This window comes from Triticum aestivum, chromosome 5B, assembly GCF_018294505.1.
Source record: "Triticum aestivum cultivar Chinese Spring chromosome 5B, IWGSC CS RefSeq v2.1, whole genome shotgun sequence".
Classification (NCBI taxonomy): Eukaryota; Viridiplantae; Streptophyta; class Magnoliopsida; order Poales; family Poaceae; genus Triticum; species Triticum aestivum.
This window is the reverse complement of record NC_057807.1, coordinates 312,591,457-312,663,545: the sequence shown is the minus strand read 5'-3', so window position 1 is coordinate 312,663,545 and position 72,089 is coordinate 312,591,457.

Genomic DNA, 72,089 nt, shown 5'->3' with positions numbered 1-72,089 from the left:
CAGTCCCGACCAAGCAGCAGCATTTGTACCACACGTACATAACTTCGCACTCAAAATACCATGGGCATAGACGGAGGCACAACTAGACCTCAGTTCACAATACGGCTCAACCACTCCTGGACCCGCATACTTTTACTATTTCTTTTTTCCTTTCAGGTTTCTTTTTTCCCAGGCCTTTTCCTGATAACCTGATCATCGGACCTATCAAGGGATGGATACACCAAGAAGGCAAGAAGCTTTGATGTACAAGGGAACCGCCAGGTGGTCTCTTCTAACGATCATTATACCTGTTCTAAAAACCCGCACGCAGATCGCCCATGGTCGCGGCATGTCAAATAGCCCTATTTGCTTATCTCATTACTTGTACAAATACGCCTTGACGTATTAATCAAATTACAATGGAAAATAATTTGTGGCTCAATGTTTGGGCGTCAGCTTATTGCTTGATTTTTTTTCTTTTCTTTATATTCTTATCAATTGCGCCCGTACACTCTGGTACGCCTTAATTCGCATGGGGCTTCATCATACCCCACAATACGGCAATAAAGTCCAAACACTTTTACAGTACAGTTCAGGACCCCGAACTTATAACATTACATGCATCGGCTCCGAATCATGTCTTTGGTCAATAGTTGGGTTGCCCGGCTCCTGTGCTTACTACCTTACGTTCCGCTATATCAGCTAGGGTAGTAAAGGGAGAACTACTGTGATTGTGTCCCGATTCTTCCAGATGAGCACCTCAGTAGAGAAAGCCGAAAACTGACTGTCATGATGCGGTGAGAGCCGGTCAGCTGTTCGAGAGGTTACAAATCTTTAGGAATTTTTTCCGCATTATGCGATGAATCAGTTTTTATCCAATCAGGCGTGTATAGCGCCCCAAGTTCAGACTTCCGAACACCAGGGGCTGCGCCTAAATTTTTCTTGTCAAACTCCTATGGCTAAGTGAGAGTAATAAAGCCGCATAGTCCGATTGCCTGGTTCGTTGCGCTAAAGACCTCCTTAAAGGACCAAAACCTTGGATAAAGAGTGTTAAGATTTATCCCGAACACCTCCGTACTACCTACATGGGCAAAAGCCGATGACTGGCCAACTCTCAGATTTAACACAACAGCCGCACAGGAGGTAAAATTTTAAATAACAGACATTATATTACATAACATAACTATTTCATAGTATAGGACATGATAACATGAGTGTATTCTTGGGAATATAATATCATTAGCACATTGCTCCGCCACAAGGCGGGATCCCTCCAGGACACTGTCAAAATACAGTTCGGGTGTGCGGCGCTCCTTGCCCGCGGGCGGTCCCTCGGTCATCAGCTTCGTGGCGTCCATCTTTGTCGAGTGCATCTTGGCGCGGGCAAAGGCCATTCACGCGCCTTCGATACAGACTGACCGCTTGATGGCATCAAGCCGAGGGCAGGCACTGACAAGCCGCTTCACGAGTCCGAAGTAGCTGCTGGGAATGGCTTCGGCAGGCTATAGCGAGGTTATCAAATCCTTCATGGCTAGTTCAGCCGCCCTCTGCAGCTCGACCAGCTATTTTAGCTGATCGCTAAAGGGCACTGGATGTTCTGGCGCAAGGTATTGCGACCAGAACAACATCTCTGTAGAGCTCCTCTCTTCGGCTCGATAGAATTCCGCAGCATCTGACACGCTGCATGGCAGATCCGCAGAGGCTCCTGGAGAACTCCAAATCCGGGTCGGTAAGAGGAACCTTTCCTTCGCATATCTGCTCTACATAATAAAAGCCTTACCCGCCGTGATTTTCTTGGCCGCCTGGATTTCCTGGAGGGTGCCCTGGGCTTCGGCTCGGGTATCGTGTGCACTCTGGCGGGCCTTGGCAAGTTCGGACTCTTGATCCTTAAAGTCGCGCTCCAAGGACTCGCACTTCTTGATGGTGTCCTGGAGCTCTTGCTGGACCTCACTGACCCGGGCCTCATGCTTTTGGCGTGCGGCTCGTTCCTTGTCCGCTTTGTCCTTGGCCTCGGCCAGCGCCTTCTTAAGGTCCTCTACTTCAGTCGTTGCCCCTAATGAATATCATGGCACTTTACGTCAGCATGAATCATTCATCCTTCTTGAATATATACAAAGGTTACTGCATACCTTGACTGTCCTCCGGCTTCTTCTTCACACGGCCGAGCTCTTCCTCGGCCCGCTCCAGACTCTGCTTCAGTTCGGAGACTTCTGTAGTATGAGAGGTCACAGCCAGCAGCGACGCCTGCTTATTCACATAGACATTTTAGATTAGACTCCTGCGAAGATTATTTGATCCTCTGTTCGGATACTGGACAGAGTATCAGGGGCTACTATCTATACTGTGACATTCTTTTTATAGTTGCGTTGCTTACCTCAAAGCTTGTTAGAAGGTTCGTGCACACTTTGGTCTGTCCACTCTTCGCGGACTGGATCCTCTCAATCACCGTACCCATAAGGGTATGGTGTTCGTCAACAATGGAAGCACCTTGTAGCGCTTCCAGCAAGCTTTCCGGTGCATCTGGATGGACAGAGGTCACCGGTAGGGTAGGCGCATGGGTCTCCGGAACTATATTCGGCTAAGGGCCAAATTGGATATGGCCTTCATCATCGGTGTCCATGGGGGCTTGCTCCCCCATGTGTTCGGCAACCGAGGTTTCACCCTCTGGGGCCGCTCGGACGGCCTCATGAACCTCTCCCTGGCCTGGGATCTCTCGGGACAACACCTCAGTATTGTCCACAATCTTGGGGGAGGAGGCCGACGGAAGGGTCCCGCTGTCCATCGCTTCCGGATCTAGCGAACCCTCCGAAGAGGAGGATAGCTAGAGGTTGGACCGATCCGGACTGCAAATGCATAGTTCAGCACATTAAAACAATGAAGTAAGGAGGCCGGATATATGAACGTGTCCGGACACTTACGATTTAGCCAGGGGCTTGTCCCTGGGCTCCCACTCCCAGCTGATGTTGGTGGCCGCTGCGGAGCTGTCCAGAAGGGAAGCTTTCCCCTTCTTGGACCCCTCGGCCTCCAGATGCGTGGAGGCCGTCCTCTTCTTTCACCCCCCTGCAAGGGGGGAATGGATTTCTTCTTCTTCCTCCTCCTCTTCCTCGTCGTCTTCAGCGGTGGAGGAGTGAGTCTCGGCATCTTCGAATGTCGCGTCCGAAATGCCCTTGCAACGGAGACTACCTCTGGTCCCCTTGGCCATCTTCTTGGCCTTCTTCTCCGGCACCTGATAAGGCGCCGGAACCAGCATCTTCGTCAGAAGCGGGATTTCTCCGCCATCTCTATCCCGGCCTGAAAAAATTGATAGGGAGGCTTAGATTCCTTCCTCTAGTATGCAAGTAAAGGGTACACCTTGAAAACATGGAAGAACTTACCGGATTAATAGGGTGAGTTAATTCATGCCCACGATCCTCGGTCGTGGGCAGCGGCGCCTCGTTGGCCTTGAAGAGCACCTTCTAGATATCTTTGTGCATCATGCCGAAGAGCTCCAGTAGGGTCTGGTGCTTGGCTAGATCGAACTCCCATAGATGGCAAGTCCGGCGTTGGCATGGAAGGATCCGGTGAACAAGCATCACCAGGATCATGTTGACAAGCTTGATTCTCTTGTTTATCATGTTCTGGACGCACGTCTGCAGCGCCATCAGCTTGTCCAAGGAAGACCAGGTCAGGCCTTTCTCTTGCCAGGAGGTGAGCCGCATCGGGACTCCGGACCGGAATGCGGGAGTCGCCGCCCAGTTGGTGCCGCGTGGCTCTGTGATGTGGAACCACCCCGACCGCCACCCTTTGACAGTCTCCATGAAGGAGCCTTCAGGCTAGGTGACATTAGGCATCTTGCCCACCATGGCGTCTCCGCACTCTGCTTGTTGACCGCTCACCACCTTCGTCTTCACGTTGAAGCTCTTCAGCCATAGTCCGAAGGGAGGTGGGATGCGGAGGAAGGCGTCACACACGACAATAAATGCCGAGATATTGAGGCTAGAGTTGGGGGCCAGATCATGGAAGTCCAGCCCGTAGTAGAACATGAGTCCGCGGACAAACAGGTGGAGAGGGAATCCTAGCCCGCGGACGAAGTGTGAGATGAACACCACTTTCTCCGGGGCTCCGGGGTGGGGACGATCTGTCCCTTGGCCGGAAGCCAATGGGCGATTTCCTTGGCTAGGCACCCGGCCTCCCGGAGCTTCGTGATGTCCTTCTCCTTGACAGAGGAGGCCGTCCACTTGCCTCCTGCTCCGGATCCGGACATGGTTGGAGTGCTTTTTTGTACGGAAAAGTTGAGAGCTTGGGCGCTGGAGCTCGAGAATGGATGGGCAGAGGAGAAGGCGTGTGTGAAATAGGGGTGAACCCTTATCCCTTTATAAAGGCAGTAAAACTCATGCGCCTCCCCACTCGTCTTAAAACTCGCCTATTCCCCAGGGGCCATGCAGATGACATGGTTGGGTTACCCATGCCCGTATTGATGAGAATCCCGCGATAAGGGGACACGATCTCTATTTTGACAAGACATGCCAATGAAACCGCACCTCGAAATATGCGGCGGCAGGCTAAAAAACGGTTCGAATAATGACCGGGTAGTGACGTGATGTCACGTTACAAAAAATTGTCAGCGGATTGGACTCGTGAAATATTATACTCTCTACGGTTGTGTGTGCTACTTGTTTTGCAAAGCCGGACATGATTCTTGTGTTCGAAAACTATTTTGGAGTATTCAGAGAAGGAACCCGCCTTGCAATACCGAAGACAATCTGCGCGCTGGACTCATCATCATTGAAGCCTGGTTCAGGGGCTACTTAGGGAGTCCTGGATTAAGAGGTCCTTGGACAGCCGGACTATATACATGGGCCGGAATGTTGGGCTATGAAGATACAAGACAGAAGACTTATTCCCGTGTCTGGATGGGACTCTCCTTTGCGTGGGAGGCAAGCTTGGCGATTCAGATATGTAGATTCCTTTCTCTGTAACCGACTTTATGTAACCCTAGCCCCCTCCCGTGTCTATATAAACTGGAGGGTTTAGTCCATAGGAAAACAATCATAATCTCATAGGCTAGACTTCTAGGGTTTTAGCCATTACGATCTCGTGGTAGATCAACTCTTGTAATACTCATATTTATCAAGATCAATGAAGCAGGAAGTAGGGTATTACCTCCATAGAGAGGGCCTGAACCTGGGTAAACATTGTGTCCCCCGCCTCCTATTACCATTAGCCTTAGACGCACAGTTCAGGACCCCCTACCCGAGATTCGCCGGTTTTGACACCGACAGCAGTTGCCGCTGGATGAACAGGACCCCAATCGAGCCGGTTGGGGGTGGATGACCAGGACCCCGCGGATGGATGGATGAACAGGACCCCGTGGAGGGCTGGTTGAACAGTAGCCAGTGGAGGGCTAGATGGACAGTAACCCGTGGAGGGGTGGTTGAACAGGACCCCGTGGAGAGGGCTGGTTGAACAGTAGCGATGGAGGCTGGATGAGCAGGTGCCCGTGGATGAACAGTCGCAGGTGGAGGCTGAAAGAGGTCGACGGTGGATGAATAATAGCTCGTGGAAGCTGGAGGAGGTTGATGGTGGAGATGAACAGTAGCCCGTGGAGTCCCGTTTTCGGTATGCCACACCCCTCCCGATCAACAGGACCCTCGTTTCAACTGTAGCACTCCAACACAAGTCCGTTTCTTCCGTTTTGCGGTACGCCACACCCCTCCCGATCAACAGGACCCCGTTTCGACCATAGGAGGTCCAGCAGAAGTCTGTTTCCTCCGTTTTGCGGTACGCCAGACCCCTCCCAATGAACAGGATCCTGTTTCAACCGTGGTCGGTCGAACACAAGGCCGTTTCCTCCGTTCTACGGTACGCCAGGCCTCGCTTCCATCGGCTGTTCTGTCCAAGCCCTCCCGATGAACACGACGACACATTCCGTTCTGACCCAGCTGGTTGGCTCCCCATGAACATGACGATGACGCAGTTTCTCTGTTTCGACCCAGCCATGTACACGAGCCCTGGCCTTACGTATGCGTGAGTAGGTGTTCGAGACCCCGCCCGTATGTACGTACGTGGTTGTATTTACTTTCTTGCACCCTGGCCGCTGTACGTACGTGTACATGCTATGTGCGCGCCTCTACTACGACACGTGTGCATCTACATCGACCAGTATGGACGTACACGTTCGCGACCAAAATGACAACGCTACGTACACTTCGACCAGGTGGGTCCCGACTGTCAGGCACTTCCTTGCGTGCGAAGATGTAGCTGGTGGGTCCCAGCAGTCAGGGGGCGAATCTTTTTTCCCGTAATGTGGACGCACTTCCTTGAATGCGAAGAAGTAGCTGGTGGGTCCCATTAGTTAGGGGGGATTTTTTTTCGTGAAATACAGTGGCCCGTCTGGTGTGTCCCTGCTGTCAGGTGGAGGAATAATTATTTTACTCGTAAAAAGGATCCAATTCCTTGCGGTTGCCATGGACCCATCAGTCAGCCTATCAACGTAGAGTACTCTTCCAATGGAAGTCGTTCCTTGACCATGTTGACCACGCCACACCGAGAGCACCAGGGCGGTGGATGACGGTGAGGCCTAGGAAGGGGACGACATGGAGCCGGGGATGACGCGGCAGTGGATGCCCACGTGGAGAGGAGTATGAGGGTTTACTGGTTCGGCTGCGGTGTGAGGCTGTCATCACCGCAGAATAACAGGGGTGTGAGTGAGTAGAGGGATGGCCTGGCCAGCGGTGGGAGTAGTAGGGGGCGGTGAGGCCTCCGCGACATCACAGCCGGCCATGGGAGGAAGGAGCACGCGGCATGACCGGCGCTGGTTTGGGCGGCTGGAGCAAGAAGATCAGAGGTTGAAGAAGCACTATGGTCGTTGGATGGACATCGTATAGTCACTGGAGCTAGAATCGTTCATATTGACTAAGTTGACAAAGCCCTCCGTCCCCATCAACTTAGTAGGCCCAGAAGTCAGCCTCACACTATGGTGGGTCCCAGCTGGTAGGGGGTATTCATTTTTTTATGCGCAATAAGGAGGCACTCCCTTGCGTGCGAAGATATAGCTGGTGGGTCCGACCTGTCAGAGGGGGGAACTTTTTTTCGCGAAATACAGAAGCCCTTCCGGTGGGTCCCAGATGTCAGGTGGAGGAATCATTATTTTGTGCGTAATAATGAGGCATTTCCTTTTGTGCGGCCGTGGACCCAACTGTCAGCCTCTCCATGTACAGTCCACTTCCGATGGATGTCGTTCGTTGACCACATTGACCATGCCGCGCTGAGAGCACCAGGGCGGTGGACGACGGCAAGGCCTATGAAGGGAACGACACGGAGCTGGGGAAGACACAGCAGTGGCTGTCCACGCGGTGGAGAGTACGAGGGTTGACTGGTTTGGCTGCCATCGCCGAAAAATAACAGGAGGTGTGGGTGAGTAGAGGGATAGATAGGCCAAGGATGCGAGTATGGTGGGGCCGTGAGGCCTGCCCGGCAGCACAGCCGGCCACGAGAGGCGGGAGCAGGCGGTTCCACTAGCGCTGGTTTGGGTGGCTAGAGTAGGAAGATTAGAGACTGAAGAAGCACGATTGCCGTTAGATTGACATCTAACGGTCTGACGCCGGTAGATTCGTTTGTTGACTAAGTTTATTTTTTGAGAAACCTTGTGTACGCATGAACTTAGTAGGCCCACAAGTCAGCCTCCAAATATGTGGCAGACAACATAGAGCCCATTTGCTATTTTTTTAATAATTTGTAGCCCATTTTCTAATTCTTAAGTAATTTATTACTGCCCATTTTCTGCCCAAGACCACGGTCAAAAAGTTCAACCTTATTTTGCATATTTCGGCGGAGTCCGAACTGTTGTAATCCTAAAATGATAAACATTTTTTAAGAACTTATTGATTTGCCAAAAAAATCGTTTTGTTTTTGGAAGCAAATAAGATGTGGGACAATTGAGTTGGTTTAAGGGAAAACCAGTGATAAAAAAATCAGCGCTGGGAGGGAAAACAACAACACAAATAAGGATGTAAATATGAAAAGGGAATTTTATGTATTTTCAATATAATGATACGTGTATATGAACTAGTAACACTATAGGTAGAGATTAGAAACGAATGTAGGACATGCGTTTCAAGAGGAAAATATAACTGGGGTGTGTATTTGATTCAGTAAAAGAAACTGCTTACGGATATTGTAAGACAAACTATAACTAACGCTGGCGGGCCAGAGGCCAGTAGTTATCTACGGGATCTTTGTGCCCCGTTGTCGTCATGGGCTGGGCCTGTTAAAAACAAAACCAAGCCTAGGCAGTCTACAACCCAGTTGAGACTTGCTCGACCTGAAAAAATAATATACCTGCTTAATAAACGAGAGAATTCTGCAAGTACAGACTGATAACTGGGATGCAACAGGGATATTTTTTTCATCGTGATAATAAGTGCATGCACTTGTTTCAAAAAAATTGGAGAACTGGGAATTCAAACTACAGGTGCTTATGCTACCCATCAAATAAAAATTAGGTGCCTGAAAATTCGTTTCGAAACAAATGATTCAGCTTTATATCCACGTCGACCCTTGGCATGATGGTTGGAAGCAAATGCCAAGTTCATACTGAAAGATCGTTAACAATAATACCAACTTGCGGACGACATGGTAGTACAAGTACCAATACCAAACTAACTGATAATATTTTTACTCCTAGCCCTAGTGTTCGTCTAGTAGAAAATCTTGCAGAGGACGAGCTCCCGCTCTTTCTCTTGCTCCAGGTCCCCGAGGTGGTACTGGTGCATCACCCAGTTGGTCCTCTGCTGGTCGAAGTTCTTGTTGGTGTGTAGCACCAGAACCTTTTTTCTGCCCGTCTGCCGGCTGTTGACCATCACCGGCAAGGTATTGCCGGTCTTGTGCCACATCGCGTGCATGCTACACTCCGACTGTATCTTGCGACGCGTCCACGTGCCCCTTTTGAACACCCTGGAATTGCGTTGGAAGAAATGCTTGCTTAGGCCACTCAGTGTGATACCTGCAGTATTGTTGAATACAGGTTTTAGTGTACGTAGTTGGAATTATCATAACATCTTTGGCATGTTGCAGTCACTTGTTTCACTTTTTATTAACTATCAAATTGTAATTGCTTCACTAGGTCTGCTTCTAAAAACAAAAATAGAGCTATAAACAAAGGAATATGTTTGTGCAAGTAGACGGCTGATCGGTGTCTTACCTGGAAGTTTCTTAGGATGGGTGTAGCATATGCCGTGCTCGCTGTCGATGGTTGGTATGAACAATTCGATGAGAGGGTGAGATATCACGCTGTCAGCACTCACTTTGGCCTTAATGTGTTCGATCAGCTCCTGATCCGTGGGATCGAACTTGACGCCAGCCGGCAGCACCGGCCAATCCTTCTTGGACTTGCATCGGTTAATTCCAGTTATATGGTACTCAATGTATGATCAATCGAATGTTTTAAGTGAATGATGAAAGATTTCGACAGATAAGTGGTACTCCAAATATGAAGTCCAGAATACCCAAACACGCCGCCGGGATTCTTGTGTCACCTCACGCGCAGCGTGTTGTCACGTCAATTCAGTGTGTGGACATGATGAATAATTTGACTGACGTATACTAGTACTGCTACTGTACTATTTACTAGTCGTATTTAGTGTCACATTTTAGGGTCTATTCTGCTAACACCCCTAAGAGTCTTATTCTGCTAATAGTAGTGTTATTCTGCTAACACACGCTCCTCCGTCCACCTAACCCGAACGGCGCAGCAACCAGAGAAAACTGCAGTAGCCCACCCCCCGCACCCATCACTCATTACCCACCTTCCCCACCCCCACCACTACCCGGCGCCCCATCGCCCCCACTCCCGCGGCCCTGACCATCCCCATCCCTCCGGCGCCCACCACCTCCCACCCCGCGGTGGCCCACCACCCCCACCCCTCCGGCGCCCCCGCCCCCATCGCTCCCACCTTCTTCCTCCCCCACTGCCTCCTCCCACCTCCACCTTCCACTACCGACAGCCCGCGACCGCAAGGACAGCCCCAACCACCACGGCGCCCCACCCCACCAGCCTCTCTTGCCCTGCCTTCCTATTCCGCCCACCGCCACTGAATAGGGTCATGCCCCCGCCCAACCAAGTACATCCGGTGGCCAAGCCCCGCCCAGCAGCAACCGGACCCGGCAGATCCGGCTCCACCTTCCCTCGTCTTCCCCTCCATAAGATCTCCATCGCTGCATAGGTTTCGGTCTCCCTACCTCTCCTCACGCCGCCGCGCCGGACGTCCATAGCAGCACCGACGACGAGCCACCCTCCTCCCTCTCTTTTCCTTCTTCTTCCTCCTCGTACTTCTCCAACAATCGCCGCCCGGCGACCCTGAAGGAGAGAGCTCCCCACCAAGCCTGACCGCACTCTCCGCCGCAGATCCGGTGAGCCTGACCCCGGCTACTCCTCTCTGCCATGGATCCAGCAGGAGTAGATCCCCGATGAGAAGAGCAGGCGGCCTACCCTCACTCCTCACAGGCGAGGCCGCATTCGTCCTTGCTGCTCGCGTCGTTGTCCAAGCCGGCGGCTATGACTCTACACACGGGCATGCAGTCCTTCCCACGGGGAAGTGTAGGTCGGCCAATGCAGTGTAGTTTTTGCAATGTGCTTACCCCAAAAAATGCAGTGCAGTTTGGCGACGGTGGAATTGCAGTGTGGTTTGGCGCCCATGGAGGTGCACTTCGCTTGTGTTTTTTTGTCAAAACAAATTATGCCCGATGAGGTCCCAGGCGCCCTCGACGAAGCAGTACAGATGGCGACCCCATGCAGCTCATCAGCAACATACTCGTGGTTTTGCAGCTAGGAGTGTGCAGTTCGGTAGCCACATGATACATGTTACATTTCTATTTCTTTTGCTGTGCTACGTGATCTCTCTGTGTTATGCCTAAGTGCTAGGTTCGCTTTGTAAAAAATAGCAAAGAAATTTCCACAAGAGGTTCACTTTTTTCTAATGCAAATTATTTCGTTTGTGGGATGATTGAAATAAATGGTATTGAAGTTCACTAGCAAAAATTAATGAGGTTCACTTTGGAGAGTGATGTTGCTCACTTGCGCCCGACGTGAAAGTGCAGAAATATTAGGGAAACAACAAAGATAGTAATGAGGTTCACTTTGATATATGTCGCGGTTCACTTGCCTCCTCTCTGCGGTCCACTCTCGTTCACAATTTTTTTTGAAAAAAAGACAACAATAACTTGTCTGAGAAAACTTTACGTTCGACAAAAGAAACGATGCGGTTCACTTGATCGTCTGATGCAGTGCGACTTTCAGTCTAAAACAGTGTGGTTTTCTTTCTAATGCAGTACATACGACGATTTTGGTGTCGCGAAAAAACAGTGTCCGCATTTTGTTAAAATTAAAATTGCTCTTAAACTAAGGAGTCGGAGAGAGTATTCTACATGAAAAAGTTGCACCTCGTTGATATCTTTCCAACAGCGTATAATTTGAATCATTTCAACCAACTGTTTGTAAAAATTTCGAGGAAAACGACCGCTGCCTCTCGTCGTCAGCCGGACGATTTTCAAAATTAACTAAAAACCATAAGAAATCTCAAAAACATTTGAACATATGAAAGGTGCGCCTCTTCCGTAGCTTTCCAATGGCGTATCACAGGCCTTGTTTTGACAAACATTTGACAAACGGTTCAAACACTCGAGTGAAAACAGTACAAAAATTTCAAAAAAAATTGGAAAAACAGAATTCTGCGATTTACTAAATTTAAAACTGCTCATAAACCGTAACAAATTAGGAAAAATAATACATATGAAAAAGATGCGGCTCGACGATATGTTTCCAACGCCATACGTTTGCTTCATTCTGAAGTGCGGTTTAGAAAAAAAGCGTGAAAATACGCTCGCTGCATCCCGTCATGCATGCACTATTTTTGAAACTGCTCTTAAACCGCGATGAATCTCGAACAGTGTTAAACATGACGAGGCTGTGCATTTTTCATAGCTATCCAACAATATATTATACGTCTCATTCCGACAAACGGTTTAGACTGGAGCGAAAACAATGTTGAAAAAATGCATGCAGTTTTTTCTAGTGACATTGCAGTGCTTGTTTGATAGGGATGCAGTGCCCTCGCGTTGAGCGTGCAGTGCGGAAGTGTTATCAGAATAACTCTTCTGTTAATATTTGCAGAATAGACCAGCTATTTATATATCCTAGGCAGGTGAGTTAGGATGCACTTGATCCCAGAAAGGTATCTATCCTTCAAACCAAAGGAGTGCTTCAAACTAACAACAGTACATAATATCCAACAAAAGAGGATCATGCTACAGCAGCAGAATACATGGCTCAGTCTAGATATCAGTACGAATCAAGTTGTGCATATTTGTTGTTGGCATGTGATACGTCCATTTTGCATCATGCTTTTATATCAATATCTATTGCATTATGGGCTGTTATTACACATTATATCTGAATACTTATGGCTATTCTCTCTTATTTTACAAGGTTTACAATGAACAGGCGGGATGCTGGCAGCTGGAATTCTGGCTGGAAAAGGAGCAAATATTGGAAACCTATTCTGCACAGCTCCAAAAATCCCGAAACTCCATGGTAGTCAGTTTTGGAATTAATAAGAATTATTGAGCGAAGAAAACACCAGAGGGGGCCCACACCCTGGCCAGGAGGGTGGGGGCGCGCCCACCCCTACTAGGCGCACCCCCTGTCTCTGGGGCCCCCTAGTGGCCCTCCGGTGCCCATCTTCTGCTATATGAAAGCTTTTACCCTGGAAAAAAATCAGAGGCAAGCTTACGGGACGAAACTCCGCCGCCACGAGGCGGAACCTTGGCGGAACCAATCTAGAGCTCCGGAAGAGCTGTTTTGCCGGGGAAACTTCCCTCTGGGAGGGGGAAATCATCACCATCATCATCACCAACGATCCTCTCATCGGGAGGGGGTCAATCTCCATCAACATCTTCACCAGCACCATCTCCTCTCAAAACCCTAGTTCATCTCTTGTATCCAATCTTGTATCAAAACCACAAATTGGTACCTGTGGGTTGCTGGTATTGTTGATTACTCCTTGTAGTTGATGCTAATTGGTTTACTTGGTGGAAGATCATATGTTCAGATCCTTAATGCATATTATTACTCCTCTGATTATGAACATGAATATGCTTTGTGAGTAGTTACGTTTGTTCCTGAGGACATGGGTGAAGTCTTGCTATTAGTAGTCATGTGAATTTGGTATTCGTTCGATATTTTGATGAGATGTATGTTGCCTTTCCTCTAGTGGTGTTATGTGAACGTCGACTACATGACACTTCACCATTATTTGGGCCTAGAGGAAGGCATTGGGAAGTAATAAGTAGATGATGGGTTGCTAGAGTAACAGAAGCTTAGGCCCTAGTTTATGCGTTGCTTCGTAAGCGGCTGATTTGGATCCATATGTTTAATGCTGTGGTTAGGTTTACCTTAATACTTATTTTGTAGTTGCGGATGCTTGCATTGGGGATTAATCATAAGTGGGATGCTTGTCCAAGTAAGGGTAGTACCCAAGCACCGGTCCACCCACATATCAAATTATCAAAGTACCGAACGCGAATCATATGAGCGTGATGAAAACTAGCTTGACGATAATTCCCATGTGTCCTCGGGAGCTCTTTTCTCATCATAAGAAATTGTCCAGGTTTGTCCTTTGCTACAAAAAGGATTGGGCCACCTTGCTACACTTTATTTACTTTTATTGCTTGTTACTCGTTACAATTTATCTTATCACAAAACTATCTGTTACCTACAATTTCAGTGCTTGCAGAGAAAACCTTACTGAAAACCGCTTGTCATTTCCTTCTACTCCTCGTTGGATTCGACACTCTTACGTATCGAAAGGACTACGATAGATCCCCTATACTTGTGGGTCGTCAGCATGAACCACATCGCCGCATGTCGGGTTTGCAAAAGCCATCCATCGCATGGAAGCTTGATGCCTTTCACACACTGAAGATTATCTGGCAACAAGCTGTGTCGACGAATCTCTGGATATGGTGATTCATGAAACCCATGGTATGATGTGTAAACACAGTCCCCCTGATGAATGGAAGTTGCATAGCATGGTAATCATGGTTGGTGATATGAGATGATTGGTTGGATGATCGGATAATTGAGCCCGAGGAACATGGAGTGGTTGCCGAGGCTGTAAACCCGCCTCCAGTTGAATACGCCTGGCCCAACGGAGCTGGGATCTTTCTCGAACATGAAGCAGCCATAGCCATCAATGTCATGAACGCCCCAGGCAATGTACTGCATGTGGTTTGATGTAATCGTTTGGTAAATTTGGTACGTGTGAATGAGCATCAAATGACCGCCGTGAGCTGAACAAGCGATAAACCACCACTCATCGGTTGGTATGATTCCAGGTCCTGGAATCATGAAGGCCAGTGCATTTGCGTCTGCTGCAAAAATTCAAATTGGAGACCAAAAGTACAAAAATAAACAATCATGTTCAGAGTATGTGTGGAATTAAGATTATTATAATAGTGACACATATCATAGACAGAGAATTGCAATGCCGTGGTCATAATCCTACCCCAAGTTAAAAAATTAAGCCAATGGCTTTCATATTCTAGCAATATGTCAAGGTTCAAACATCATGTAACAATGAGAGGACAACAACTATGACAGAGCCTACTCATATTCTACCATTGCACTTACTATTGTTTTCATATCAACTCTAAGCAATAACATGCGTTGTTATAAAAATCTTGGAAATGAGAGTAACATATAGCAATCATGAGGTTATGCTCATAATATCTACTCTGACAATCATTAGATGCCAATTGTTCTCATATCAACTCTAACAATAACATGTGTGGTCATAAAAATCTAGGAAATGAGAGGAACATATAGCAATGATGTGGTTATAGACATACTATCTATTCTAAATTTGTAACAATGAACAGGCAATCGTATTCATAAGGTAAAGATGAGATGAGATAGAACAATTACATGACGATAGATTCCATCAGTATAGGCAGCCAATCTGTGCGTCGACCACGTAAACGATGCCTTCGTAGACTATAGCATTAGACAGAAATGTTGCCTCAACAGGATTGACGATGAGCCATAACTAACAATCATTAGATGCCAATTGTTCTCATATCAACTCTAACAATAACATGTGTGGTCATAAAAATCTAGGAAATGAGAGGAACATATAGCAATGATGTGGTTATAGACATACTATCTATTCTAAATTTGTAACAATGAACAGACAGTCATATTCATAAGGTAAATATGAGATGAGATAGAACAATTACACGACGATAGATTCCACCAGTATAGGCAGCCAATCTATGCGTCGACCGTGTAAACGATGCCATCATGCACTATGGCATTAGACAGAAATGTTGCCTCAACAGGATTGACGATGAGCCATAACCATGTATGGCGACCGGATTCCAGATAGACTAATCCCATGTTGAACAAGGCAATGAGCTTGTAATCCATGTAGTCTTCTGATGGTGTGGGCACTTCACAGATTACAACTTCCAGCAAACAGAGGTTGAGCCAAAAGCTTGACGCGTCTCGTGCGTAGTAGGAAAGAGTGTCCGGTGGGCTACGAGGCTCGATGGAAGCAGTATCCAATGATGGAAGGGTGATCTCTCGTTGGGTGTTGATATCCATGAGACGCTACAGACTACTAGATTGGTGGATGAGGACGATCCAGTTGGCCTTCATGCCCGCCTAGTAGTGGCCGCGCATGAAGGACAGGTGGACGGGTAGTGGTAGCATGTCGAGGGGCACCACGGCAACCTCCGTACGATCATCAAGTCGGTGTCTGGGCCACCTGCGAGGATCAGGCATCAGCAAGCAGGGTGTCTTGGGTAGGTCCAGACGGACGGTGCTGAGTAGGTCCATACGATTATAGATTTGATCCAAGAGAACATCGGGGAAGGAATTCCAATCGCGGCTCTGCGTGTCAGTCGGTTCTGCCATTGGGGTTTTCGGTGCCTGCGAGCCAACGGGGAAGTGGATTCGGGCGGACGAGCGAAGAAGCTTCTCCTCATGTGGCCGAGCAGTGAGCGAGGGGATATGGAACACGGGAGCTACCAAGGAAGATGGTGCGGGCGGGTGAGGGAGTCCTGTATTAAGTGGTCCTCGGACGTCTGCCTGTTGACATGGGCCGGACTAATGGGCTGTGAAGGTACAAGACCAAAGACTCTCACCTGTGTCCGGATGGGACTCACCTTGGCGTGGAAGGCAAGCTTGGCGCCTGGATATGAACATTCCTTTCTCTGTAATCGACTTTGTACAACCCTAGTCCCCTCCCGTGTCTATATAAACCGGAGGGCTTAGTCCGTAGAGGCAATCATCATCATAACCGTACAGGCTAGACTTCTAGGGTTTAGCCATTACAATCTCGTGGTAGATCAACTCTTGTAATACTCATATTCATCAAGATCAATCAAGCAGGAAGTAGGGTATTACCTCCATAGAGAGGGCCCGAACCTGGGTAAACATCGTGTCCCCCACCTCCTGTTACCATCAACCTTAGACGCACAGTTTGGGACCCCCTACCCGAGATCCGCCGGTTTTGACACCAACATTGGTTCTTTCATTGAGAGGCTACCCGAGATCTGCCGGTTTTGACACCGATAGCCAGTAACGACGCCTGCTTGTTCACATTGACTCATCTGGTTAGTCTCCTGTGAAACTTGTTTGATCCTCTGTCCGACTTTTCTTTTCGAACACCGGACAGTGTCTCAGGGGCTACTGTCTATACTGTGACATTATTTTTACATAATTGTGTTGCTTACCTCAAAGCCTATTAGAAGGCTTGTGCAGGCTTCGGTCAGTCCGCTCTTTGCAGACTGAATCCTCTCAACCACTGTACCCATAAGGGTACGGTGTTCCTCAATAATGGAAGCACTTCGCAGCGCTTCCATTAGAGTGTACGACACCTCTGGCTGGACAGAGGTCACCGGCAGAATTGGTGCACCTCCTCCTTTTGAAGGAGGCTACTTGCCGGGTTCCGGAGACGCATAGGTCTCTGGGACCATATTCGGCTGGGGGCCGAACTGAGTATGGCCCCCATCGCCAGTCTCCATGGGGATTTGCTCCCCCATGTGTTCGGCGGCTGAGGTTTCACCCTCCGGCGCCGCCCTGACAGCCTCCCGAGTCTCTCCCTGGCTTGGGATCCTTCGGGACAACACCTCAGTGTCACCCATGGCCTTGGGAGAGGAGGCCGCCGGAAGGGACCCGCTGTCCATCGCCTTCGGGTCCAGCGAATCCCCCGAAGATGAGGATCGCTCGAGGTCGAACCGAGCCGAACTGCAAATGCATGATTCAACATGTTAAGACTATGAAGTAGAGAGCCGGATATATGAAATCGTCCGGGTTTTTGAGTACTCACGATTCAGCCAGGGGCTTGTCTCGAGGGCGCCGCTCTGGGCTGCTGTCAACGTCCCACACGGAGTTATCCGCGAGGGAAACCTTCCCCCTCTTGGACGCCTCTGCCTCCAGATTTGTGGAGGCCGCCCTATTCTTCCTTCCCCTCAGGGGGAGAGTTTCTTTCCTACTCCTCTTCGTCCCCGGCGGCAGAGGAGTGAGTCTCGGAGTCGTCGGGCATCATATCCGAAGCACCCTTGCGACGGAGACCGCTTCTGGTCTCCTTGGCCTTCTTCTCCGGCGCCTGGTAGGGCGCCGGAACCAGCATCTTCGTCAGAAGCGGGATGGCCGGTTCCTCGGGCAGCGGAGTCGGACACTTGATCCGCTCCGCTTTATTTGTCCAGCCCTGCAAAAATAAATAGGAGGCTCGGGCATCTTCCCTGAATATGTAAGTAGAGGATTCACCTTGAAATGTGAAAAACTTACTAGGCTGGCGGGATGGGTCAGGTTGTACCCACGGTCTTCGGTTTCCTTCGCCCATGTCTCATTGGCCTTGAAGAGCACCTTCCAAATTCCTTCGTGTGTGACGCCAAAGAAATGTTGCAGGGTCTGGTGCTCGGCCGGATCGAACTCCCACAAATTATAGGTCCGGCTTTGGCATGGAAGGATCCGGCGAACTAGCATTACCTGGATCATGTTGACAAGCTTGATGTTCTTGTCCACCATGCTCTGGATGCGCGTCTGTAGTGCTGTCAGCTCGTTCGACGCAGCCCAATTCAGGCCCTTCTCCAGCCAGGAGGTGAGCTGCATTGGGGCTCCAGACTTGAATCGGGAGCCGCGGCCCAGGTGGCGTCGCAGGGTTCTGTGATATAGAACCATGATTGTTGCCACCCTTTGACGGTCTCCACGAAGGAGCCTTCGGGCCATGTGACGTTGGGCATCTTGCTCACCATGTGATAAGTCTCCGTCGTATCTACTTTTCCAAACACTTTTGCCCTTGTTTTGGACTCTAACTTGCATGATTTGAATGGAACTAACCAGGACTGACGCTGTTTTCAGCAGAACTGCCATGGTTTTATTTTTGTGCAGAAATAAAAGTTCTCGGAATGACCTGAAAATCCACGGAGCAACTTTTTGGAATTAAAAAATACTGGCGAAAGAATCAGCACCAGGGGACCCACACCCTATCCATGAGGGTGCCCCCCTAGGGCGCCCCCCTGCCTCGTGGCCCCCTGGACCTCCACCGACCTCAATTCCAACTCCATTATTCATGTTCGGGGAGAAAAAATATCAGAGAGAAAGTTTCATTGCGTTTTACGATACGGAGCCGCGGCCAAGCCCTAATCTCTCTCGGGAGGGCTGATCTAGAGTCCGTTCGGGGCTCCGGAGAGGGGAATCCTTCGCCATCGTCATCATCAACCATCCTCCATCACCAATTTCATGATGCTCACCGCCGTGCATGAGTAATTCCATCGTAGCCTTCCTGGACGGTGATGGGTTCGATGAGATTTACCATGTAATTGAGTTAGTTTTGTTAGGGTTTGATCCCTAGTATCCATTATGTTCTCAGATTGATGTTACTTTGACTTTGCTATGCTTAATGCTTGTCACTAGGTGTAACACCCCGGATACAACTTTCCATATTCGTAACTCCAACTCTTGCCTTTTCCGGAGATGCCATATGTTATTTTCCTCCGTGGTTGGGTTTTTGTTTTTTTGTTTGTTTTTGTTGTTTTTGTTATGCATTTTGTTCATGTCATGCATCTCATCTCATAGCATCATGCGCATTGCATCTGCATGTTTTCATAGAACTTGCACCCGTTGGTAGTTGCCGCTTCTTCCTCGTCTCTGTTGACCTTTCTCACACCGACCATTCTGTTGTTGCCCGACCGTTTGACCCTATTTGCTCAATACTCAAACCCCCCGCGCGCGTCCGAAAGCTGTCCTGAACCCGAACCGGACTTTCATCACCGTTGGGTCCGGATCATCCCCTAACATCTCTAAAACATCTCCGTTTCTTATTTAGACTTTCCTAACCTATCTTTTCTCGACCGTCGGATTTTTGATCGGATGATCCAACTCCTCTCTTTTCCCATATATATATATAGTCTACCCCTATTCCATTTTGGACCAAACCCTAATTTTTAGGAGATCTGTCCCATCCTCCTCGTCACCGCCGCCACTCCACTTCCACATCGGGATCCCACCTGCCCAAACCACCGCCGCCATCTTCCCCTTGTTTTCAGCGCCACCCAATCAGCAGCACCCTCCTCCCTCTTCGAGCCCGAGGCCTTGCCTCCTCTGCTCGATCTCCACCGCAAGCCGCAGCCGCGCCTCCCGCTCCGTCCTAGATTCAGATCGAGAGGGGTTCGATCCCCAGCCTCCCCGTCCTCCTTCTTACCTCGTCGCTGGTGAGCGTCGTCGCCGGACCGAGCCGGCCAGGCCAGTACCCCGTCATCCTGCTGCCTTCCTTCTCCTTCCCACGAGCTCCCTCCCGTCTCTCAGATCTCCCTCACCTCTGCAGGAGCTCGTCAACCGCGCCCCTGCTTCGCCTCGAAGAGCTACAGCTTCGTCCTGCTCCTCTGCTTTGACAACCAGGCGCCCGATGCCACGCTCCCCTCCCCTCGCGCAACTCCTCATCGCCGTCCAGAGCCTCCTCGCGCAGTCGCTGTCCGGCAAGTAACCGGACAGAACCCCTCGCCCGCCGGCCACCTCTTCGACCAAGAGCTTCCGTTGATGCCATGGCTCCTGGACTCAGCCTCCTCCGCGCCAAGTTCCAGCCGCGCCAGGCTGCCGCTGCGTTCTCTGCTTCCCCTGCATCCTCTGCTTCGAGCAGGAGGACGAGCTGTCCCCGACCTCCCCTAGTCAGATCCGTTCCTCCTCCGCCGTCCCGGTCCCGTTCCGGTCGGTCCCCACCGAGGCCGCCTCGTCGGAACCCCTGCATCGCGCCTCTGCTCATCTCCTGCATCGCCTGAACCCGCTGCTGCTTCTGTTCCTCGTTCGTCAGTAACGAGACAACGAACGAGCGCCCGCGTTGACCACTCCTCTGCTTCCGCTCGACCCCAGCGCCAGGTCCAGATCCAGCGCCCTGGCCCAGCTCGAGCGCCCGCATGGGCCACAAGCAGGTCCAGCCCGGCCTCCTCCAGCCTCTCCTCCAACCAGGCCTTGGCCTGATGTGAGCAGCCCCAACCAGCCCAGTTCACCTCAGATTCAGCCCGCATACGTGTTTTTTTCCCTGTTGCGATTTTGCCAATTAACCAGGGATTTACAGATTTGCAGAAAGCCCCTTGCACTTCATGCATTTAATAACTCACAAACCGTGCATCGGATTAAAATGATTTATATATGAAAAATGCTTAGTTTTTCATCTAGTTTCATAATCTGCTGTTGTCATCCATGTTTAAAATGTTTAAATTGCTGTTTGATTAAATTTGCTTAAATGCCATGCTAAAATGATTTATTTCGTAACTAAATAACCGTAGCTCCAATTTTAAATAAACTTTATATGTAAATGGGGCAGAAAAATGCCTAGTTTAACATGGTCCACTTTATTTTCCTGTTTAACAACTTTAAAATATGTTTTAGGGCAGAACAGTAGCTAATTCAAAATATGCATATGGGGATTTTTCGGAATTGTTGTTTGCTGTTCCGGCCTCATTTAAACTTGCCTAAATATTTAGTTTACTTTTGTTACATCCTTTTCCATGTTTAACAACATTTAATATTGTTGAGTAGCCTAAACGAGAGCGAACTAAATAACTCGGATGTGGTGTTTCGTCAATATGCAACTCGTTGCATATTGAGCTCCACTTAACTTGTAGAATTGTTTGTTGCACTTTGCCATTCCATGCCTCTTTAAACCGGACATGCATCATACTTGTTTGTGCATCATGCCATGTTTATGCTTGTGCATTTACCATGTTGTTTGTTTCTTTCTGGTGTTGCTTCTTAGTTCCGGTAATGTTGCGATTGTGAGGATTCGTTCGACTACTCCCGTTCGTCTTCTTCATGGACTCGTTCTTCTTCCTAGCGGGATTTCAGGCAAGATGACCGCTACCCTGGATCTCACTACTATCATTGCTATGCTAGTTGCTTCGTTCTATCGCTATGCTGCATTACCTATCATTTGCTCTTCAAGCCTCCCAAATTGCCATGAACCTCTAACCTTTGACACCCTTCCTAGCAAACCGTTGCTTGGCTATGTTACCGCTTTGCTCAGCCCTCTTATAGTGTTGCTAGTTGCAGGTGAAGTTGAAGATTGCTCCATGGTGGACAGGGTTATGTTGGGATATCACAATATCTCTTATATTATTAATGCATATATATATTTGGTAAAGGGTGGAAGGCTCGGCCTTATGCCTGGTGTTTTGTTCCACTCTTGCCGCCCTAGTTTCCGTCATACCGGTGTTATGTTCCCGGATTTTGCGTTCCTAACGCGGTCGGGTGATTTATGGGACCCCCCTGACAGTTCGCTTTGAATAAGACTCCTCCAGCAAGGCCCAACATTGGTTTTACCATTTGCCTCACCTATTCCCTTTTTTCCTTGGGAGTCGCGCATCCCAAGGGTCATCTTTATTTTAGCCCCCCCGGTCCAATGCTTGTCTAAGTGTTGGTCCAAACTAGAGCCACTTGCAGCGCCACCTCGGGGAAACTTGAGGGCTGGTTCTAGTTGTACCTAGTGCTTATCCGGTCGTGGCCTGAGACGAGATACGCGCGACTACTATCAGGATGTCGGCACGCCGGGAGGTCTTGCTGGTCTTGTTTTATTACTGTCGAAATGTCTTGTAGCTGAGAATCCGAGACTGATCGGATCTTCCCGGGGAGAAGGAATATCCTTCGTTGATCGCGAGAGCTTATCATGGGCTAAGTTGGGACACCCCTGCAGGGTATAAACTTTCGAGAGCTGTGCCCGCGGTTATGTGGCAGATGGGAATTTGTTAATGTCCGGTTGTAGATAAATTGACACCAGATCCGAATTAAAACGCATCAACCGCGTGTGTAGCCGTGATGGTCTCTTCTCGGCGGAGTCCGGGAAGTGAACACGGTTTCTGGGTTATGTCTGACGTAAGTAGGAGTTCAGGATCACCTCTTGATCATTGCTAGCTTCACGACCGTTCCTTTGTTTCTCTTCTCGCTCTCATTTGCGTATGTTAGCCACCATATATGCTTAGCCGCTGTTGCAACCTCACCACTTACCCCTTCCTTTCCCATTAAGCTTTGCTAGTCTTGATACCCATGGTAATGGGATTGCCGAGTCCTCGTGGCTCACAGATTACTACAACAACAGTTGTAGCTACAGGTTATGCGATGATCTTGACGCGAGAGCGATGTTACTTGTTTTGGAGTTCTTCTTCCGCTTCTTCGATCAGGGGATAGGTTCCAGGTCGGCAGCCTGGGCTAGCAGGGTGGATATTGTTTGAGTTTCTGTTTATGACTCATCCGTAGTCGGATGTTGTTCTTGTATGTTGTATTGTTGTATTCATGTGACATTGTATGTATGGATGTATCCCCACTATTATGTAATGTTGATGTAATGATATCCACCTTGCAAAAGCGTCTTCAAGATGCGCTTCTATCCTTGGTGGGACCTTCGAGTTCCTTTAGGATAGGGTCACATCTTGGGCGTGACAAGTTGGTAATCAGAGCCTCGACCGACCATAGGAGCCCCCTTGATTGTTGGCCGTTGTTGAGTCTAGAAAAAAACTATTTTGAGTCTTAGGATTATATATATCGGAGAGTAGGATTCTTTTTACTCCTCAGCCCCCTTCGTCGCTCTGGTGAGGACTCCTGACGTAGATGTTTTGTCTTTCCTCTCCTCAAATTTCACTAAAATTTTTTTAGGATCACGCGGGTATCTTGGGATCGTTTCGATATTCTTATGACGAGAACATTGTTCTTGGTGCCTCCTGACATTTAGGGGTTGTGGCAGTGTCCCGGGGAGTTGAGCTCCGAGGTGTTGTCGTCATAATTTTATCGTTGCAGTTCTGGAATACCTGAGTTTTCCCGACATCGAAAATCTCTTTTATGCAGTTGTTGATGAGATATCCTCAACGTCACCCAGTATTGGGGAGTTCGGGAGTATTGCCATAACTTGTATAACGGATGCTTTTCGAAGGTTGAGGTGCACAATTTCCGGAGTTTTCTTGGTTATGTGTTGACGGATGGATACAACTGGATGTAGGGATTGTTAGTTTGGGTGAGATATATTGCTTCCCCTGTATCCCCAACACCAGATTGCATAACCAGAAAGTTTCGGGAGTTTATAGGTGGGAATTCAAGTAGCTCCTAGAATATCTTTCTGACAGATGCATGATATGGGATTGGGTAAATCTCTATCATATGTATTTGTTCCGTCTTATTCTGCAAGCCAAATCCTTTGTTTTGTTTTATTTGTGGTATTCGAGTTGCTTCGAAGTCAAATGTTGAATCCATACCTTTCCTAAACGGTGTTCTCATATTGCTATGTGAATACTAATCCTTTTTGATCATTGAGGTTGTCATGTTAATTCTTTTCCAACCGGTGCGCTTCTCTTCAAGATGATCCCATCATTCTCCCCATCCGCAAGATCAATTCTAAGTTTTTCTCAACGGTGTTTGTTTCGTTCATCCCAAGTTGTCTTTGTTTTCCCCACCCTCCCACCCTTTTCTTCAAGGACTCATTTATTTTAATCAAGTATCCATTTATTCATGTGAAGTCTCTTCATTCTTTTCTTTCAATGTTCTTATCCGGTGATTTCCCATGAAGATGCTTAATAGTTTCAAGTTCATCATCCTTCATTGTTATTTCTTCTCCGGTGATTCCAATTCAAGCTTTCGATATTCATCATATTCCTTTCCTCGTTTCTAATGCTTTCTCATGCCGATGCACCTCTTAATCATTCACCTCTTCCTATTCATTTGTTCTGGAGTGCCGAAGATATCTCATAAGACTTGTGTTTCCATTCTCAATCCGTTCAAGATATCTCGAGATTGTTATCTCATTCAAGCCATTTAATTCTACCGGTGCAATCTTTATTTCAAGCAATCGTTCAACGGTGTTCTCTTTTGAGTGGGCCCTAACCCACAGGTGTTTTCCCTGGATCTTACCTGACTCTTCTAATTATTCCGGAGCCATTCTCAAATTCTTTTCGGAGTTTGACGTAAGAATGAATTTTCATGAGTCACATGCCTTCTCCAAGGTCGCTTTCAAATTATTTTCATCTTTGGATCAACCTTTCCTCTTTTAATCCTTCCGGAGTGTCTCAACAATTCATGGTGGTTCTCATCATCATTCTCAACATTTGAAGACCGAAGAAGGATTTCTCTTAAATCTTGGTCCATTCTCTTGAATATTCATGGTTCTAGCTTCATGCCATCCTCATAATTGTTTTGATTGTGACAATTCTTTTCTTACCATCTGGAGCATTTCATGAGTTGTTTCCATTTCTTTCCTCCGAAGGCCATCATGTCATAATTCTTCATTCTCAGCGTGTAGCTATCGTTCTCCAAATCATACCGGTGCATCGTTCAAATATCCTCTAATCAGTTCATGTTCTCTTCATTCTCATGTACCTAAATCCCTTCAAGTATCTTCATTCGTTGTCAAACTCTTTCCCGTGAATTGTGCCCTTGCTACTCTCTTTTCCAATTCTTACGGTGGTTCGTTCAAGATTTCACTTCCTTCGTTATCATATTAATTCATTCGTTCTTTTCAATCCTACCGGTGGTTCATGAAGACCTTCTCAAGTTTACGCTATATCTCTCTTAATGCTTTTTTTTTCAATGGGAATAAGTAATATGCCAAATCCGTTGCTTGTCATCAATTAAATTTGATGAAGGATAAGCATACAATAAATCCTATTCTTATTTCCTTGAGGTGATTCAATTCTTTTCTTCCGGAGATTGTTCACGATGAAGTAATTCTCGGCTCTAGTGTTTCATCTTTTCTTTTCCGGAGTTCCAAGTTTTCCGCATTATCTCGTCGCAAAGCTCCATCTAAATCATTGCAAGGCTTCACCTTGTGTTTTCAACTTCTCTTTCTTTGTTATCATCCTTTGATTTTATTACCGGAGTTCTCACGAAGGCTCTACATGGTGGTTCATCAAGGATTCGTTTCATTATTCAATTGTTCTTCAAGATTTCTCTTGAAGTTATGACCCGCCAAGCTATACTTTAAAATAAACATGGTGTTCAACACATGTTTTGCCTTGAGGAGCTCAAGTATTCTTCTTCTTGCATTTCGAAGTGCAATTCTTTCTACCTTATCTCTTGAGATGGTGTTATGTCACCCTTGGCAATTTCTCCTCGTGCTTCATGATTCACTTGTTGTCTAGTATGAGGTATTTAAATCCATCAATCTTTTGTTGGAGTTATATTGGGTTATATCTCACCTGCAACCTTCCCTAAGGAATGTAGCTATTTGTGGTGCTTATCAATGATCGAATTTTCTCCTTCTCATCTCGGTGAAGAAGTTTTTCATCTCTTTGGTGCTCTCAATCTAATCAATGGTTTCCATTAGTGGGCGGTAGTCACCTCATAGTCTCGAGATGTTTTCCATAAGCCCACAACAAGCTTGTGCTTCTCGTTGTTGATTTTCCAACAACTCCGTTCGATTCTTCTATGCAAGGATGCTTTCCAAGTTCACTTGTGGCAAAAGTTGTCATTTTCTTCTCCGTCCCTTTATCCCAACGATCTATCTTCTATTCTTTCATTACGGAGGCATTGTGATGTTGTGCTCTTCACCCATCACCTTGTTTTGTGAGGATCGTGTTCTTTTCTTGCTTATCCATTTAACCGGAGTGTTGTATCATCTCTTCAATATCTTTTCATCTCATCAAGTTTTCTTCTCTTTTCTACCGGAGTGCTATCCAAATTCTGTCATTCTTGTTCCTTGGCTATCTCATTATACCGAGGTGGTCATATTCTTTTGTTCGTGAAGCTCTTATTTCCATGTCTTTCAACCTTCAAATTCTCGTAATACTCCTTGTTCCTCCTTTCTACCGGATTGTTTGCAATCTCATTCATCTCTGTTGTACTCTTTCTTTTAAATTGCTCAACCTCTCAAGGTTCTTTGGTTTCACTATTTTGTCGAAGAAGCAACTTAGTTTTACCTCTTATCTTCCTCTTCCTTTTCCCTCCGGTGCCATCCTAGATCTCGGGACGAGATCCTCTCGTAGTGGTGGAGTGTTGTAACGCCCCGGATACAACTTTCCATATTCGTAACTCCAACTCTTGCCTTTTCCGGAGATGCCATATGTTATTTTCCGCCGTGGTTGGGTTTTTGTTTTTTGTTTGTTTTTGTTGTTTTTGTTTTGCATTTTGTTCATGTCATGCATCTCATCTCATAGCATCATGCGCATTGCATCTGCATGTTTTCATAGAACTTGCACCCGTTGGTAGTTGCCGCTTCTTCCTCGTCTCTGTTGACCTTTCTCACACCGACCATTCTGTTGTTGCCCGACCGTTTGACCCTCTTTGCTCAATACTCAAACCCGTCGCGCGCGTCCGAAAGCTGTCCCGAACCCGAACCGGACTTTCGTCACCGTTGGGTCCGGATCATCCCCTAACATCTCTAAAACATCTCCATTTCTTATTTAGGCTTTCCTAACCTATCTTTTCTCGACCGTCGGATTTTGATCGGATGATCCAACTCCTCTCTTTTCCCATATATATATATAGTCTACCCCTATTCCATTTTGGACCAAACCCTAATTTTTAGGAGATCTGTCCCATCCTCCTCATCACCGCCGCCACTCCACTTCCACATCGGGATCCCACCTGCCCAAACCACCGCCGCCATCTTCCCCTTGTTTTCAGCGCCACCCAATCAGCAGCACCCTCCTCCCTCTTCGAGCCCGAGGCCTTGCCTCCTCTGCTCGATCTCCACCGCAAGCCGCAGCCGTGCCTCCCGCTCCGTCCTAGATTCAGATCGAGAGGGGTTCGATCCCCAGCCTCCCCGTCCTCCTTCTTACCTCGTCGCTGGTGAGCATCGTCGCCGGACCGAGCCGGCCAGGCCAGTACCCCGTCGTCCTGATACCTTCCTTCTCCTTCCCATGAGCTCCCTCCCGTCTCTCAGATCTCCCTCACCTCTGCAGGAGCTCGTCAACCGCGCCCCTGCTTCACCTCGAAGAGCTACAGCTTCGTCCCGCTCCTCTGCTTCGACAACCAGGCGCCCGAGGCCACGCTCCCCTCCCCTCGTGCAACTCCTCGTCGCCGTCCAGAGCCTCCTCGCGCCGTCACTGTCCGGCAAGTAACCGGACAGAACCCCTCGCCCGCCGGCCACCTCTTCGACCAGGAGCTTCCGTTGATGCCATTGCTCCTGGACTCTGCCTCCTCCGCGCCAAGTTCCAGCCGCGCCAGGCCGCCGCTGCGTTCTCTGCTTCCCCTGCATCCTCTGCTTCGAGCAGGAGGACGAGCCGTCCCCGACCTCCCCTAGTCAGATCCGTTCCTCCTCCGCCGTCCCGGTCCCGTTCCGGCCGGTCCCCGCCGAGGCCGCCTCGTCGGAACCCCTGCATCGCGCCTCTGCTCATCTCCTGCATCGCCTGAACCCGCTGCTGCTTCTGTTCCTCGTTCGTCAGTAACGAGACGACGAACGAGCGCCCGCGTTGACCACTCCTTTGCTTCCGCTCGACCCCAGCGCCAGGTCCAGATCCAGCGCCCTGGCCCAGCTTGAGCGCCCGCATGGGCCACAAGCAGGTCCAACCCGGCCTCCTCCAGCCTCTCCTCCAACCAGGCCTTGGCCCGATGTGAGCAGCCCCAACCAGCCCAGTTCACCTCAGATTCAGCCCGCATATGTGTTTTTTTCCCTGTTGCGATTTTGCCAATTAACCAGGGATTTACAGATTTGCAGAAACCCCCTTGCACTTCATGCATTTAATAACTCACAAACCGTGCATCGGATTAAAATGATTTATATATGAAAAATGCTTAGTTTTTCATCTAGTTTCATAATCTGCTGTTGTCATCCATGTTTAAAATGTTTAAATTGCTGTTTGATTAAATTTGCTTAAATGCCATGCTAAAATGATTTATTTCGTAACTAAATAACCGTAGCTCCAATTTTAAATAAACTTTATATGTAAATGGGGCAGAAAAATGCCTAGTTTAACATGGTCCACTTTATTTTCCTGTTTAACAACTTCAAAATATGTTTTAGGGCAGAACAGTAGCTAATTCAAAATATGCATATGGGGATTTTTTGGAATTGTTGTTTGCTGTTCCGGCCTCATTTAAACTTGCCTAAATATTTAGTTTACTTTTGTTACATCCTTTGCCATGTTTAACAACATTTAATATTGTTGAGTAGCCTAAACGAGAGCGAACTAAATGACTCGAATGTGGTGTATCGTCAATATGCAACTTGTTGCATATTGAGCTCCACTTAACTTGTAGAATTGTTTGTTGCACTTTGCCATGCCATGCCTCTTTAAACCGGACATGCATCATACTTGTTTGTGCATCATGCCATGTTTATGCTTGTGCATTTACCATGTTGTTTGTTTCTTTCCGGTGTTGCTTCTTAGTTCCGGTAATGTTGCGATTGTGAGGATTCGTTTGACTACTCCCGTTCGTCTTCTTCATGGACTCGTTCTTCTTCCTAGCGGGATTTCAGGCAAGATGACCGCTACCCTGGATCTCACTACTATCATTGCTATGCTAGTTGCTTCGTTCTATCGCTATGCTGCGTTACCTATCATTTGCTCTTCAAGCCTCCCAAATTGCCATGAACCTCTAACCTTTGACACCCTTCCTAGCAAACCGTTGCTTGGCTATGTTACCGCTTTGCTCAGCCCTCTTATAGCATTGCTAGTTGCAGGTGAAGTTGAAGATTGCTCCATGGTGGATAGGGTTATGTTGGGATATCACAATATCTGTTATATTATTAATGCATCTATATATTTGGTAAAGGGTGGAAGGCTCGGCCTTATGCCTGGTGTTTTGTTCCACTCTTGCCGCCCTAGTTTCCGTCATACCGGTGTTATGTTCCCGGATTTTGCGTTCCTAACGCGGTTGGGTGATTTATGGGACCCCCCTGACAGTTCGCTTTGAATAAGACTCCTCCAGCAAGGCCCAACATTGGTTTTACCATTTGCCTCACCTATTCCCTTTTTTCCTTGGGAGTCGCGCATCCCAAGGGTCATCTTTATTTTAGCCCCCCCCCGGGCCAATGCTTGTCTAAGTGTTGGTCCAAACTAGAGCCACTTGCAGCGCCACCTCGGGGAAACTTGAGGGCTGGTTCTAGTTGTACGTAGTGCTCATCCGGTCGTGACCTGAGACGAGATACGCGCGGCTACTATCAGGATGTCGGCACGCCGGGAGGTCTTGCTGGTCTTGTTTTATTACTGTCGAAATGTCTTGTAGCCGGGATTCCGAGACTGATCGGGTCTTCCCGGGGAGAAGGAATATCCTTCGTTGATCGCGAGAGCTTATCATGGGCTAAGTTGGGACACCCCTGCAGGGTATAAACTTTCGAGAGCCGTGCCCGCGGTTATGTGGCAGATGCGAATTTGTTAATGTCCGGTTGTAGATAACTTGACACCAGATCCGAATTAAAACGCATCAACCGTGTGTGTAGCCGTGATGGTCTCTTCTCGGCGGAGTCCGGGAAGTGAACACGGTTTCTGGGTTATGTCTAACGTAAGTAGGAGTTCAGGATCACCTCTTGATCATTGCTAGCTTCACGACCGTTCCTTTGTTTCTCTTCTCGCTCTCATTTGCGTATGTTAGCCACCATATATGCTTAGTCGTTGCTGCAACCTCACCACTTACCCCTTCCTTTCCCATTAAGCTTTGCTAGTCTCGATACCCATGGTAATGGGATTGCGGAGTCCTCGTGGCTCACAGATTACTACAACAACAGTTGCAGGTACAGGTTATGTGATGATCTTGACGCGAGAGCGATGTTACTTGTTTTGGAGTTCTTCTTCCACTTCTTCGATCAGGGGATAGGTTCCAGGTCGGCAGCCTGGGCTAGCAGGGTGGATATTGTTTGAGTTTCTGTTTATGACTCATCCGTAGTCGGATGTTGTTCTTGTATGTTGTATTGTTGTATTCATGTGACATGGTATGTATCGGATGTATCCCCACAATTATGTAATGTTGATGTAATGATATCCACCTTGCAAAAGCGTCTTCAAGATGCGCTTCTATCCTTGGTGGGACCTTCGAGTTCCTTTAGGATAGGGTCGCATCTTGGGCGTGACACTAGGGCCCGAGTGCCATGATTTCAGATATGAACCTATTATGTTTTCATGAATATATGTGAGTTCTAGATCCTATCTTGCAAGTCTATAGTCACCTATTATGTGTTATGATCCGTTAACCCCGAAGTGACAATAATCGGGATACTTACCGGTGATGACCGTAGTTTGAGGAGTTCATGTATTCACTAAGTGTTAATGCTTTGGTCTGGTACTCTATTAAAAGGAGACCTTAATATCCCTTAGTTTCCAATAGGACCGCGCTGCCACGGGAGGGTAGGACAAAAGATGTCATGCAAGTTCTTTTCCATAAGCATGTATGACTATATTCGGAATACATGCCTACATTACATTGATGAACTGGAGCTAGTTCTGCTCACCCTATGTTATAACTATTACATGAGGAATCACAATCGACATAATTATCCATCACTGATCCAATGCCTACGAGCTTTTCACATATTTCTCTTTGCTTAGTTACTTTACCGTTGCTACTGTTACAATTACTACAAAACTGCTACTGTTACTTTTGCTACTGTTACCGTTACTTCCATACTACTTTGCTACTAAATACTTTGCTGCAGATATTAAGTTATCCAGGTGTGGTTGAATTGACAACTCAACTGTTAATACTTGAGAATATTCTTCGGCTCCCCTTGTGTCGAATCAATAAATTTGGGTTGAATACTCTACCCTCGAAAACTGTTGTGATCCCCTATACTTGTGGGTTATCAAGACTATTTTCCGGCGCCCTTGCAGGGGAGCATAGCTCTATTCTTTGATTCACTTGGGATTTATATCTGCTGGTCACTATGAGGAACTTGAAAGACGAAAGAACTAAGATTTATCCCTCAACTACGAGGGGAGGTAAGGAACTGCCATCTAGCTCTGCACTTGATTCTCCTTCTGTTATGAGTAAACTTGCGACTGCTAAACCTGCTTCTGCTATGAATTCTGATATGTCGCATGTTATTGATGATGCCACTTCTACTATGCACGATACTTATGATGAAACTACTTCTATGCTTGATACTATTGTGCCATTAGGTGAATTTCTTGATGAGCAACTTGCTAGGGCTAGAGAGAATGAAACTATTGAAACTGATAATATTGATGATAGTGATGATGAAGGTTCTCCCCCTAAATATGAATTGCATGTTGTTCCTGAGGGTTATGCTATGGATGAAGAAACTGCTAGAGATTTTCTTACTTGCAATGATAGATCTGATCTTAACAAATTATTAGCTAAGTTGAAACAGAAATCTCTGAATGCTAGAATGAAATATGACCCTGCTTTTGCTACTTCACCTATCTTTGTTACTGATAAGGATTATGATTTCTCTATCGATCCTGAGATAATTACTTTAGTTGAATCTGATCCTTTTTATGGCTATGAATCTGAAACTGTTGTGGCACATCTTACTAAATTGAATGATATAGCCACCCTATTCACTAATGATGAGAAAACTCGCTATTATTATATCCTTAAGATATTTCCGTTCTCATTAAAGGGTGATGCTAAAACTTGGTTTAATTCTCTTGATCCTGGTTGTGTGCGTAGTCCCCAGGATATGATTTATTACTTCTCTGCTAAATATTTCCCAGCTCATAAGAAACAAGCTGCTTTAAGGGAAATATATAATTTTGTGCAAATTGAAGAAGAGAGTCTCCCAGAAGCTTGGGGGAGGCTTCTCCGATTACTTAATGCTTTGCCTGATCATCCTCTCAAGAAAAATGAAATACTTGATATCTTTTAGAATGGACTAACCGATGCTTCTAGAGACCACCTATATAGTTGTGTTGGTTGTGTTTTCAGGGAAAGAACAGTCGATCAAGCTGAATTGCTATTGAATAATATGTTGACTAATGAAAACAATTGGACACTTCCTAAGCCAACTCCTAAGCCAACTCCGAAGAAAAGAGGTGTTCTATTTCTCTGTCCTGAAGATATGCAAGAGGCAAACAAATCTATGAAAGAAAAATGTATTAAAGTTGAAGATGTTAAGAATTTACCTCCCGTTGAAGAAATACATGGCCTTAATATACCACCTATTGAAGAAATACATGGTCTTGATAACCCGACACAGGTAGTAAAGGTAAATTCTCTCTATAGATATGATAAAGTTGAAATCCCGCCTACTAAGTTTGCTAGCCAATGCTTGGATGAATTTTATGACTTTATGGCTAAACAAGAAAACTTTAATGCTTATGTTGGTAGACAATTGAAGAGTAATGCTTATATGATTGGACCCTTGAGTGATTATATGTCTAGTTAAGGGTGAACTTAAACTCATTAGTAAACATGCTTCCATGGTTACCACTCAAGTAGAACAAGTGCTTAAAGCTCAAAATGATTTGCTTGATGAATTAAATAATAAACATGACTTTGCTGTTAGAGTAGCAACTAGAACGGGTAAAATGACTCAGGAACCTTTGTATCCTGAGGGCCATCCTAAGAGAATTGAGCAAGATTCTCAGAGAAATAATTTCGATGCACCTAGTCCTTCTAAGAAGAAGAAGAAGAAAAATGATAGGACTTTGCATGCTTCTAGTGAACCTGTTGTAGACACACCTGAGAATCCCAATGATATTTCTATTTGTGATGCTGAAACACAATATGGTGATGAACATGAACCTAGTGATAATGTTAATGATAATGTTAATGATAATGTTCATGATGATGCTCAACCTAGCAATAATAATGATGTAGAGACTGAACCTGCTGTTGATCTTTATAACCCACAATCAAAGAATCAACGTTATGATAAGAGAGACTTTGTTGCTAGGAAGCACTGTAAAGAAAGAGAACTATGGGTTCAAAAACCCATGCCTTTTCCTCCTAAGCCATCCAAGAAAAAGGATGATGAGGATTTTGAGCGCTTTGCTAAAATGATTAGACCTATCTTTTTGCGTATGCGTTTGACTAATATGCTTAAAGTGAACCCTTATGCTAAATACATGAAAGATATTATTACAAATAAAAGAAAGATACTGGAAGCTGAAATTTCCACCATGCTTGCTAATTATACTTTTAAGGGTGGAATACCTAAGAAACTTGGAGATCCAGGAGTACCAACTATACCATGCTCCATTATAAGAAACTATGTTAAAACTGCTTTATGTGATCTTGGAGCTGGTGTTAGTGTTATGCCTCTCTCTTTATATCGTAGACTTGAATTGAATAAGTTGACACCTACTAAAATATCTTTGCAAATGGCCAATAAATCAACTGCTATAACCTGTCGGTATTTGTGAGGATGTGCCTGTTGTGGTTGCAAATCTTACTATCTTAACGAACTTTGTTATTCTTGATATTCCCGAGGGCGATAGTATGTCGATTATCCTTGGTAGACCCTTTTTCAATACTGCAGGGGCTGTTATTGATTGCAATAAAGGCAATGTCACTTTTCATGTTAATGGTAATGAGGATATAGTACACTTTCTGAGGAAACAACCTCAAGTCCACAGTATCAATTCTATTGGAAAAATTCCATCGACTATTATTGGAGGTTTTGAATTTCCTCTTCCTACTATCAAGAATAAATATGATATTCTTATTATTAGGGATGTATATATCCCCGTTGAGGTAACCTAGTGTTATTCGAAATTTCTCTGGTTTCATGCAATTCGGAATGAGTTTGTTAACAAGACTTGATCAACCTTGTTAGTGGTTTCCTTTTGATGAGCATGAGATGGATGAAGTTAGAAAGCACAACTTTTTGTACCCTCTTTTTACTTTCTGTTATTTAGATGAAATAAAGCAAAAATAGTATTTTTTTGTCTGTTTTCTGATTTATCCATGCAATAAAAAATACCCCGAAAATAAAAGTTCTCCAAATGCCCTGAAAATTTAGTATGATTTTTTCTGGAATATTTGAGAATATCTAGCACTGAGAACACAGCAGGGGGACCAAGCACCAGGCCACGAGGGTCCAGGGCGCGCCCACCACCCATGGGGCACGCCCCCTGCCTCGTGGGCCCACAGTGGCTGAGGGAGTCCTGGATTAGGGGGTATCCGGACAGCCGGACTGTGTACAACGTCCGGACTATTGAAGCGTGAAGATACAAGACTCAAGACTTCGGCCCGTGTCTGGATGGGACTCTCCTTTGCGTGGAAGGCAAGCTTGGCGATCCGGATAGTGTGTTTCCTTCCTTGTAACCGACTCCATGTAAACCCTACCCCTCTCCGGTGTCTATATAAACCGGAGAGATTGGTCCTTAGAAGACCGATCACAATTACAATCATACCATCATAGGCTAGCTCTTAGGGTTTAGCCTCTACAATCTCGTGGTAGATCTACTCTTGTACTACCCATATCATCAATATTAATCAAGCAGGAAGTAGGGTTTTACCTCCACCGAGAGGGCCCGAACCTAGGTAAACATCTGTGTCCCTTGCTTCCTGTTACCATCAGCCTTGACACACAGATCGGGATCCCCTACCCGAGATCCACCGGGTTTGACACCGACATTGGTGCTTTCATTGAGAGTTCCTCTGTGTCGTCACTGTTGGGCTCGATGGCTCCTTTAATCTTCATCAATGACGCGGTCCAAGGCGAGACTTTCCTCCCCGGACAGATCTTCGTGTTCGGCGGCTTCGCACTGCGGGCCAATTCGCTTGGCCATCTAGAGCAGATCAACAGGTACCCCCTTGGCCATCAAATCAGGTTTGGAAACCTGAACTACACGGCGGATGCCCGCGGAGACTTGATCTTCGATGGATTTGGGCCCATGCCAGGAACACCGGATAGTCACGATGAGCATGGCTTGAACCTGCTATCGGACAACGCTCGGGATTTCACCCATGTAGTAGTCCCGGACTTAAATCCGGAGCAGGCTGCGTTGCCTAGGGACGAAGGGATGGACCCCGCCCCGCAGGCCATACACTCATCGGCATTGGAGCTGAACACAGGCCGCACTTCTGAGGAAGCCTGTGACTCCGGACCCCCGGATTCGTATCCGGTTGTAGGTCCCAGTCCGCGCGTTCCCGAGCCCGCCGAACCTAGTAGGGCTCCGGTAATGGAGTTCACCACAGCGGACATCTTTCAGCACTCGCCCTTTGGCGACATACTAAACTTATTAAAAATTCTCTATTTGACAGAGAATTCCGGGCCGAACTATGTCCGGCTCTAGTGGGAAGCAGGCGACGAAGAAATTCGTTACCCACCCACCACCCACTTGATAGCCATGATTGATGATTTAACCGACATGCTTGACTTTGACTCCGAAGGCATCGACGGTATGGACGACGATGCAGGAGAAGACTCAAGATCTATGGGGTACTGGATTCCCGCCTCGTCACATGACATATACATGGTGGATATTCCCAAGGAAGACAACGGTGACAATCAGGAAGATAAAACCCCTGGGCAAAAGCCAAAGAGACGGTGCAGACGCCGTTCCAAATCCAGCAACAGTAAAAATATAAGCAAGAGCGCGTGGAACGAGATAACCACCACAGAAAGCTTATGGCGACAACAAGAAGTCTGAAGAAGCAGAAGTAACGGCTTAAAACCGCACAGGAAACGCTCAATCGGAGATGGAACAAAGTGCTAGACACTGAAGAAAGATATGGCAACGATCGCCATACAAAGAGCTACCCAAAGCGCAAGCTACTGCCAGAATTCGACGATGAGGCTGTTCCACCAAAAAGTAACACGACTAGGAGACCAGGCGTACCACTTCATAACCGCAACAAAGCAGCTACCGAAGATGCACATGATTTACGTGAGCACCGGGATAAAATAGCTGGTGCAGCTAGGTCCATCTACGGATCTAAAGGACACACCCCGGCGGGGGACTGCGGTCATCACAAAGACTATGTCAATCAAATACCAGTCCGGAATAAACACCGGATACAACAACAGCCGACAGCATGCCACAACGCGTCCAGATACAGAGGGGCTGCTCACCCCCTGTGCTTCACTGATGAAGTACTGGACCACGAATTCCCACAGGGCTTTAAACCCGTGAACATAGAGGCATACGACGGAACAACAGACCCAGGGTCTGGATCGAGGACTTTATCCTACATATACATATGGCTCGCGGGGATGACCTCCACGCCTTCAAATACCTTCCCCTCAAACTAAAGGGACCAGCTAGACACTGGTTGAAAGGCCTCCCCGAAATTTCAATCGGGAGCTAGGAGGAACTTGAGGACGCTTTCAGGGCCAATTTTCAGGGGACTTATGTTCGGCCTCCGGATGTTGACGATTTAAGTCATATAATCCAACAGCCCGGAGAGTCCGCCCGAAAGCTTTGGAACAGATTCCTCACAAAGAAGAATCAAATCGTTGATTGTCCGGATGCCGAAGCCCTAGCGTCATTCAAACACAACATCCGTGACGAGTGGCTCGCCAGACACCTCGGCCAAGAAAAGCCAAGGACAATGGCAGCCCTAACAAGCCTTATGACCCGCTTTTGCACGGGTGAGGATAGCTGGCTAGCCCGTAAAGGCACCAGCGACCCCAGCACATCTGAAATAAGGGATGTCAACAGGAAGCCACGGCGTAATAAAAACAAACGCCAAAACAAGAGAAGAAATCCCGGATAACACAATGGTTAATGCCAGATTCAGGGGCTCTCGACCTAACCAGCAAAATAGGCCATCTAAAGGCAGTAAAGAGGGACCGTCCAGTCTGAACAGAGTCCTGGATAGACTATGCCAAATTCATGGCACCCCTGACAAACCTGCGAACCACACACACAAAGAGTGCTGGGTCTTCAAGCAGGCTGGCAAACTAAATGCCGAACACAAGGGAAGGGAAACACCAAGTGAAGACGAGGATGAACCTCGCCCACCAAACACTGGGGGACAGAAAAAATTCCTGCCAGAGGTTAAAACAGTGAATATGATCCACGCGACTCGCACATCCTCGAGCAGGCACGAACGCGCCCATAAAGACGCGCGCGATATAGAGGCCATCGTACCCACACCTAACCACTGGATGTCTTATCCGGTCACCTTCGATAACCTGGATGGCCGAGCTAGTATTCGGCGTGAAGGATCAGATGCCTTGGTGCTTGACCCAATAATCAACGGGTACCATCTCACCCACGTCCTCATGGACGGCGGCAGTAGTCTCAATTTAATATATGAGGACACTGTCCACAGGATGGGGATAGACCCATCCAGAATCAGCAAGATTAACACCACCTTTGAAGGGGTGATACCAAGCGTTGAAGCCTACAGCAGGGGCTCCATCATACTGGAGGTAACATTCGTCCCTCCAGGCAACTCCAGAAGCGACACAATCATATTTTCAGACAAACATTATAAATATAGCCTTATAAATCAAAATAAACATTGTTTTTACAATGATTCGAGTCATCACTCGAATAGGACATTCTTCGGGCACTGCGCCTCTATCGGGTGGGCACCCTCTGTGACCTGCGCCAAGTAGTGCTTGGCCGGATATTGGCCCCCCACCAGATCCTGGGACGCTATAATAGTGGCATCCATATCCGTCCAATACGCTTTAACACGGGCAAGGGCCATCCGCGCACCCTCTATGCACGCCGACCTCCTCATGGCATCGATCCGAGGCACGGCCCCAAGGAACTGTTGAACCAAACCAAAGTAACTGTTCGGCTTAGGCCCCTTCGGCCAAAGATGGTCTATTACAGACCGCATTGCAAGCCCGGACAGCCTGTGAAGCTCCGCCACAGTAGCCATCTTATCACTCAACGGCAGCGGGCGAGTAGGAGCATTAAATTGCAACCAGAAAAGCTTCTCCACTTCCTTCTCACCCTGATCTTTGAAGAACTCCATAGCATCAGCCGTACTCTTCGCGAGGTCCGTGTATGCGTCCACCGAACTCCAGCGCCCATCTAGGGGAGCGTACTTCGGATCGAAGAACTTCATCCACAGCAAATAGGAACCCCCAACCGCGATTTTACCAGCCTGTTGAAGCTCATCCCGCGCACCTGTAAGTGCATCTAGTGCCACCCCTAGTTGGTTTTGGAGTATTGATGACAAAGTTGGTTGAGGGACTAATGCGTTTGTGAGAATTGCAGGATAACGCAGGTAGTGTCCCTCATTGATTCGGTTTACCTATCGGAGATGACCCCTAAAAATGTATGAAGACATTGACGACAATGGTGGTATGTGAAGATATTCATATTGAAGACTCTGACTATTCTTCCTCCGCGGCAACTGTGAATGCCAGAGTGATCGATGATGAAGACGATGCTACTTCACCGCCCCCTACTTCTGCATGCATTGACACTGCACCAAGTACGTCTGCACCGCCAAACAACAACGACAACCCTGCTGCTTCACCTACTCATGAGGACGAGTAGATGCTCTATGTCTTCAAACCTTTTTGGTCCTTACTGACAAAAAGGGGAGAAGCATATGAGTTTGATAGTCTTCAAGCGGGTTCATATGGGCGGTTGCTTTATATTTTGCCTCGTGTTTACAACTCTCGCTTTTGATATATTTGGTTCTTAGAGTTGTAACACTTAAACTCGATAGTCGTCTGCTACTTATTTGCTTCGCTGTGATGTGATGATAAATTCCACATGTGCGATGATAACTTCCGCACTTAGATCATTATGCAGACGTCCATTTTTCATTATGCATGTCATTCTATTTGCTATATCATTTCATGCATGATGAATTATCTTCATATGTAGAAGAAGATCTCCACAAGTACAACCTGCCATGTGCATTTGCATTCCAAAAGCAAATTACTTATATGCACATCTTCAGGGGGAGCCTTTGCTACTTATGAAGACAATACCCTATCCTTTACAATTTCACATACTTTATCCCCATTGAAAACTTCAACCAGTTTGTCATCAATCACCAAAAAGGGGGAGATTGTAAGTGCATCTAGTGCCACCCCTAGTTGGTTTTGGAGTATTGACGACAATGTTGGTTGAGGGACTAATGCGTTTGTGAGAATTGTAGGATAACGCAGGTAGTGTCCCTCTTTGATTCGGTTTACCTACCGGAGATGACCCCTAAAAATGTATGAAGACATTGACGACAATGGTGGTATGTGAAGATATTCATATTGAAGACTATGACATGAGAAGACATTGAGTGAAGACTATGGAGCGCGAAGATTGTGTTCATTTGATGTTTCCTTTTTCTTCTTTGTTGAGTCATAGGAACCACCATACTGTTAAGTGGGGTCCAAGTGAACTAAGTCAGAATGACTGAAGTGATGCTCAACCCAAATCCTATGTCTTCGAGCGAAGACAATGAGAGCAAATCTTATCCAGAGCTGGATGAGTCAGCTTTGCTTGCAGCCCAAGTAAAGTTGTCGTGTGTGTTTGAAATCTAACCGTTGGAACTCGTGTCAGTTCCTTAGTGACCCAGGGTCATTTCGGACATATCAGGTTGGGTTGCCCAGTGGCTATAAATAGCCCACCCCTACACCATAAATTGGTGGCTACTCAGAGTTAGTGCACGGCTTTTGTCGTTTGAGAGCAACCCACCTCGAAGCCTTTGAGAGAGAGAAATCCTTACGAGGACCAAGCCCAAACACCCAGAGCCAAAGAGTGTTAGGCATCATTGAAGTCTTTTTTTCTGTGTGACCTGAAGACTTATTACACTTGAGGACTGTGAATCCTCCAGCCGGTTAGGCGTCACGTTCTGAGCATCCAAGTGTCACTGTGGATTGCCGGTGAACGAAGTCTGTGAAGGTTCAGAAGTCTACCTTGAAGACTTACCAGAGTGATTGGGCGAGGACTGTGTGTCCTTAGCTCAAGGGGAATAAGGTGAAGACACGGTCTTCTGAGTTGAATCTCAGCCTCCCTAACCAGACGTACAGTTGTCATAATAACTAGAACTGGTCCAACAAATCCCGTGTCTTCAACAAGTGACTGGTTCTATCCTCTCCCTTCCTTTACTTAGAGTTTGTCTTCGTGAAGTCATTGCCTATCTGTCGTACCTGTTTGACTTCATTGCTTGACTACTGTCGTTGATTGGCTTCATACTATCTTCCATCCTGATCCTTACTACTTAGCTGCTATTAGTCCTGTACTTTCACATCATTGCATACTTGACTATGGTTTGCTTATTGTAGTTTATCTTCCGCTGCATATCAATTAGGTCATTTCTATTGTTTGTCTTCAAAACTTCCATGTTTTGAATACTTTCATAAAAATCGCCTATTCACCCCCCCTAGTCGATAACTAGCACTTTCAGCACCCCTGAGCTCGGTCCATATTTCCTTGGTGGCATTAAGTGCCTTGTTGAGGTCGGCCGATTTATCCTCATGCTCCTTTTTCACGAGGTCATACCGGTCAGCGGCATTTTTTAACTCGATAGCCATTTCGGCTATATTTTCCTCGCTTCGGTGATGAGCAGCCTATTCGGACCTAAATTCCTCGTCCGCCTTTAGGGCAGCCGCATTGCTCACCCGAGCTAGTTCCTTTGCTTGGGCAAGTTCCGCCCTCAGGGCCTCCACGGCAGCAACACCATCTGCAGTCCAAACATATTACATCAATATCATGCCACCTTCATATTTTTCTATACAAGGGAAGGCATGACACATACCTTGTGATTTGTCCAGCCGCTCATTCACCAGTGTGATATCGGCATCAATCCATCCAATTTGCCTTGTTAGTTCGGCAACTTCAATGGACTGGCTGGCGTCCGGACCCACAGGTACCTGCACATATTTACAGCACAATCATTGGTTTATGATCCCCCGTTTGCCGCCTAGGGCGGGCAAGCAGAGTCTCAGGGGCTACTATCTATATGGAGCACACCTGGCACTTGCGTTACAACCAAAGAAATAGTGTATTCTCCATTACATACCTCAAAGCCTCTGAGCAGGCTTGTGAATGCTTCATTCAAACCGCTTGTAGCGGATGAAATCTTCTTGAGCACCGCGCTCATTAATGAGCGGTGCTCCTCTGAGAGCGCAGCTCGCTCCAGCAAGCCCGTCAGTATGTCCGGCCGGACATCAAACTGTGTCGGACTCTTCCCATCGCCCCCCGCTGTAGCCAAATGCTCCGGGTGTAGGGCGGCTGACAAATTGCCTTCCGGCTTCGGCAGATCCGGACTCCTCCGTGACGACACCTCGGTGTCTCCCACTTCATGAGTCGGAGAAGGGGGTGGGGTCTCGCTCTCCATCATCTCCGGAGGAAGGTCCCCCAAAGACGAACCCTGTTGAGAGGAGCTGCTGGCCGGACTACAAAATGTTGAATCCTGGTTATTGATCTAGGAGAAACACAGTACCTTCGGATTGTAGATTGACTTACAGCTCGGTGGAGGGCTGGCCCGTTGGAGGGCATGGTGCGGTGAGGGTGCCCATCGGGGCAAGGCCCCCTGGGGATGTCTTTTTCCCTGATTTGGGCATCTCCGCCTCCAGATCTTCGGAGGTGGCCCTCTTCTTCCCGCGCGGAGAGGAGGCCTTAGCCTCCCCTCCCTGACTATCCTCCTTGGGGGAGGTAACAATTCCCCCGGTTCGGATGCGTAGCATGTGGGGTTAGGTTTCTTCGTTCCTCCCCTTGTCTTTCCCCGAGGGCATTCTGCTGAGTACTTGGTCGAGCATCTTGGCCATGGTAGGAGCGGGCGAGCCTTCGGGAAGTGGCGCCCGGCACCTGATTCTCTCCGCCTTGCTGAGCCATTCCTGGATGCGGATGATTTTAAGAATAAACAATCACGACAAATACAAAACAGGGTGTCCGGTATCAAGGCTACTTACTTGAGTATCTATGCGATTGCAGCTTAGGCCCGCATCCTCGGTGGTGTCCGGACACGCTACTTTATGTCCGAAGAATAATTTGCACATCTCTTTGACCTTCAAGCCGAAGAAGTGCTTGACAGTCCGCGGACCCTCCGGATTGAACTCCCACATCCGGAGAGGCCGGCGTTGGCACGGCAACATCTGCCGGACTAACATCACTTGCATTATGCTGACAAGGTTAATGTCCCTCGCAAGAAGCTCCCGGATACGATTCTGTAGTACTGGTATATCACTAGCGGGCCCCCAATTCCGTCCTACGTCTGTCCAAGACGCCAACTGTGACGGAGGGCCCGAGCGAAACTCGGGGGCAGCCACCACTTTGTGCCTCTGGGAGCCGTGACAGAAAACCACCTCTGTTGCCATACATTGGATACTTCTGGGAAAGAACCCTCTGGCCATGGGGCATCAGCGTTTCTGCTTATTACGGCACCTCCGCACTCCACATGTCGCCCCTCGATCATCTTCGGCGTCACATTGAAGGTCTTGAGCCATAAGCCGAAGTGTGGGGTGACGTGGAGAAAAGCCTCGCACACGATAATGCACGACGAGATATGGAGGATAGCGTCTGGAGCCAGATCATGAAAATCCAACCCATAGTAGAACATGAGCCCCCTCACGAAGGGATCGAGGGTGAAACCCAAACCGCGGAGGAAGTGTGGGACAAAAATGACACACTCATTAGGCTCCGACGTAGGGATGGCCTGCCCTGGAGCAGGAAGCCTGTGCTGGATATCGGCGGTCAGGTATCCGACCTCCCTAAGCTTTGCAATGTCCTTCTCTTTAATCGAGGAGGCCACCCACCGGCCTTGAGGGTCAGATCCGGACATATTGGAGGTTCTGGGGGGTTGGAGCTTAGGTTTTGGGTGTTAGAACTCGAGGTGCGAGAAGGCACGATGAAGGTGAACAAGAGGCATAGGCCTCGACCCCTTTTATAAAGGAGATGAATACCAAGAGTCCTTGGTATGGCCGAATGAGGCTTATGTAAAAACACGCGGGGTAATACCAACGGCCGTCATGGGGTCACGCACGCCCATATTAATGGAAAATCCCGTAATAAGAGGAACATGATCTCTGCCTCGACGGGACGTGCCAATAAAACCGCCTCGTAACACGAGTCGAGGTGGGGTAAGAAACACCGGTCCGTGTTGGACCAGGCCATGATGCAAGGGCACGACACCCGAAGATTGCTAGCAAATCAGATTTATACCATGTGAAGATCATCCTGCAGATTCGGACACGGTCTATGCGTTCGATAAACACTTTGGAGTATTCGGAGAAGGAACCCGCCTTGCAATGCCGAAGACAACACTGCGCGCCGGACTCATCGTCATTGAAGCCTGGTTCAGGGGCTATTGAGGGAGTCCTAGATTAGGGGGTATCCGGACAGCCGGACTGTGTACAACGTCCGGACTATTGAAGCGTGAAGATACAAGACTCAAGACTTCGGCCCGTGTCCGGATGGGACTCTCCTTTGCGTGGAAGGCAAGCTTGGCGATCTAGATAGTATGTTTCCTTCCTTGTAACTGACTCCATGTAAACCCTAGCCCTCTCCGTTGTCTATATAAACCGGAGAGGTTGGTCCTTAGAAGACCGATCACAATTACAATCATACCATCATAGGCTAGCTCTTAGGGTTTAGCCTCTATGATCTTGTGGTATATCTACTCTTGTACTACATATATCATCAATATTAATCAAGCAGGAAGTAGGGTTTTACCTCCACCGAGAGGGCCCAAACCTGGGTAAACATTTGTGTCCCTTGCTTCCTGTTACCATCAGCCTTGATGCACAGATCGGGACCCCCTACCCGAGATCCGCCGGTTTTGACACCAACAGTGGCCCCCCTCCACTTATTCCTGCACCATGCTCTTCTTCTTCCTCCCAAAAAATCACTATCCAGCTCAAGCACGAGTTCTAGCTCATTTTGCTGCCATTTTCGATCTCCTTGCTCAAAGCTCCATTCACAAAATTGCTTTGGGGGATTGTTCTTTGGTATGTGACTCCTCCAATGGTCCAATTAGTTTTTGTTCTAGTGCTCTATTCATTGCAAATTTTTGCTGCCTAGGTGACCCTATTCTTGAGCTTGCATGTCAAATTTATATGGTCCCAAGTAGTTTTAATGCATGATATAGTTTCTAGGCACTTGTGGGAGTAGTTGCTATCAATTTGGTTGAGTTTGGTTCTCTTTTACTTTGAGTTACTAAAATTTTCAGAAATTTTTCAAAGGAAGAAATATGTCTAGGAAAATGTAACAAGGTGGTTCTTCAAGGAAGCAAGGACTTAGGCTCGCAATACGTGACCAGGACGATGAACTACCAAGGGAAGCTTACGTGCGGCCTTGTGAATGGCCGTCAGAGGAGTTTATGGTCAAAGCAGGCATCAAGGATGAATTTGATGCATATGTGTGTAATGCTGACCTTGAGGACTTCATGCAAGATAAGTGTCGTCAATACTACCATTTAAATGATTCCTTTGTGAGAAGGTTTAAATTCACATCTTCGTGCAATTCTCACAATGTCTTATTGATCTTTATGATAAATCTTATACCATGGACTTCGAAGATTTTACCACTGCTTGTAAACTCCCGCAATGGGGTAGTGCTAGTGAACCTCGCAAATCTGAATTTAAAGATTTTCTTGCTAGTGTCACTGTGGGGGAATCTAGAGAAATAGCACAAGCTACCATAGGGAGCATTAATTTTCCTGCTATACATTATTTTGCTCTCTTCATAGGCAGATGCATAAATGGTAAGGATGAAGCATGTCACATGTGTGTTCCTGATCTTAGTGTTCTCATGAGTGTGGTGTTAGGAAATAAATAATATAACCTGGGGGCCATCGTTGCACGTAGGTTGCATAATAATGGTTTAATTGGAGATTTGTTTGGTGGGATTTATGCAACCCATGTGGCTAATTTTCTTGAGATACCCATACATGAAAATGATATGGAGTTGCCTCCTGCTTATTTAGATTATAATGTCATGGTTATCCATCAGTTTCTTGAGAGGAATGAACAATCCCTCCAGTATCGACTAATCTTTGACAGACGTCGCGCTGTCCATATTACTCTCCTTGATCCTGCTTTCTTTGACTGTCAGGCAAAAAGGAGATATATTATAACCAGTGAGGAGGCGAACGAGTACGAGAGGAGGATGGAGGCAGCTCGCCTCCAAGCTGCAGCTTAGGAGGCAATGGCTGCTGCATCTCAGTACGACCCCAGTTACAACTTCGGATATCCGCCAGGCTATCCATGGGCATAGACCAACTTAGGCCAAAAGCCTAAGCTTGGGGGAGTACGTATTTCTCACCGATATTACATTTATGTTCACACACTCATTCTAGTTGTCGGTGCTCATACTTTTTCATTGTACTATCCATGCTAGTTTATTTATTTTTTTTGCTTTCTTCTTGTGTGATTGAATAACCTTAAGAAAAACCAAAAAAATTAGTTGTAGCTTTTAGCTAGTTTACTTTCCATGCCTGTAGTAGTAATAATTAAAAAAAACCAAAAAGATTTCTCGTTCTTCTTTTGCTTGTTGGGAGCTTTCCAGTGTAAATATTTATTTCTTTTCTTTGGGGGTCGAGAGGAGAAGACCATGATGAAAATGTTAAGTGGCTCTCATATGCATTATTGTTGATTTAACCAAGAGCCCATATTACCTTGTCTTCTCCCCTGAATTGAATGCTTGCAGATTACAGCTTAGTCCAATGCATGTGCACTATTATTATTATCCACATCGTTCGGACGTGCAAGTGAAAGGCAATAATGACGATATATGATGGAATGATTGATATGAGAGAAGTTGGTATGAACTCGACGTATCTTGTTTTTGTAAATATGAGCAGTTCATCGTTCCTGATTCAGCCTATTATGAATAAACTTGTTTGCAATGACAATTAGAGATTATAGTTGCTTATGCCATGCTTAATTAGCTAGGAGTTTATAATGGTTTACCTTGCGTGCCAACATGCTATTAAATGGTTGTGATGTGGTATGATAGGGTGGTATCCTCCTTTGAATGATTCGAGTGACTTGACTTGGCACATGTTCACGCATGTAGTTGAAACAAAATCAACATAGCCTTCACGATATTTATGTTCATGGTGGATTATATCCTACTCATGCTTGCACTCGGTGTTGATTAATTTTAATGCATGTTCATGATTGTTGTCGCTCTCTAGTTGGTCGCTTCCCAGTCTCTTTCTAGCATTCACTTGTACTAAGCGGGAATACTGCTTGTGCATCCACTTCCATAAACCCCAAAGTTATTCCATATGAGTCCACCATACCTTCCTACATGCGGTATTTACCTGCCGTTCCAAGTAAATTTGTATGTGCCAAACTCTAAACCTTCAAATGAAATTATGTTTTGTATGCTCGAACAACTCATGTATCAACTGGGGCTGTCTATATCTTCCATGCTAGGTGGGTTATTCTCATGAGGAGTAGACTCTGCTCCTCACTCACGAGAAAAAGGCCGGTAACCGGGATGCCCAGTCCCATGCTCAAACCAAAATAATTGCAAACAAAACTCCCCCAGGATTGTTGTTAGTTGGAGGCACCCATTGTTTCGGGCAAGCCATGGATTGATGATTGTTGGTGGAGGGGGAGTATAAACTTTACCATTCTGTTTGGGAACCGCCTATAATGTGTGTAGCATGGAAAATATCGAGATCTCTTGGTTGTTATGTTGACAGTGAAAGTATACCGCTCAAAATGTTATTTATCTCTATTTCAAAATCGAGCTCTGGCACCTCTACAAATCCCTGCTTCCCTCTGCGAAGGTCCTATCTATTTACATCCTCTTATTAAAAAGCACCCGCTGGAGAGCACCGCTGTCATTTTCATACATTACTATTAATTTATATTGGGTATGACTATGACTGGATCTCTTTTACCATGAATTACAATGTTTAGTCAGTCCTTGATCTTCAAAGGTGCTCTGCATTTATGTTTTGTGGTCTCAGAAAGGGCTAGTGAGATACCATCTTGTTATATCATATTATGATTGTTTTGAGAAAGTGTTGTCATCCTAGATTTATTATTATTGCTCGCTAGTTGATTATGCCATTGATACGAGTAAACATGAGACCTAAGTGTTATTGTGAATATGGTTAGTTCATAATATTTGCTGAAAACTTGAATGTTGGCTTTACATATTTGCAACAACAAGAGCAAACAAAGTTTGTAAAAGTTATTCTTTATCACTTTCAGTTTCTCAACTGAATTGCTTGAGGACAAGCAAAGGTTTAAGCTTGGGGGAGTTGATACGTCTCCGTCGTATCTACTTTTACAAACACTTTGGCCCTTGTTTTGGACTCTAACTTGCATGATTTGAATGGAACTAACCCGGACTGACGCTGTTTTCAGCAGAACTGCCATGGTGTTATTTTTGTGTAGAAATAAAAATTCTCAGAATGACCCGAAAATCCACGGAGCAACTTTTTGGAATTAATAAAAAATACTAGCGAAAGAATCATCACCAGGGGTCCCACACCCTGTCCACGAGGGTGGGAGCGTGCCCCCCCTAGGGCGCGCCCCTTGCCTCGTGGGCCCCCTGGACCTCCACCGACCTCAACTCCAACTCCATATATTCACGTTCGTGGAGAAAAAAATTAGAGAGAAAGTTTCATCGCGTTTTACGATATGGAGGCGCCACCAAGCCCTAATCTCTCTCGGGAGGGCTGATCTGGAGTCCGTTCGGGGCTCCGGAGAGGGGAATCCGTCGCCGCCATCATCATCAACCATCCTCCATTACCAATTTCATGATGCTCACCACCGTGCGTGAGTAATTCCATCGTAGGCTTGTTGGACGGTGATGGGTTGGATGAGATTTACCATGTAATCGAGTTAGTTTTGTTAGGGTTTGATCCCTAGTATCCATTATGTTCTGAGATTGATGTTACTATGACTTTGCTATGCTTAATGCTTGTAACTACGGCACGAGTGCCATGATTTCAGATCTGAACCTATTATGTTTTCATGAATATATGTGAGTTCTTGATCCTATCTTGCAAGTCTATAGTCACCTATTATGTGTTATGATCCGTTAACCCCGAAGTGACAATAATTGGGATACTTACCGGTGATGACCGTAGTTTGAGGAGTTCAAGTATTCACTAAGTGTTAATGCTTTGGTCCTGTACTCTATTAAAAGGAGGCCTTAATATCCCTTAGTTTCTAATAGGACCCCACTGCCACGGGAGGGTAGGACAAAAGATGTCATGCAAGTTCTTTTCCATAAGCACGTATGACTATATTCGGAATGCATGCCTACATTACATTAATGAACTGGAGCTAGTTCTGTGTCACCCTATGTTATAAGTATTACATGAGGAATCGCATCCGACATAATTATCCATCACTGATCCAATGCCTACGAGCTTTTCACATATTGCTCTTTGCTTAGTTACTTTACTGTTGCTACTGTTACAATTACTACAAAACTGCTACTGTTACCGTAACTTCCATACTACTTTGCTACTAAATACTTTGCTGCAGATATTAAGTTATCCATGTGTGGTTGAATTGACAACTCAACTGCTAATACTTGAGAATATTCTTTGGCTCCTCTTGTGTCGAATCAATAAATTTGGGTTGAATACTCTACCCACGAAAACTGTTGCAATCCCCTATACTTGTGGGTTATCACCATGGCGCCTCCGCACTCTGCGTGTTGGCCACCCACCACCTTTGGCTTCACATTGAAGATCTTTAACCACAATCTGAAGTGGGGTGGGATGCGGAGGAAAGCCTCGCACACGACAATGAATGCCGAGATGTTGAGGTAAGAATTTGGGGCTAGATCATGGAAATCTAGCCCGTAGTAGAACATGAGTCCGCAGACGAATGGGTGGATAGGAAATCCCAGCCCGCGGACGAAGTGGGGGATGAACACCACCCTGTCATGGGGCTCCGGAGTGGGGATGATCTGCCCCTCCGCCGGGAGCCGATGGGCGATTTGTTTGGCCAAATACCCTGCCTCCCGGAGCTTTGTAATGTCCTTCTCCTTGACGGAGGAGACCATCCACTTGCCCTGCGATCCGGATCCAGACATGGTTGGAGTGCTTTCTTGGGGCGGAAAAGATGAGAACTTGGCGCTGGAGCTCGAGAATGAGGGAGGCAGAGAGAGAAGGCGTGGGTGAAAGGGGTGAATCATTATCTCTTTCTAAAGGCAGTGAATATCAAGCGCCTCCCCACTCACCCTAAAAACTCGCCTATTCCAAGGGTCGCGCAGACGATGTGGTGGGATTACCAATGCCCGTATTGATGAGAATCCTGCAATAAGGGGACACGATCTCTGCTTTGACAAGACGTGCCAATGAAACCACATCTCAAAATATGGAGCGGCAGGCTAAACAACGGTTCGAAATAATGGTCGGGCGGCAATGTGATGTCACGCTACAAAATGTTGTCAACGGATTGGACTCGTGAAATATTATACTCTCTGCGGTTGTGTGTGGAATTTGTTTTGCAAAGCCGGACATGGTTCTTGTGTTCAAAGACTATTTTGGAGTATTCGGAGAAGGAACCCGCCTTGCAATGCCGAAGACAATTCGCGCGCCGGACACCTCGTCATTGAAGCCTGGTTTAGGGGCTACTGAGGGAGTCCTAGATTAAGGAGTCCTCGGATGTCCGGCCTGTTGACATGGGCCGGACTGATGGGTTGTGAAGATACAAGACCGAAGACTCTCACCTGTGTCCGTATGGGACTCTCCTTGGCGTGGAAGGCAAGCTTGGCACCCGGATATGAAGATTCCTTTCTCTGTAACCAACTTTGTACAACCCTAGTCCCCTCCGGTGTCTATACAAACCGGAGGGCTTAGTCCGTAGAGGTAATCATCATCATAATCATACAGGCTAGACTTCTAGGTTTTAGCCATTAGGATCTCGTGGTAGATCAACTCTTGTAATACTCATATTCATCAAGATTAATCAAGAAGGAAGTAGGGTATTACCTCCATAGAGAGGGCCCAAACCTGGGTAAACATCATGTCCCCCGCCTCCTGTTACCATCAACCATAGACGCACAGTTCTGGACCCCCTACCCGAGATCCAGCGGTTTTGACACCGACAGTGGGCGAGCAGTGAGCAGGGGGAAATGGTGTGCGGCCGGCGATGGGGAAGAGAGGAGGAAGAAGAGTGAAAGACGGGGAAGAATGTGCATTAAATCTCAATTCTACTAGTACTACAACGAGGATATATCATCCTTCAAAGTGTAAATAGTTACACCGATGACATGTGGGTCTACCTCATGTGGTCCCATATGTCAGTTAATGGAGGAGAGAGGTGCGTAGGCGTATTTGCGGAAGCGTGCTCTACCGGCAAACCTGATGGCAGTACTGGGTAAGGCTGATTTAGTAACACCAACATGCTGATTCAACTTATTAATTAAGTGTCCCATCTGATGCAGCGTGTATTGTCACTTCACTATGAAGACTAGTTGAATAGTTCTCTCTGACCGAGATGGGGAATAATGGATCGCAAAGACTTCCTATCTACAATATCCCTACGCCTCTACGCTCACTTCACTCATTTTGCTCCGTACGTAGTCACTTGTTGAAATCTCTAGAAAGACAAATACTCCGTATTTGGGAACAAAGGGAGGCTTTTACTCTGTATTTGGGAATAGAGGAAGTATCACCATATGGAGGGAATAGAGGAAGCTTGAAATATGAACATGTCAATGTGAGAGAGTAAGCCTCATGCATGCATGCATGCATGCATGCAACATGCAACACTCACACGTACACATGGACGCACGCAACACTCACGCACCCATGTGGCACACAGCACACAACGCAACACACACACTCACGCTCAAGTGCTCAACCCACTCCCTACATCCGTGAAAGATTGTACATTTAGAGATTTACACATTGACTAGGGCATAATTAACGCCCAAAAGTAGCAGACTTATGTGTGCATGCGACCATTGAGAGAAGAAGATTAAATGAAGGTTGTTGCATGTTGTAATTAAGAATAGACATGTAGCCTATACCTAGAGCACAAGTTGGTGCATTAGTCAATCAATATTGATTTAGATTAAAGGCTAAATGCATTGGAAGTGTAGATGTACTACACTCTTTTTTTAGCCGATGCACACTCTTTATTGGAAGTCCGAGGGAGTACATGTGCATGCACTCACATACACAGCCAGGGTGGTTCGCGTGCAAGGGTTGGACTCCTATCGCGCCTGCGTAAAGTTTTGTTTAACTGATTTCTTTGCTCTACCAACTGACAAGTGGGACCCAGAAACTAGGTGACAATTTAACCAGTCAACAAAGTGCCACGTCGACTATGTGGCCGGTCAGTAGGGTGCAATCCGGTGCTCTACAATGAGCTAGTGATCATATAATCACCGCAAAACTATATATAGTGACCGTAAAGAGCGTACTGTTACATACGTTGACCGCCAGTGTATTTTTCTTGTTTCAAATTAAGCCATATTAACCAGAAAGTACGCAGTATGGACTAGTACTAATACTGCTTTGATGTGTCCTATCAACTCGCCGAACGAGGAGAAGCTTGCTTACTATGCCTCTCCCTCACCCACGCGCGCGGTGGCTCGCAGGACGAGGAGATGGTTTTGACTACAGAGCCCTCTCCCTCTCCCTCTCCCTCACCCTCGCCCTCGCGGTGGACGTGCAGCAGTTCAATCGGTGTCAGATTGGCAGAAACATATTGTACTGTAGTATCATCATTGTTGGACCTTCCAAAGAGGTAAAGAGCCAAGTGCAAGCTTCACACGAGTACGAAATGTTGAACCTCCCGAAGAGACAAAGAGCCAAGCGCAAGGTTTTATAGGAGTTTTCAACCTAGTAGGAGTTTACTACAACTATAGCGAACGATGCTACTGTATGATGCCGCCACGTCACCTATATCCAAAGCGGTGCCACCTTTTTTTCTCAAAGAGCGTGTTGGAGCCCGTGCAACAACCACACAAGTTGCACGTACACATAACACATTTACTAGTAATAAATTCTAAAGGACAAATTCCTGTATGCCACACAAGTTCATCTCCAATTCATGTGATAAATTTGTGCACGACTAGTCTACATATATTCACAGCGCTACCGTTCACAATTTACCGTACTCCACTTACACGTTATAGATGGGCTACTTGTCCTCCTCCTGGTTCCAGTCCCAGGTGTTCTTCATGGATGGCACGATCCATAGCGATGGGCAACGGGAATCATTGTCGCAGCTTTCTAGTCCGGTTCCACACGATGGAGACTCATCCAAGCTGAAGTGGCATAAATTAGGGATAGCGTGTCCCAGCATGTCGTTCATCCGGCAGTGCACTGAAGACACAACCATGCTTCACAAACGGCAGGCCTTCGGTATCGTGCACGGAAGGTGGCATCCGCTTCACAATGGGGTAGTTGTCCCCAATGAAAAGTGAGTACTCTCCAAGAGTGTTCCTCGGCACCCACGTAGCATCACGGGGGTCGAACTCGGTGCCGTTAATCTGGTACACGCGGCATCTTAGATCTGGACACATGGTGACGTACATAGTCAAGGTCCATGCATAATAATGTTGTGCTCAAATATGGCGGTCAGTAATACTGTGCAGCAAATAGTACTACTCCGGTATAGAGGAAGTAAAATAACCGGCTTATTATATATAGCCACTCTTGGCTACATGGATGAGATAGTAAGACATGGGAAAACAAAAATGGTGGCAGCTAGTGGGTTCAAGTCTTCAAGGGCCTAGCTAGCTATACACATCCTCCAAGGTAAAAAGTACTCCTACTAGCACTAGTAAGTAGTACAACAATGAAAGAGAAGGCGAGAGGGTTAAAAAATGGAATACCTGGGTAGATGGTGACGGTCCGATCATGGTAGATTGCATGACCATGTTGCACATCAGTGGTACCATGGGTAACGATAGCTAAGATAGTTGATCCCAATATGCCAAAGTCAGCTACAAGGTTCCAGGTTAGACCGAATTGCGGATGCAAATGCACATCCAGGATCAGCGGTCTTATTTTGATCGGGGAATGACTGGTCCCTGCAAAATAATGGAGTACCATTAGGGATGAAAATGATGGTTTGTGCATTCTGTTGTAATCTCCCATACCGTAGGATGGCAACCAGATGAAACAAGTCCCTGGCTTCTCACCGTGAAGATGCGGCCTAGATGGCGCACGACGTCTTTGACCGTGTAGGGGTACAAATCTGTCGCCGCCAACATGCGCCAGCCTCTGCCGTTACTGCCTCTTGCATTGATGACAATCCTTATGTCGAACATGCGATGAGATAGTAATCGTCGTAGCCGCGTCGCTTTGTCGGCGGGTCCGCAATTGCTATGTTCTTCAATCTCATGTAGGCATCATCATACGTATTCAAGCCAGCCAGTCCAGAAGGCCGATCCCAATGGTGGAGAAGGGTGTCGGTGTCAAAACCGACGGATCTCGGGTAGGGATCCCGATCTATGCGTCTAAGGCTGATGGTAACAGGAGGCAATGGACACAATGTTTTACCCAGGTTCGGGCCCTCTCAATGGAGGTAAAACCCTACTTCCTGCTTGATTGATATTGATGATATGGGTATTACAAGAGTTGATCTACCACGAGATCGTAGAGGCTAAACCCTAGGAGCTAGCCTATGATGATTATGATTCTATCTCTAAGGACTAAACCCTCCTGTTTATATAGACACCGGAGGGGGCTAAGGTTTACATGGAGTCGGTTACAAAGAAGGAAATATAATATCCGGATCGCCAAGCTTGTCTGCCACGCAAAGGAGAGTCCCATCCGGACACGGGACGAAGTCTTGAGTCTTGTATCTTCATGGCCCAACAGTCCGGCCAAAGTATATAGTCCAGCTGTCCGGATACCCCCTAATCCAGGACTCCCTCAGTAGCCCCTGAACCCGTCTTCAATGACGATGAGTACGGCATGCAATTTATCTTCGGCATTGCAAGGCGGGTTCCATCTCCGCATACTCCAAAGTAATTATCGAACACTTAAACTGTCAGGACCCCGATCCTAAGTCACATCGATCTAGCATGTAACACCTCATATCACTTTGTGGCCTCACGCGCGGTATTCCCACGGGTGTCGGCTTACCATGCCCGGGACCATTTGCGCCTTTTGGCACACGTATATGATAGTGTCGCTAGCATCCATATGATAGAGAACCCGGGCTGACATGGCTAGTCGTGAATCCAAAGTGGCACTAACTTACAGGGACAAGCATACATGACCCAACAACGAACGTGTCGGTCATTAGCGAGTGAATCCGGGCTGTAGCAACTGGGCTAGCAGGACTCCGGTAAACCAGGCTGTAGCAGGCTAACAGGACTCCGGTAGACACCGCGTGACATTTCCCCGAAGGGAGAGACACAAGAATGAAGAAGGACACATGCCGGCCAACCTAAGTGTTTCGGAGAAGTAGCAAGCTACCAGGGCTCAGTGGAAGCACTAGGAGACATTTCCCGGTAAGAGAGGCTACTAAGGATAAACAACTAGATAGTCAGATCCCACACATAGCAATACACATTACACGTACGCAAAACATGCAAGTATGTGTTGTACAACATGGCATCACAGCATAACTCAACAACTCATATAGATAAAGGCTCAGAAGAGTCATCATAGCATTTATTACAAGCAGGGGTCACATGACCCAACATTCAGAGCAAACAAGCAACAAGCGGAAGCATTACATGTCTGAGTACAGACATCTACAAATGAAAAAGGCTGAAGAGCCTGACTATCTACAACATCCGATCAAGATCGTAGCTAAGGTACAAGCTACTCGTCGAAGCCCACGAGAACACTAGTAAGACCGAAGTCTCCGCTGCAAAAACATAAATAAAGCAACATGAGTACAAAGGTACTCAGCAAGACTTACATCAGATCCTATCATACATGCATTTGTATCAAGAGGGTAATGTGGGGTTTAGTTGCAGCAAGCCAGCTTTGACTCAGTGGCTATCCTGTTCTACGACTACTAGAGCTTCTTTGAGGTGATATGGCGTACACGAGTCCACTAATCACCACACAATACACTACTATGGATTCATCCCCGTCACCCTACGAGAAGGCCATCCATATCACTCACACTTGTCTTGAGCATTTTAGGGTATCCACTTCAAGTTGTCTATGTACCATGTAAGCATCCAAGAAGTCCATAACCGCGGACCTGGCTATTCGAATAGATCATGTTAACCCTGTAGGGGTGTACTTCTTTGCACATGCTCTCGCCACTTACCGCCATGTACACGTCATGTATCTCGGCAACCTTCAAGCGGAAGCCTGGCGAGGGTGTCGGCCACGACCTGACTAACCACACAAGACTCTAGCCCAGGTTTATCGCCTATTCGGGTTCCATCCGCAAGGAGATCCGGCCGGGGTGTCGCTCACGGCCCAAACGACGTGTGCAGGGTTCCCGAGCCCACCATCCGGGTGCCACTCGGTACACCGGGCCACGTGTGCCTAGTCTGTCCCAAGCCCACCCTGCCGGGTGCCACTTGGTAGAAAAATAGCACTACCTACAAACACCAGAAACTAGTTGCGACTCCTGGACAGAGACCAAGTTGGTTAATAAGTCGAGAGAGTCAATTAAGGATCCCAGTGTGTGGTAGTATCGAGTCATTGGACAACATACATAGAACTCAGTGCTTAAGGACGGTTCCAGTGAGACAACCCACCATGCACTCCTACATGGCCTCTCACCGCTACCTTTACCAAATCGTGTTCACACACTTCACTCTCAGCATCAGAACATATCGTAACACTCCAATTCATTCCCAATGAATCAGACCTGACACAACTCTAAGCAATAGCAGGCATAGCATGGTAGGAACACAACATGGCTCAATCAACTCCTAAACATGCTAGTGGGTTTCAACTATTTACTGTGGCAATGATAGGTCATGCAGAGGAATGGGTTCAACTACCGCAACACAAAGTAGCAGATGAATCATTGTTGTCCTAATGCAATAACTGAGAGCAGGAGCGAGAGAGTAGGATTGTATCAAAATGAACAAGGGGGTTTGCTTGCCTGGTAGATCAACAAGGAAGGCACTGCTCCTCAGATAGGTACTCTGGAACACTCTCCGGAGCAGGACCTATCGAGAAGGAACGGCGTCGACAATCAATACACAACATATGCAACAATATGATGCATGATCATGGCATGTAGATGTGATGTTGTTTGTGCTAATGCATCTAGCATTCTATTTGAAAGAGATCCATTTGAACCAAGGGTTCAAATACAACTCTAAATTAAGTCTCTTAAAATGCCATAATGTGCTTTCTCATATACAGCATGCATAAGTTGGTTTGTCAGGCATGAAACTAGTACAGATGGAAAGATTGCATTTTTCTGATAATTTTTCATATATAAATTATCTCAATCTGAGCTACGGTTGAATTTCTATGATTTTTTGAAGTTTTGCTAATTTTCTAGAATTTCCTGATTTAAATTTCAATCCAGAAAATGGATAACTGCGTCAGCATGACGCCATGCCTGCGTCAGCAGGTCAACGGCGCTGACCAGGTCAAATCTGACGTGTGGGGTCCACATGTCAGTGACTCAGGGTTAAACAGGGGTTAGTTTAACCCTAATTAAAAGATTAGGGGCGCCCTGGCCCACTATCAGCGTCAGGAGTTAGATTAGGAGGTGATTAGCTTAAGCTAATCACCTGACGAACCGGACCCACCTGACAGGCCGGCGCGGTCAAAGTGGTCAACCCCATCGGCGTTAAGCCGCCGGTGAGGCCCGAAATGGCGGAGCGCCGCGGAAACGGGCTACGGTGCCCCGTTCGCAGTGTGGCTGGGCTCATTCGAGAGCCCAGACCAGTGCGCGTCAGGCGGTGGTGCCAGCCGGTCCTGGGGTGGCCGGAGGCGCCAGCGAGGAGCTCGGCCGCGGCGGCCGGAGCTCGGGTGAGGCGCGAGCGGCGCAGTGGTGCGCGTGCGGGAGAGTTGGAGTGCTGGTGTGTGCTTGCGTGATGCGGTGAGGGCGATGGACACGCCCGATGGACCAAAAGGTCGCCGGAGGCGCGTCGGCAGCGAGCGCAGGCGGCGGCGGGTGCGGTCGAGCTAGGTGCAGTCGCTACGGCGTGCGAGGAGGAGAACGGAGAGGGGGAGAACGGCCAGTAGCTCACAACGGTCACGACGAACGGGTCGGCGAGGTCGGGGAGGAACCGGAGCGGTCGTAGCGGCGAAGGGGATCTCCGGCGACCCGAGGTGGAAGAAGGGGTCGGGGACGATGCTGCAGGGCGCTTCCGCTCGCGTGGCTTGGCGGGGAGGACGATGATGATGCGGCGGTGCTTTTGGCCGCAGCGGCAGGGCGAGGGGTGGCCGGTGGCCACGGCGGCGAGTAGCGGCGCTCTCCGGTGCGCTCGGTGAAGAGAGGGAGAGGGAGCCGGAGGAGGGGAGAGGCACGGGAGAGAGGGAGTGAGGCCAGGGGGATCGGGGCGGCACCGAGAAGAGGCATCGCGGCGTCGCGCTGGCAGGAGAGGCAGGCAGGCGAGCTGGTGGCGTGGTGCTCTGCCCATGCGCGCGCGTCGGCCACACGCCTGGCCGACTGGCGCCAGGAGGACGACAGCGGTGGTGGGCTGGGCCGGCCTGCTGGGCCATGCCAGGCCGCATAGTGCCAGGCTGCACAGGGAGGTAAGCACCAGGTAGGTTTTTTTCCCGTTTTGTTTCTTTTCTATTTTCTGACATTTGTTTTGATTTAATAAAAATACTAAATCATTTTATTTTCTTATGCCAATTTTTGCAGCAGCTAGTGGTATTATTCCAAAGCTCCTCAACAAATGGCATAATATTTGGACATATATTATATATATAACACATATATATATATCCAATGCAAATAACTATGCATTAATTCCAAATGCCCAAAATAAATACTTATGAGCTCCTAAAAATATTGGTTTGATTTTTATCTCTGTCCAATATTATCAGAGAGCAACATGAGCATTTTGTTGGACCCTTTTGGAGCAATTTTTATTTGGGTCATTTCCAAAAATGATTCTGAGGGTTTCACAAATCCCCATTTCAAATTTAAATGGAATTTAAACATGATGCACACATGACTAGCTAGCCTTGAGCATACCAAAACTAGGGATGTGACAACTCGCCTATCAGGACCCCGATCCTAAGTCACATCGATCTAGCATGTAACACCTCATATCACTTTGTGGCCTCACGCACGGTATTCCCACGGGTGTCGCCTTACCATGCCCGGGACCGTTTGCGCCTTTTGGCACACGTATATGATAGTGTCGCTAGCATCCATATGACAGAGAACCCGGGCTGACATGGCTAGTCGTGAACCCAAAGTGGCACTAACTTACAGGGACAGACATACATGACCCAACAACGAACGTGTCGGTCATCAGCGAGTGAATCTGGGCTGTAGCAACTGGGCTAGCAGGACTCCGATAAACCGGACTATAGCAGGCTAACAGGACTCCGGTAGACACCGCGTGACATTTCCCCGAAGGGACAGACACAAGAACGAAGAAGGACACATGCCGGCCAACCTAAGTGTTCCGGAGCAGTAGCAAGCTACCAGGGCTCAGTGGAAGCACTAGGACACATTTCCCGGTAAGAGAGGCTACTAAGGATAAACAACTAGATAGTCAGATCCCACACATAGCAATACACATTACACATACGCATAACATGCAAGTATGTGCTGTACAACATGGCATCACAGCGTAACTCAACAACTCATATAGATAAAGGCTTAGAAGAGCCATCATAGCATTTATTACATGCAGGGGTCACATGACCCAACATTCAGAGCAAACAAGCAACAAGCGGAAGCATTACATGTCTGAGTACAGACATCTACAAATGAAAAAGGCTGAAGAGCCTGACTATCTACAACATCCGATCAAGATCGTAGCTGAGGTACAAGCTACTCGTCGAAGCCCACGAGAACACTAGTAAGACCGAAGTCTCCGCTACAAAAACATAAATAAAGCAACATGAGTACAAAGGTACTCAGCAAGACTTACATCAGATCCTATCATACATGCATTTGTATCAAGAGGGTAATGTGGGGTTTAGTTGCAGCAAGCCAGCTTTGACTCAGTGGCTATCCTGTTCTATGACTACTAGAGCTTCTTTGAGGTGATATTGCATACACGAGTCCACTAATCACCACACAATACACTACTATGGATTCATCCCCGTCACCCTACGAGAAGGCCATCCATAGCACTCACACTTGTCTTGAGCATTTTAGGGTATCCACTTCAAGTTGTCTATGTACCATGTAAGCATCCAAGAAGTCCATAACCGCGGACCCGGCTATTCGAATAGATCATGTTAACCCTGCAGGGGTGTACTTCTTCACACACGCTCTCGCCACTTACCGCCATGTACACGTCATGTATCTCGGCAACCTTCAAGCGGAAGCCTGGCGAGGGTGTCGGCCACGACCTGACTAACCACACAAGACTCTAGCCCAGGTTTATCACCTATTCGGGTTCCATCCGCAAGGAGATCCGGCCGGGGTGTCTCTCACGGCCCCAAACGATGTGTGCAGGGTTCCCGAGCCCACCATCCGAGTGCCACTCGGTACACCGGGCCACGTGTGCCTAGTCTGTCCCAAGCCCACCCTGCCGGGTGCCACTTGGTAGAAAAATAGCACTACCTACAAACACCAGAAACTAGTTGCGACTCCTGGACAGAGACCAAGTTGGTTAATAAGTCGAGAGAGTCAATTAAGGATCCCAATGTGTGGTAGTATCGAGTCATTGGATAACATACATAGAACTCAGTGCTTAAGGACGGTGCTAGTGAGACAACCCACCATGTACTCCTACATGGCCTCTCACCGCTACCTTTACCAAATCGTTTTCACACACTTCACTCTCAGCATCAGAACATATCGTAACACTCCAGTTCATTCCCAATGAATCAGACCTGACACAACTCTAAGCAATAGCAGGCATAGCATGGTAGGAACACAACATGGCTCAATCAACTCCTACACATGCTAGTGGGTTTCAACTATTTACTGTGGCAATGACAGGTCATGCAGAGGAATGGGTTCAAGTACCGCAGCACAAAGTAGCAGATGAATCGTTGTTGTCGTAATGCAATAACTGAGAGCAGGAGCGAGAGAGTAGGATTGTATCGAAATGAACAAGGGGGTTTGCTTGCCTGGTACATCAACAAGGAAGACACTGCTCCTCAGACAGGTAATCTGGAACACTCTCCGGAGCAGGACCTATCGAGAAGGAACGGCGTCGACAATCAATACACAACATATGCAACAATATGATGCATGATCATGGCATGTAGATGTGATGTTGTTTGTGCTAATGCATCTAGCATTCTATTTGAAAGAGATCCATTTGAACCAAGGGTTCAAATGCAACTCTAAATTAAGTCTCTTAAAATGCCATAATGTGTTTTATCATATACAGCATGTATAAGTTGGTTTGTCATGCATGAAACTAGTACATATGGAAAGATTGCATTTTTCTGATAATTTTTCATATATAAATTATCTCAATCTGAGCTACGGTTGAATTTCTATGATTTTTTGAAGTTTTGCTAATTTTCTGCAATTTCCTGATTTAAATTTAAATCCAGAAAATGGATAACTACGTCAGCATGACGTCATGCCTGCATCAGCAGGTCAACGGCGCTGACCAGGTCAAATCTGACGTGTGGGGTCCACATGTCAGTGACTCAGGGTTAAACAGGGGTTAGTTTAAGCCTAATTAAAAGATTAGGGGCGCACGGGCCCACTGTCAGCGTCAGGGGTTAGATTAGGAGGTGATTAGCTTAAGCTAATCACCTGACGAACCGGACCCACCTGACAGGCCGGCGCGGTCAGAGCGGTCAATCCCACCGGCGTTAAGCCGCCAGCGCGGCCCGAAATGGCGGAGCGCCGCGGAAACAGGCTACGGTGCCCCTTTCGCAGCGTGGCTGGGCTTGTTCGAGAGCCCAGACCAGTGCGCGTCAGGCGGTGGTGCCAGCCGGGCCTGGGGTGGCCGGAGGCGACAGCGAGGAGCTCGGTCGCGGCGGCCGGATCTCGGGTGAGGCGCGAGCGACGCTGTGGTGCGCGTGTGGGAGAGTTGGAGTGCTGGTGTGTGCTTGCGTGATGCGGCGAGGGCGATGGACACGCCCGATGGACCAAAAGGTCGCCGGAGGCGCGTCGGCGGCGAGCGCAGGCGGTAGCGGGTGCGGTCGAGCTAGGTGCAGTCGCTACGGCGTGCGAGGAGGAGAACGGCCAGTAGCTCACAGCGGTCACGACGAACGGGTCGGCGAGGTCGGGGAGGAACCGGAGCGGTCGTAGCGGTGAAGGGGATCTCCGGCGACCCGAGGTGGAAGAAGGGGTCGGGGACGATGTTGCAGGGCGCTTCCGCTCGCGTGGCTTGGCGGGGAGGACGATGACGATGCGGCGGTGCTTCTGGGCGCAGCGGCAGGGCGAGGGGTGGCCGGTGGCCACGGTGGCGAGCAGCGGCGCTCTCTGGTGCGCTCGGTGAAGATAGGGAGAGGGAGCCAGAGGAGGGGAGAGGCACGGGAGAGAGGGAGTGAGGCCAGGGGGATCAGGGCGGCACCGAGAAGAGGCATCGCGGTGTCGCGCTGGCAGGGGAGGCAGGCAGGCGAGCTGGTGGCGTGGCGCTCTGCCCGTGCGCGCGCGTCGGCCACACGCCTGGCCGACTGGCGCCAGGAGGACGACGGCGGCGGTGGGCTGGGCCGGCCTGCTGGGCCAGGCCAGGCCGCACAGTGCCAGGCTGCATAGGGAGGTAAGCACCAGGTTGGTTTTTTCCTGTTTTGTTTCTTTTCTATTTTTTGACATTTGTTTTGATTTAATAAAAATACTAAATCATTTTATTTTCTTATGCCAATTTTTGCAGCAGCTAGTGGTATTATTCCAAAGCTCCTCAACAAATGGCATAATTTTTGGACATATATTATATATATAACATATATATATCCAATGCAAATAATTATGCATTAATTCCAAATGCCCAAAATAAATACTTATGAGCTCCTAAAAATATTGGTTTGATTTTTATCTCTGTCCAATATTATCAGAGAGCAACATGAGCATTTTCTTGGACCCTTTTGGAGCAATTTTTATTTGGGTCATTTCGAGAAATGATTCTGAGGGTTTCACAAATCCCCACTTCAAATTTAAATGGAATTTAAACATGATGCACACATGACTAGCTAGCCTTGAGCATACCAAAACTAGGGATGTGACATAAACCGTGTTCGGATCTGCAAGATGATCTTCACATACCACCATAGGGAGCATAGCACTTCATAAATCTGATCAGCTGGCAATTTTTGTACGTCGTGCTCCTGCATCGTGGCCCAGCCCAACACGAACCGGTTTTACTTGGCCTGCCTCGATACGCGTTGCGAGGCGGTTTTACTGGCACCCCTTGCCAAAGTAGAGATCGTGCTCCCCTTATCATGGGATCTTCCATTAATATAGGCGCGTGCATCCTCACGACGTCTGTTGGTATGACTCTGTGTTTTTGGGTAAGTCCCGAGCGGATACGCTAAGGACGCTTGATATCACCCCCTTTATAAAGGGGCCAAGGCCTATCCCTCTTTTCCACCACCCTTGCGCCTTTTCACATCTCGAGTTCTAACAGCCGAAACCCAAGCTCAAGCACCTCGGATCCTCAATCATGTCCGGATCCAACCCTCAAGGCCGGTGGGTGGCCTCCTCGGTCACAGAGGAGGACATTGCGAAGCTTAGGGAGGTCAGATATCTGACCACCGACATCAAGCACAGGCTTCCTGCTCCAGGGCAGGTCATCCCTATTCCCGAGCCCAACGAGAGCGTCGTATTTGTTTCTCACTTCCTCCGTGGCTTGGGCTTCACCCCTGATCCCTTTGTGAGAGGGCTCATGTTCTATTACGGGTTAGATTTTTACGATCTAGCTCCGGACGCTATCCTCCATATCTCATCGTTCATCATTGTGTGCGAAGCTTTTCTCCACATCACTCCACACTTCGGCTTATGGCTCAAGACCTTCAATGTGAAGCCGAAGATGATTGAGGGGCGACACGTGAAGTGCGGAGGTGCTATAATAAGCAGGAATGCCGACGCCCCATGGCCAGAGGGCTCCTTCCCAGAGGTGTCCGATCTATGGCAGCGGAGGTGGTTTTACGTCACGGCTCCCAGAGGCACGAAGTGGGTGGCAGCCCCCGACTTCCGTTCGGGCCCTCCTTCTCAACTAGCATCATGGACTAATATAGGACAGGATTGGGGGTCTGCTAGCGATGTACCAACACTGCAGAGCCGTATCCGGGAGCTTCTTGAGCGGGATATTAGCCTTGTTAGCATAATTCAGGTAATGCTAAACCGACGGATGTTGCCGTGCAAACGTCGGCCTCTCCGGATCTGGGAGTTCAATCCGGAAGGTCCACAGACTATTCTGCACTTCTTCGGCCTGACGCTCGAAGGGATGTGTAAATTATTCTTTGGACCACAAGTAAAGTGTCCGGATACCACCGAGGATGCGGGACTGAGCTGCAATCGCCCAGACACCCAAGTAAGTAACCCAGAAACCGAACACTTCGTCTATTTTTATCATAGTCATTATTCTGAAAATCCTCCATGGCCAGGAGTGGCTTAGCAAGGCGGAGAGAATCAGGTGTCCGGCGCCACTTCCCGAAGGCTCGCCAAGTCCCGCCATAGCCAAGATGCTTGGCCGCGTGCTAAGTAAAGTGCCCTCAGGGAAAGACGAAGGGAAGAACATAGAAGAAGAACTTCACACATTGTGCATCCAAACCGGGGGAATTGCTACCTCCCCAAAGAAGGATAGTCGGGGAGGGGAATCTAAGGCCTCCTCCCCTCGCGGGAAGAAGAGGGCCGCCTCCGAAGACTTGGAGACGGAGGTGCCCAGACAAGGGATGAAAGCTTCACCAGGGGGACCTGCCCCGAAGGGCGTCCTCACCGTGCCATGCCCGCCAACAAGCCAGCCCTCAGCCGAGCTGTAAGTTAATCATAAATACGAAGGTACTGCTTCCTTCTCCGAGAACAATAACCAGGATCCATTCTTTGCAGTCCGGCTAGCAGCTCTTCTCGACAGAGTTCATCTTCGGGGGATCTCCTTCCGGAGATGATGGAGAGTGAGACCCCACCAACCACTCCGCCTCATGAGGCGGGCGACCCCGAGGTGTCGTAACGGAGGAGTCCAGATCTGCCGAAGCCAGAAGCTAATACTTCGGCCTCCCTCAGCCCGGAGCGTTCGGCTCCCACAGGGGCGATAAGAAGGGTCCAGCATAGTTCAGCGCCCGGCCGGACATACTGACGGGCCTTTTGGAGCGAGCTGCTCTCTCGGAGGATCGCCGTTCATTAATGAGCACGGTGCTCGAGAAGATTTCATCCGCCACAAGCGGGTTGAATGAAGCCTTTACGAGCCTGCTCAGAGGCTTTGAGGTATGTAATGAAAAATACATATTTTTTGGCTGTGACGCACGCGCTAGGTGTGCTCCATATGGATAGTAGCCCCTGAGACTCTGGTTTCCTGCCCTAGGCGGCAATCGGAGGATCATATTGTTTAAGTAATGATCGCGCTGTATTTATGCGTAGGTGTCTAAGGATCCGGCAGCCGGCCGGTCCGTTGAAGTTGCCAAACTAAGGAGGCAGATTGGAGCTATTGATGCCGATATCACACTGGTGAACGAGCGGCTTAACGAGTCACAAGGTATGTGCTCTATTTTCCTTATTATTTTTTATAGGAAAAGCTGAGAGGAGCATAATGCTAATGTTATATGCTTCGACTGCAGACGGTGCTGCTGCCGTGGAAGCCCTGAGGGCGGAACTTGCCCTGGCCAAGGAACATGCCCGGGCGAGCAATGCGGCTTCCCTAAAGGCGGCCGAAGAGTTGAGAGCCGAACAGGCTGCTCATCGCCAGAGCAAAGACAAAATAGTCAAAATGGCTGTGGAGCTAGAAAACGCCGCCAACCGGTATGAGCTTCTTGAAAAAGAAAATCATGCGAATAAGGATGACCTGAACAAGGCCCTTGATGCGGCCAAGGAGACGCGTTTCGATATTAGGGATGCGCGGGAGGAGCTTCGACAGGCTGGAGAAATCGCGGCTGGAAACCCCTACTTGTTGCGGATGAAGTTTTTAGATCCGAAGTACGCTCCTCTGGATCGACGCTGGAGTCCTGCAGATGCCTATGCGGATTTGGCGAAGAGTACGGCTGATGCAACCAAGTTTTTTTAGGATCAAAAAGATGATGAAGTGGAAAAGTTGTTCTGGTCACAGCCAACGCGCACATTGCCTTTGAGTGAGAAGATGGCTGCTGTGGCTGAGCTCCACAGGCTGTCCGGTCTTGCAATGTGGTCTGTAATAGACCATTTATGGCCGAAGGGGCCCAAGCCAGACAGTTATTTTGGTTTAGTGCAACAATTCCTTGCTACCGTATCGCGGATCGATGCCATGAAGAGGTCGGCGTGCATAGAGGGTGCACGGATGGCTCTTGCCCGTGTTAAAGCATACTGGATCTGGCCGAGCACATCTTGGAGCAGGTAGTAGAAGGTGCTCGCTTAATAGAGGCTCAGTGCTTGAAGAATGTCATGTTCGAGTGACAAATCGTGTCATTGTAAAAACAATGTTATTTTGATTATGGAGGCTATATTTATACTTTTTGCCCGAAAGTATTATTGTGCCTCCTGTGCGGTCGTTTTTATGTATATGTGTAATCTGAAAGTTAGCAGTCGTTGGCTTCAGCCCCCACACATACAATGCGGGGGTGTTAGCGAAAAGTATGTGTAATCACACTTGATCCAACGTCTTGGTCCATTAAGGAGGTGATCGCACGTCGAACTAGGCAACCAGACTATATAGCTGTAACACTTTCACTTAGCCATAGGAGTTTGACGGTGGGGCTACTATGTAGCCCCTGGTACCTTTGCGTGCATCCGAATACGGGCACATGTGTACATGACCGAGAAACGGTCCTTCATTAATGCGGAGGGATCCTACAGATTCCGATAAGTCTTTGAGTGGTTGAACAGTCTCTCGCTATATCATGACAGTCAGTTTTCGGCTTTCTCTACTGAGGTGCTCATCCGGAATAACCAGGGCACAATCGCAGTAGTTCACCTTTGGCCGCCTTAGCCGATAAGAACGGAATGTAAGGCGGCGAACCTAGGACCGGGCAAACCCAACATTTGACCAAAGACATGATTCGGAGTTGATGCATATAAGGCCAAACATGCGACGCCGAACACTCCCGAAGGTATTCGGACTTTATAATATATACTGGGCTGAGTAACACCCTTTATTATGAACCCTGTATTCCCAGGTACGTGCATTAGTCTGTCATGGCGAAATGCCAATAACGACAGTATCCTCTATGGGTGTAGTACCCATGGGATGTGTAAGCAACAAGAGACAATAAAGAAGGTTTATACAGGGGCTTAATCTAAAGAGAAACCTTTGAGCGGGGCCCTGTTGCATGTCTGCGCCTTTGTCCCCGTTGTGCCGTGTCCTGAGAGGGTGTCGCACGAATGGTGTCTGTAAAAAGGAAAACTCATGTAGAAGAGTATGACGTAAGCGTGCGAAAAGTTGGCTATCACTAATGGATAGTAAAAGTGTAAGACATTGGCCTGTTAATAAGGTCAGGTCAAGAATTGGGCTTTATTAATTATCTATAGCCCCTGGTGTCCTCTATGGGATTACATGTGTGGTGCCTAGATCAGGTTGATCTGGGCTGCCGGACTCGTCTAACCATGTTTGTGGTCTTAACGACCAATCATGCTTTCTGGTATTAGAGGCCTCTTAGAGTCCGGCTGCTGGAGCCGTCGCGTATTCCTCGGCGCGTAAGGAACGCTCTGTGTTTTCGTTAACGGTGATGACGCAACATGGACCGGGCATTTTGAGTTTAAGGTAGGCGTAATGCGGTACTGCGTTGAAGCGGGCGAAGGCCGTTCTCCCAAGCAATGCATGATAGCCGCTTTGGAGGGGGGCGATGGTTAAGAGTAGTTCTCCGCTTATGGAGTTGCCTGGGGAACCGAATGTTACCTCCAGTACGAGGGAGCCCCTGCCATAGGCTTCAACGCCTGGTATCACCCCTTCAAAGGTGGTTTTACTTTGACTGATTCTGGATGTGTCTATCCCCATCCTGCGTACGGTTTCCTTGTATATTAGATTAAGACTACTGCCGCCGTCCATGAGGACGTGAGTAAGATGGTATCCGTCGATTATTGGGTCGAGCACCAAGGCATCTGATCCTCCATGCCGAATACTAGTCGGGCGGTCCCTGTGATCGAAAGTGATCGGGCAAACCGACCAGTGGTTAAGTTTGGGTGCAACGGGCTCTACAGCGTATGCGTCTCTGAGCGCGCATTCGCACCTTCTCGTGGATGTGTGAGTCGCGTGGATCATGTTTACCGTTTTTACCTCTAGTGGGAATTTTTTCTATCCCCCAGTGTTCGGCTAGCGAGGCTCATCTTCGTCTTCACTTGGTGTTTCTCTTTCCTTGTGTTCGGCATTTAATTTGCCGGCCTGCTTGAAGACCCAGCATTCTCTGTGAGTGTGGTTCGCGGGTTTTTCGGAGGTGCCATGAATTTGGCACAGTCTGTCCAGGACTTTGTTCAGGCCGGACGGTCTCTCTTTGCTACCTTTAAATGGCTTCTTTTGTTGACCGGGTCGAGGGCCCCTGAATCTGGCGTTGACCGTTGTGTTGTCCGGACTTTCTTCCTTGTTTTGATGTTTGTTTTTATTGCGCCGTGGCTTCCTGTTGCCATCCCTGATTTCGGATGTACTTGGGTCGCTGGTGCCTTTACGGGCCAACCAGTTATCTTTGCCTGCACAAAAGCGAGTCATAAGGCTTGTTAAGGCTGCCATTGTCCTCGGCTTTTCTTGGCCGAGGTGTCTGGCGAGCCACTCGTCCCGGATACTGTGCTTGAAAGCCGCTAGGGCTTCGGCATCCGGACAGTCGACAATTTGATTCTTCTTAGTGAGGAATCTGTTCCAAAGCTTGTGGGCGGACTCTCCGGGCTGTTGAATTATGTGACTTAAATCGTCCGCGTCCGGAGGTCGGACATAGGTCCCTTGAAAATTGGCCCTGAAAGCATCCTCGAGTTCCTCCCAACTTCCGATTGAATTTTCGGGGAGGCTTTTCAACCAGTGTCGAGCTGGTCCCTTCAATTTGAGGGGAAGGTATTTGATGGTGTGGAGGTCGTCCCCACGAGCCATGTGGATATGCAGGATAAAATCCTCAATCCAGACCTCGGGGTCCGTCGTTCCGTCATATGCCTCTATGTTCACAAGTTTAAAACCTTGTGGAAATTCGTGGTCCAGTACCTCTTCGGTGAAGCACAGAGGGTGAGCAGCCCCTCTGTATCTGGACGTTTTGTGGCATGCCATTGGCTGTTGTTGTGTCCGGTGCTGATTCTGAACTGGTATCCGATCAGTCCGATCGTTTTGGTGACCATAGTCTTGCGCCGGGGCGTGTCCTCTAGGTCCATAGACGGACCTATTCGCGCCGGCCTTTTTATCCAGGAGCTCACGTAAATCGTGTGCCGCGTCAGTAGCTTCTCTATTGCGGTTACGAAGTGGTTGGTTCGGCCTACTGGCCATATTGCTCTTTGGTGGAACAGCCTCGTTGTCGAATTCTGGTAGCAGCTTGCGCTTTGGATAGCTCTTTGTTTGGCGATCGTCGCCATACTTTTTCTTCAGTGTCTAGCACTTTATTCCATCTGCGATTGAGCATTTCCTGTGTGGCCTTAAGCCTTTGCTTCTGCTTCTTTAGACTTCTCGCAGTGGCCATAAGCTTTCTGTGGAGGTTATCTTGTTTCAAGCGTGTTTTCGGGATGATGAATGCATCGTTATCCGGACTGTGCTCTTGTCCCAGGGCGGTTTGATGAGTTTGTCCCTCGGGATCATTGTGATCGGGCATCTGCTCCGAGCTATGTTCGGCGTGGCCTGGCTCGTCCTGCTCCATTGCTGGGTCCATATGGTCGTTGTTGCCTTCAGAGTTGACTGGGGTGTCGATCTTTCTAGTGCTGTTATCGCTATTTTTACTGTTGCTGGACTTGGAGCGGCGTCTGCGCCGTCGTTTTGGCTTTTGTCCGGGGTTTTATCCTCCGGTTTATCACCGTCGTCCTCCGTAGGCGTATCCACCATGTATATACCGTATGACGAGGTGGCAGTCCAGCGCCCCTTGGTTCTGAATCGTCTCCTGCGCCGACGTCCATACCGTCGGTATCATCGGAGCTAAAGTCAAGCATGTCTGTTACATCTTCGACAGTGGCTATGAAGTGGGTGGTGGGTGGGCAACGGATTTCTTCGTCGCCTTCTTCCCCTCTGAGCCGGACATAGTTCGGCCAAGAGTCTCCTAACAAAGAGAGAGACTTTAATGAGTTCAGCATGTCGCCAAAGGGAGACTACTGGAAGATGTCCGCAGCGGTAAACTCCATTATTGGAGCCCAGCCAGATTTGGCGGGCTCGGGGGTGCGTGGACTGGAACCTATAGCCGGACACGAGTCCGGGGGTCCGGTGACACATGCTTCCTTGGGGGTGAAGCCGGTGCTCGGCTCTACCGCCGATGGGTGTGCGGCCTCCGGGGTGGGTTCCATCCACCCATCCTCGGACGCCGGATTTGCCCCGGATTTAGGTCTGGAGCTCCTACAGGCGCGATATCCCGAGTATTATCAGATAGCAGGTCTAAGTCGTGCTCGTCATGACTGTTCGGCGCTCCTGGCGTAGGCCCGGATCTGTCGAAGATCAAGTCTCCGCGGGTATCGGCCGTGTGCTTCGAGTTTCCGAACCTGACCAATGGCTAGGGGCGTAGCTGTCGATCTGCTCTAGATGACCAAGCGAATTGGCCCGCAGTGCGAAGCCGCTGAACATGAAGATATGTTCGGGGAGTAAAGTCTCATCCTAGACCATGTTGTCGTTGATGGTTGAAGGATCCATCAAGCCTTGCAGCGACGACACAGAGGAACTGTCAATGAAAGCACCAATGTCGGTGTCAAAATTGACGGATCTCGGGTAGGGGGTCCCGATCTGTGCATCCAAGGCTGATGGTAAAAGGAGGCAAGGGACATAATGTTTTACCCAGGTTCGGGCCCTCTCGATGGAGGTAAAACCCTACTTCCTGCTTGATTGATATTGATGATATGGGTATTACAAGAGTTGATCTACCACGAGATCGTAGAGGCTAAACCCTAGGAGCTAGCCTATGATGATTATGATTCTGTCTCTAAGGACTAAACCCTCCGGTTTATATAGACACCGGAGGAGGCTAGGGTTTACATGGAGTCGGTTACAAAGAAGTAAATATAATATCCAGATTACCAAGCTTGTCTTCCACGCAAAGGAGAGTCCCATCCGGACATGGGACGAAGTCTTGAGTCTTGTATCTTCATGGCCCAACAGTCCGGCCAAAGTATATAGTCCGGCTGTCCGGGTACCCCCTAATCCAGGACTCCCTCAAAGGGGTCTACAGGAATGGCTGCACTGCTCTGGATGTTGTGCAAAATGATGGTGGTATTCGGCCGGGGTATGCAAGACAATCTTCGTTGGCACCGACCCAGACCTATATAAAAGACGGTGGGTGGCAGAGAAATTAGGGGATGGAAATGGAATAACTAAGTACTACATGATCAAACTCCATTACTGACCTGCTCATTGGATAAAATCCGACGACCTCTCAACGTCGGCAACTCTAGCGGACTCAACGTGCAACCATGCCCAGGGAGCGGTGAACTACTCGAAGGATTGTCCCCTAGAAGAACCTTCTCCTCGAGGACGCATGGACGACCAATAAGCATGGCCTTTTCCCAAGCATGTTTAAGCACCGTCTTGAAAAAGTTGGTGCAGGAAGCACCGAGTCTTGCGGTGGTGAGGACATTGGAGCGGCGTGCGATTTCTCCCAGAGGTTCGTCGTCCAAGGTCTCCCAGCCCCGATGAGGAGGAGAACTGCATGGCGAATCCATGGGAGCAACGATGAACTGCCTTCTCTTCGGGAGGAGGGGAACTGGCGAGGAGGAGATAAGAGCGTAGTAACCGCAGGGCCTTGTCCCTTCCAACTATAGATCGTTCCTTAGCGAAGGGGTGAGGCTATTATTTACTACTAGTACTAGCATTATGGGACGTTATGGGATTGCATTATACTGTAAATAATAGCACTAGTAAGAAATTTTTGGCGCTAGGTAGTAGTTTTTGGCGTGGATTAAGAAATATTGGGTATGTTTTTGCTATTTTTTGTACACGCCAACTAGTGTCAAAAAATGTCTTACATTATGGGACGGAGGAGTATGTACTCATACTGTAGCAGTACTAGTACTACTTTCTCAACTAGTAGTGCGATGTATTGTACTTCTAGTATAGTGCACCAGTTTTGAACTCTTGAATCTCAGGGCCAAGGAGCTACAGTTGGGAGTGGAGGGTACTACTGTTCTCTAGAACCATTGTTGTACTATCAATGCAGGGAAAGTACACCTGTGTAGTGGGTACTCTTGGTGCTCTATTCATCTGCTCCTCTCGTGTAGCTGGCCTACTCAGCCGCTCCTCTCATGCACACACTAGCAGCCTGTTTATCAGCGACAGTTACTGCGGGGGCAGAACATTTGAGTTATTTGATACATCGAGACTAGGCTTTTTGCTTCCATTTGTGGAGGTGTAATGGATCTCATCAAACTTTGTTAGTAGTTCCTTATTTATGAATGAGATGAGGCAAAGCTTTTGCCTCCGTTTCAAAAAAAACACGTCAAGAGGAATTTCTTTTATAGAGCCGATAATGGAGTGAAGTCCATGTGTGCAACGCCACAAGCTATAGAATAGTAGTAGAGCACTTTACGTACAGAGCCATATTGCATAGTTCCCAATGCCCCGCCAGGCTTTTCCGGCTCCTCGGGCTTAATTGGGAGGCGCTAGTTTAAATATGCTACTAGCTGATGAGGGAGCTG